The following is a 72,089-nucleotide window of genomic DNA, read 5'->3' on the forward strand; positions in this document are numbered from 1 at the left end:
CAGAAAACATCAATACATAACATACTCATTTGGTATTTGAAAGGGATGCCTACAGCACTTTCCTTCCAAATACCAAACTGGTATCAATTGGCAATTGCATTTTAGTAGTCTGTAAAACTTTACCAACTCCTAAAATGGGATTTGTACATTTGAGAATACATTTTTGATGCAGGGATGCCAAAAATGTTTAGATTTACAGGAAAAAAACGTTTAAATTTACCAGAAAGTTAACACTCTTTTACCCACTCCTCACGAGGTGGGGGATGTAAGCTTGAACACACAGCTCTCCTTGATTTCTCTTTTTTTTTTTTTCTTTCAACGCCAGTCAAACCTAAACCTCCACCGCTTGGAGTAATCTGTTTGGGACCTTGAATAACAAATTCTGCAGTCCAGAGAGCAATTTTGTGGGGGTAAATCATCTTCTATACGGCCACCCTACCCATCACTGACGGGGGAGCACACGTTGGTGTTTCACATCTCTGTGGAAAATCTGTAGGATGTGCCCCCAGATTATTGTCAGAAAACAGTTTGTGATCCATGGTCATGTATATTTCCAGGTAAGTGAAGCAGACAGACCATACGAGCAGCTCAAGCAACACACTTTAGCATGAGTTCTATCAAGTAGTTGACTGCTCATTATAAATCTCTGATTTCAACTTGGTTCCTACAGTTCACAATCTTTAATTCTTCCAATTCTCTCCTTTCCAAAAATCACAGCAGATGTTCAAGGCCAGCTACTCTGAATGAACTATGGTGAAATACAAGCATATAGTTGCAAAACTCAATAAATGTTGTACCCTCCTGCCCCATGTCCCGCTCTTGCATTACAAAAGCAGCAGCTTGATTGTAGTACTTTACTTCCTAAATCTCCTAACTAGCTATGGAAAAAAAAACTCCATGTTCTCAAAGAAATGTAGATCTTTCATTCCAGCCAAAGACTCCTGATCGGGTGTTCAGGTCCTGGTTGGGTTACACTTTTATGATCGAAACGCTTTACTTGATGGCCACCCTACAATTACACTTGCCCCTCTCAGAACCATTCTCTATGTGCTTCCCCATCTCATCATAGTGGCTAAGAAATCAGACCACATTGCACACCCGCTGTTTGCCTGGATCATACAAAGCAATACATCATGAATTATCTTTCTACAAAATGGAGAAAAAAACTCTCAAGATTACCAGAGCGGTTACAAGCAGCAGAAACAAAACAGAGGTATAAGATTCAACAATCAACTACTATCATTTAGAAGGAACCTTAAGACCCACCCACTTAGAACCTAAGATTCTCCTCTTCTAGATCCCTCTTTGTGTACTTCTTTATTCCCCCCAGCTTACAGCCACATTTAGGGTTCTCTACCCTTCTCACAACTGCTTCCATGTATTTGCAGATTATCTGTCATGCACTCTCTCCTGCTCAGGGGGCAAGGTCCACATTTTAAAATACAATGAAATTAGATACAAAAATGTTTTTAAAATACAGGACGTCTACACCAAACTAATGTGCAGTAACAAATCCAATAGGTCTGGTCTTAGCAAGCAGATGCAGTTTTTTTTTAACTTTATGTTTACCGGAAGCATGTGCACAAAAAGGGAAAAGAAAACCGGGTGGCCTATATAACAATTCTGAACAAGCATTTGCAATGCAATAGGTCACACATTTCCTTGCGTTGGAGCTACTGTCATTGTAAATTCAGAACTGGACTTTTTGTGCCTCATTAATTGGTCAACCCTGTCTCATAATTTCATCTTTTCCTGCCATGTTCTGGTGGTCAGTGGCGGCTACTGACATCAGAAGTCATAAGCCCTTGAGGAGAGACGAGCAGATGACTGCAGTATCTCGTGTTGTGTAAACTTCTGAACAGAAATTGGAAAATAAGGCTGGAAAAGTATTTTGTTTATTTTAATAGAATGAAATGTCTTGCAAGCATTCTTGCCTTGTATTTCAAGAGCAGAGCAGCCTGAGAAGATTTATGGCCCCAATAAAGGGGATAAGCAATGCCCTGTGTGCGATGTCCTGAGTGCTGGCAGGGAGGGGCGCTGGAGAGAGACTTGATATGAGATGTGAGGCTAAGCAAGCTTCAAATCACAGCTTCTAGGTTCAGCTACATTCTACCAGAAAGCCAGAGGTAAAGAAGGACAGCACAGCACTGGAATAAAGCCAAAACAGATGTCAGCGACATGGGAGGAACGGAATGCTGCGATAAAACGCAGGCAGCTACCAGCCTAAAACACCCACTTTGAAAGGTGAGCACCAAAGAAATAACAAAAATAGTCCTTCACAGCAACAGATAAAGAAACCAAAGTGGAATAATACATTAGTTGGGCACTGCTCTGAAACAGGAAAAGGAGGACAAAAACACAGAACTGACCACTAGTGAGCAAAATTTTTTAAAGGACACTGCAACCAACAAATAAAAATCGCTTTAAGCCATAAAGTATACGAGGCTGAACTCTTAACCTAATAAAAAATGATAATTTGAATAGATCAGTACAATGATTTGTGCCAGACAGGTAAACTTTTGAACAAGTATGGAAAGCCTTTTTGTTTCATATATATCACAGCAAACTATGATGGTCAGTTGTGTAAAGAAATATACTTTAATTGCTATCTCACAAACACACACAGACCCTTCCCCTCCATCCCCCGCACCCGCCCTACCTTTGAAGTGCACTTTTAAAACAGATGTCCACATATGGTTAGAAAAAAATTCCATCATTCACTGCAAGAGGGCAAATTCCTGAAGAAAAATTAGCCATGGAAACAAACGTACATGGCTGGAGACTGATCAATGGGTAAAAAAGGCTGACCCAAAGCACCACCCCAATCATGTAAGAATGCATGCATTTTTTTCTTTTTTCTTTTTGTTACATGATGCCACCAATATAGTTAAAGGTGTCTCTAATCCAGAGCTAAAAGAGGATCAATTGTGTCTTAAAACCACACATAAAATCACGTTTCATCATAATCCTCCACTACCTCCACCACCAAAATAATTCCTGGCCATAGCCCATCATGGACAGAAGTTTAGTTTCTTCTCATCTTTCCTGTGGTATTAGTCAACAAGGCGTAACACTTCCCAAACCTCCCCCCAACCACCTGACTGAAAGTGGTCATTTAGATAACTGAAACAAGCACTCTGAGGAAAAGGTAGGAGGTTTCAGACAGAAACCGTAAACCAAGACAAATAAGAGTATTTAAAAATAACAAAACACCACCTCTGGGTAAAGCAGTTGCAACATACAGACTGTCACAGATGCAAAGTCAATTAGATGAGACAGCTTTTACTGGTAAAGCATTTTGCAAAGGGTAGGTAAGTGCTCAAGTGCTTTCAGTTCTTTTTCCTCAGAAATAATAGTAAAGCACAGAAGAATGTATGTTGACTTCCTGATGATCTCATGTGGTACAAAGTCGCTACACAAACCCAGTCAGTAAGAGTACTATATATAGTTGAAGAAAAAAAGTCAGCAATTCTCATGTTAGGAAAATATTTAAGTGTGTATTAATAAGGGCTGGAAAAGTTAACCCAAAACTGTACATCTGATATTTTGAAACAAACTGAAAATCTTTCAAGGACAGCGTCTATTTCCAGTGGTCCTTGAAACAAAATCCCACCATCCCAAGAGAGGTTCTCCAGTCCTGCACACCAAAGATGGGAGGTTCCCTCTCAGTCGCTTTTATTTATTGAGACGCCTTGAAGCGCTTCCTAAATACCCAGTTCCCAAAATAAATATCTCCCTTGACTGAGCAGGGACACTGAGGGTTCTTGAATACCTCAAAATTGTCAAGGATTTGCACATTAGCAGCAGAAAGGCCCATGCCAATGCTGCAAAAGTCTATGTCAAGTGACCAGATATAATTGCCTCACAGGCTGCCTTGAGTAGGGGGCGTCTTGCCAGTTATCTTTTTGGAACACTCCAGCAAGGCGTTGTGAATGTCTTTGGCACAGGATATCTGAGATTTGATCATGCTGAGGTACTGGGTGTAGGGTAGGCTCTCTGTTTGCACAGCATCTGGTTTGGTGGCTGTTGGAACCAGGGTTGGGGAGTGCTTGGCACTGTCGAAGCTCTGGGAGAGACACTCATAGGCCAGCCTCTGTGGGGGGGGAGACAAAAAAATAAAAAGAAGGTTACAGACTAGAGTAAAATAAACAGATGACAGAATGATAGGCCAAGGCACAGTTCCTTGCTTAAAAGGAGATACAGAAGTAGATGGTTTTCTCAGACAGGGGAAATCATTTTAAGAGCACACCCTTACAGAATGGTGCAGGTAGCCCTTGATCTGAACCGACAAACGCAAAGGTTAGTTAGTAACTTCAAGATTGTTGGCCTACAAAGTTATGTACTACCACAGCTATGCCTTTTAAATTGTACATATAATAGTTTAAGGAGTTCATTTACATCCACTGCGTTATCAACATGGTAAAATTCAACCATAAGTTAATCTAAGCCTGCATGTGAGAACAACATTAATTTTAAGAACTATGCACATGGGCGAGAGAGTTTTGGAGGACAGCAAACTTTCTGAACTAATCACTGCATCACCCTGATTAAGGCAATACCATAATACGGGCTGAAGCAGACGTATTGAACGTTGTGAGGGATAGGAGGAACAACTCCTTATCAGGCACAAAACATTAAGTCAATATGGTCCAATACAGTACATGTAGAGCAAAGCAGTCAAGCGAATTAGTACTTTGAATTCCATTCAGAAAAAATACAAAACTGAGCAGAGAGACACGTTCTGATGGTTAGACTCAAAAGGCTGCCATAGCATTCAATGGAATCCTTAAGCACTGGATCTGAAGTGCAGAAATGACCAACCTCTTACTGTGAGCAAGAGAATGCATTCACAATTCTAAGCCGCTTAATAGAATCAACCATTTTTGGGTGTGGGTCACCAACTCTAGGAATAGGAAACAAATGTAAGAGGGTTTAATAAGTTTGTAAAAAGTAGCTAACATGGACAACTGTTGCCAGGATATGGAAAGCGTAAAACAAATAATTGACATGTGTAGAGCAACTGATCAGCCAACTGTAAGGATCTAAAAGGAAGGTTTGCATGACTTATGTTGGACACATGTTGGGCAAAAAAAAATGTTTCTAAACTTTGTTGGTAAGCTTAAAACAGACCCAGACCTTAAAAGGAAGCCAGGGAGTCACTCACAAGGATAAGAGGACTACCATACTGAAGGCTGCAGGTAACCTAAATCCTGCACTTTGTACTGGTACTGGACTCCTGTGTAGTTGGCACAAAGAAAGTTAAGACAAATCTACCCTTTATTTCTGAAAGATCACCTATCGTCCTACACTTTTCACTAAACAATTCCCTACATCGCCACAATACTGTGCCAGATGTTAAGCTCACATAACGCAAGCTTTAAAAGCAGCAGATGGAGATATAAATTAATAAACTATATCAAAGAGAGGAAGCCTTATTCTTCGATGTGTTAATTTGTTGCATAAGGTTCAGTTCATTTAGCTTCATGAATAGCTTTATTGTCGGTAGAGATATTTGCTCAAGTATAGCAAATTGTTTTATGAGTGCAGTATCATTGCAGCTTTGCTCCTCTACTTGCCAAAGTTGCAGAATATGCTTTTTGAGGAATCAGCGTTTGAGTTTCTGGGTCAAATACCTTCTTCCACACCTGTTGAGCATTGGGAATGATTTACCTGGCCCTCTAGTTAACATCTGCATTTTGCCTCAAAGCTCGCTCCTTTTTAAGATCAGATGCTTATGATAACTCTCCTCCCCTCCTACCCCCACACTGTTAAGTTTGTCCTATGCTGAAGGAAAGTGGATAATTAGTTAAAACATTTCTATGTTCTTTACAAGGACTGCAAGTAAGGTAATGTCAGAGTGCTCGTCTTCAACAGGGAGCACAGAAAGATAAGAGCAAATAATCCTGGAATGCATAACAAACAGCAGTCTTTCTAGAGAGGTCCTTTATGTCCACGTTTGGTTTTATTGACTTCCATTAGAATTAAGAAAGTAACCTTTTATTTTACATGTATATAACCAATGGAGAAGGAAACTCATGCGAGTTCTCAGCACTGTTCATAACCAGAAATCATACTTACAGTAGTACAGTTTGAAAACGCAAGCTTTCACTAGTAGGCACTTAGCTTGGGTGTTTTGATGAGGGTTGGGTTAATTGCAAAGTCTAAATTGAAGGTGGCCTATGATAGATTGCCAGAAGAAAGCAACAGGATTGTCTAGACAAAAGTTTACAGTTTATTATTTTTGGCCACCTTAGAACAAGAAAGTAAAGTACATTCAATTGTGAAGGTGTGTACAGTAAGTCAACATCGCTCCAACAGCTATTAACCCACTAGGTGTTGATTCTTAAGATAGAATGATGCACCATTAGCATACAATTATGATGTGATGTTAACAAATAACAATGGCAAACTGTTTCAAGGTATTTAAGTGTACTGAAAGGGAGAAGCACTGTGTAACATTAAAGATCACAAGTGGTGGAAAGAATTATCTAGTTTGATCTGTTGGATACCACTTGCATGAAATCTAATTTTGCAGACAAGAGATTAATGAGGATGTTGTGATCATTCATGGCTCACGTAGACAACACGTGAAGAAGGATCAGGATGTCCAGCTGACCATTACTGTGGGCTTTCTCATGAAGGACTGGTAGATGCAGTGCCTGTCGTCAGGCCTTATCCAGCAATAAATGCCCTACAGTCCAGCAACTGGGAAGGAAGTGTAAATAGTAAGATGAGAAATTACCAGGTTTTATGCTTCTCTATGCCTAGCTTTATTATACCTAGCTTCACTTTAGCTACCAGACAGACTCGGTCTCATCATTGGCCAACGCCAGGAACATTTTCTTGTTCTCAACATCCACACTGCTGGAAGTTTCCAAAGTCATACTATCCAAAAATAGAAGTAAGGGTGGTGATATCATAAATAAGCGACTTGAAGCCAAAAATACTCAAATAGCTATATCATATGTAACTTATGGTGGTCATTCAAGAATTCGGATTTAAAGTGAGCTGCTGGAGACTTAACATGCCAACTCTTAACACATACCATCTAAATAGTTACCCTGGATAGCCAAAACTAAATCCTTACAAAATTATCTGCAGCGAGGCACATTTGTATAGCCTTTAAGTGGCATGAGCAGACTGGTTTGTGCATTTCTACATAGCTGAGTTTTAACCTCACAGACTGGTTTTTAGGTCAACTGCATGGTGTGAATGTGTTGAAAATGGGATAATCATAAGTGTGGTGTTTGGACTGCTGAGCTGCGGGTTTTCTCCTTAAGCTTGGAAGGTAGTATAATTTGGAACAGGTGTGGCCAGAAATCTTAACCATCTGACCACCACTCACCTAGGTTGGTGGAATGCACGTTGCTTTTGTTACATTGTGAAATAATGCACAACAGTTCTGTGGACTTCATTTACAAATGTTGATGCATTTATGTAGCCTGTGTAGATTAATCAACTGTTTCAAACGCCTAATCAAAAGACTATCTAAAAGCCTGTCTATATTTAAAAAAAAAAAAAAGGCATTGCATTCTTGTTATCCCATGGGTTATAAGCAAATGTGCAGAGAGTGCAGTGCTCAAGTGTGGTGATAAGGCGTCATTAAAGACTAAGCCAATATTTGCAGCTACTCCGGTTACTGCACATATAGGAATTATGAGGTTTGTAATAAATATCTGCTGGTCAAACCTGCTGATTTAATGAGGGGGGTAAATGACTGGTATTTACCGGAAATGCAGATCCTGTAGCAAAAAGGATCAAAATCTGTATATTACTCCCAAAGACTAACAATAGGAAATAGTTTTTGCAACTGAAAAAAAATACTAGTTTTGATCGGATGTAATAATTGCCTCACCTGATAGGGGCCATCTCAGAAGGAGGTCCTTTATGATTAGTGAGGTCAGGAAGAATTAAGATAGTTAGCTAATCTGCCTCTTACAGAACAGTACAAAGTGCGAGTTTACTAAACAAAAGTGAAAAATTAAGTGAGAAGACTGCTGTACAAATGATAATCTTCCTCGCCAGGTATATGGGAAATTGGAACCCAAGGGGATACTTACCAAGCAAAGCTCCAGCTGGTCACAGAGGCCGTAGAACTCTTCAAGACTTTTATCAAAGCGCTGTATAGGCCCATCTCCACTCTTTCTGCAACACAGAAAAACAAACATATGACTGTGGATGTAATTTACAAATTAGTACACTTGATCCAAGTTAGACTATTCATTCCGCCCAGTTTTCCCTTAATTCTTGGGTTTAAATGCCCAAATTTGTATCTAGTAATTAAATACTTGGAGCTTGGGCTCAAGACGATGTGTGATTCACTTGCAACTATGAAGTTGAGTTAATCATTACAAGGGAACTCCTCAACCCTACTTCCTCCTTTTCACTGAAAAGGGATAAATTGATAACAAAGCACACTATACTTGCTCACTACTTTAAAAACAGAAAGCACTACCTAATGATTTCTGGTCACAATGTTGAGAAAGGTGCTGCAGTGTTAAGGTTACACTTATTTGAGATGTTGTGTCACTATCTGTGAACAAACAGCAGCCATGCATACAAATGACAGGACCTCATTCTCCCCTCACTGGAGGGCATGGCCATAATAGTCAACAGCTGGAGGAGGGTATGTGCCCCTGGGATCAAAGAATTAGGAACAACGTATTTTTCAGTACAGAGACAACTTAAGGAGTGAGTGGTGGACAGCCTGAATTAATTTCAGCCACTGCTGAGGTGCAGCTTCAGATCTACAATAGAAACACCTATGTCTTTGAATCCAATTCACAGTAATTACCAGTGTGTGGACTTAATTTAGGGACTCTGCCCATCATGCTTTTCTTCTTTTTAAGCGAGATATACTCAAGTTGAAACATGATGAGGAGGTCCAAATGGGCTCAAACAAATCTTGGGGTTGTGTTCCCATTTTGAGGGGACCTGGTCTGGAGGATTTGGGCTGGCTTGTTCCTTCAGAATCAGAACCAACTGATTTGCAGAAGGATGGTCCCTGTGTGGCACAACGAGCAAAAACTGGGGACTGGAATGCAGCCCACACTAATTCCTTGTCGTTGACATTAATTCAAGTTTCATGCTCTACTGCTTTTCTTTTTCTGTAAAAAAGCACGTGTGACAGTTTAACACATTTCCTTACCAGCTGCCATTATCCAGAAAATAAGCAATTGTGTTTTAGCCATGTAGTACACTAGTGCGGCTGCTGTTCGGCATGGCTGAAAGTTAGTGGGGTCGGGTAGTCTGTGGTTGAATGGAATAGGTGGATTTGAGTGGACTAGAACGTGGTAGATTGGAAGGGGTGGTGGGGGGGAATCAGGTAAGAGTGCAGCACAGTGGATTAGGGTAGAATGAGTTGGGGTAGATTAGAGGAGGTAGATTGAAGTGGATTAAGGCGGAGTGGATTTGGGTAAACTGGAGCAAGCAAGATAAAAGTGGGTAAGCTGTAGTGGAGTAAATTGGAGTGGAGTCAGCTATATTGGTCTGGGGTAGACTGGAGTGGGGGAGATGGGGTTAGGGTGGAGTAGACTGGAGCAAAGCAGAATGGTGTGAATTAGACTGGGGTCAATTGTAGTAGGGTGGAGTGCAGTAGATTTGAGTTGCGTGTGGTGTGGGGTAGATTGGGTAGAATGGAGTAGGGTAGATTAGAGTGAGGTGGAGTACAGTCAAGACTGGAGTGGAGACGTGAATGGAGTGAGCCGAAGGTGGTTTCAGAATATCCAGGGCTTGCAGGTTTGTGCAGATAAAGGCAGCCCTTACAACAAACTACTGCCTTTTTTTCATATTTAAAGGGGTTATCAGAAGACACAATCGTTTTTTTTTTTTTAAATACATTTGGAATTCATGTAGATTTACATTGTATTGTATTTTAAAAGTATTTATACTACCCCTGACGAGGCGGCAAAGCGCTTTTCGGCGAGTAGCACACTACTCTGGAGCCCAAGAGGAATTTGCGGTGGATTAGCATAGGGGAATATGAGTTTAGTTTTAGTATTTTTATAAGTTAATTTAAGCAGAGGATATGCGAGTTTATTAGTTGGAATGACTAGAGTAATGGAGGGAACAATCCAGAAGTGTTAATTGGGAGTTTATAGTAATAGGATGAGGCTTGGGATGAGATGAGGAGGGAAGTGTCTGTGGAAAGGGTTAGGGAGATCATAGTAGCAGGAGGGGTTTTGGATGAGTCAAGGTGAGATAAAGGAGGGAGCATTTATTAGGGTTGTTTGCGAGATCATGGTAGTAAAGAGAGGTCTGGGTGAACTAGATGTGGAAGAGGAGGGAAGAGCTTAGGCAGGGTTATTTTGGAGATGAAAGTCAGAGTGGGGATGGAGGATAGATTGATAGAGACATGACATATGGTGATGAGTAGACACAGTAAAGCTTACAAGAGTACATTTATATTATGATTATTTATAATTTTATGTATCTTTCTATCATTTTATTTTTCTTTAATTTATTCATTCATTATTTATATATTTTTAACTTTAATTTTCTTATTTATAATTTGAGTTTTATTTATGGATTGTATTTATTTACACACACATTATTATATATATATATACACACACACACACACACATATACACACACATATACATACACACACACATTTAATTGAGTAAATATACATTTGGTAAAAAGGTTTAAAGAGTATGTGTGTAATTTATTAAGACATAGTAGTGATACATATTTCCTAAAGAACTATACATATCTAGAATATACACATTCAGATTAAAAACACTTAACACAGGCACACGCAGTCCATTGCTGTTTGAGTATGGGGGTTATGAAGGAAACAGCCAACAGTTAAGTAGTCATCTGAAGGCAAGATAGTTATCCCTGGATCTTATATTTGGGGGTAATGAATTCCATAGTTTGGCTGCTTGAACAAAGAAGGATGTACCACCTATAGTCTTTTTCTTGTATGGTGTTGTTCTAAAGCGGAGTGCCAATCTTGAGTGGAGGTTTCTTTATTGAATGTATTTGGTTTCTGATAAAAAGTGGTCCTGTTCCATGTATAGCTCTGTGGGTGATACAAAGCAGCTTGTGGATCTTCTGGCAACAGGTAACCAGTGTAGTGCTCTCAAGGCAGGGGAGATGTGGGCTTGTGACTTTACATGTAATAGTCTGGCAGCGGAGTTTTGAATACGTTGTAATTTTTTCATAATAAATAGAGATGATCCATGGTAGATGCCATTGGCATAATCCAGTTTGGATAGTACAAGATAGATAGTAGCCTGCACCTTGTGTGGAAATCCGAGGTGGGGGAATATGCGTCGCAGAGTCTTCAAGGTGATGAAGCTTGTTCGTGCTAATTTGTCCACTTGGGCATTCATAGTTAACTTGGAGTCCATGGTAATTCCGAGGTTTTTATCTTTCTTGGATAATAGAGGAGGTGGTCCGAGATAGTCAGGCCAGGCGCACAGTGGGTCATACTTTTTCCAGTCACCACATAGGAGTATTTCCGTTTTGGAGACATTTAGTTTGAGATGACTCCAAGTCATCCACTGATCAACAGCTGAGGCAATTGAAGATTTGTGAGTTTTTAATGTCTTTGGGGCATTCCAATTTAAGTAGTATTTGTGTGTCATCTGCGTAGTTGTAGCATGCGAGTTGAAAATCATTGATCAGTTCTGGTAATGATGTATGTAAATGTTGAAAATGAAAAGGTGAGATGATTGATCCTTGGGGGATCCCTGCATTTGTGAGACAGGGTTTGGATGAGAAGGTGGGGGGGGATAGATAATATTAGTTCTGTTTTGAAGGTAGGATGTAATCCAGTCGAGAGCAGTCCCTTCTATGCCTACTTCGTGGAGTCTTTGAATGAGGGTGTCATGGTCAACCGTATCAAAAGGTAGTCGAGAGGCCCCAAGAGAAGTAGTGCCCCAACTCCATTGCGGTCGACTGTGTTTTTAAGATCATCCCAGAATGCTATGAGTGCCGATTCAGTGCCTCTTCCTGGGAGGAATGCAGTTTGGTAGTCTGAAAGTATGGAATCGTCTTCAATGAATTGTGACATCCGGGTGAATGCTGCTTTATTAGTTTGCCCAGGAAAGGTCCATTTGTGAATGGTCTGTAGTTGCTGGGGTCCTGCGGGTCTAGGTTTGTTTTCTTTAATAACCGACGTATGCATGCTTTTTTCAGGTCTTCAGGAAAAGTTCCTGTAGTTAAGAGTTGTTGATGATTCCTCTTAAAGGTGTGGCAGCTGAAGTAGATAAAAGAATGTTCTTGAAGATGTGTGGTAGACAAGGGTCAAAATGGCAACTGGAAGGCCTTCTTGCTTTGACCAAAACCATAAATTCACCTTGTGATATTTGTTTGAAGTACTGTAGAGGCTGGGTTGGTTTATTTTTAAAGGGTATTTAAGGAAAGGGGTTGGCGCTGATGGGTTTTTTCTGATTTAAATAGGAGTCTGCCTGGGTTGTGTCATGAGTTGCCAGTGTATCTGCGAATTCTTTAGTAGTGGGATGACTTCCTTCCATGTATTTAGGTTTTTGAAATTTATTGAGAATTTTATAAAATTCTTTAGTTGCAGATTTAGCATTTTGTATTCTGGCTGAGTAGTACTTTTTTTTTTATTTATTTTTTAGCTTTTTTGATTGATGATTTGTATATTCTGTTAAGTTTGTGTGCTGCAGTTTGTCTTGAATGTTGTTTGTTTTGAGCCAGGTCCGCCACAACCTTCTGATTTGTTGCTTTCTTTTTAAGTTCTGTGTTTCTCTAAGGTGTTGGTTTTCATGAGTCCTGTTTAGTTTTTCTGAGTGGCATTAGGATATCAAAAGCTTCCTGTAGCCACTTCTAAAGTTGTGGAACAGAATTAATTGTATCTAGACCAGGGTTGGCTGTTAGTTGTGTTTCTAAGTTATCAAAGTTGAGTTTGCTCCATGGTCGATAGGTGCATGTATGTAAGTAGTAGTGGGGTGTGTTGATTTGTGGTGTTTTGTATCGGAAAGATATCAAATGGTGGTTTGACCACTTGATTGGTGTGATGCTATGAACGGTAACTAGTTCAGGCTTGGCAGAAATTACATCTAGGATGTGTCCAGCGATGTGTGTGAGATTGTGTACAATCTGATGTAGGTTCAATGTGACTAGGCCAGTGGTGATAGCTTTTGAATGGGGCATATTGGGTTTGTCAAACCAAATGTTTAGGTTTGTATCAACTGTTTCCCTTTACAGATCAGTATCGTTCAAGTTTCTAAATATTATGCCAATTCTCCATTACCAATTGATTGGGGTATTCAGGATGCTCTACACTTAATACAACAGGGTAGGTTTGTTAGTAGTTCATGCACTGCGATGCCCCAACATTTCTCACTCTCCATACAGCCCATAAAAACTCAATTTCATAAACTTCCAAGTATGACCGCCCCTCCCCCTTCCCCAGTCTCTTGCACGGTACTTTCTGTTTACAAACACTGGATTCCCCTGCAACCCGGCAAACGCACCTTTATAATGCGGCCTATTTCCCCATTACCTAGCAATCACTCTCCAAGCAATCATCATGCCCAGTGAGCAAAGAGACAACTTATTTGGTTGGTATATCTAGGACTGCCAAATGAATTGTTAAGGGAATTCCAAACCGACATCCCCAGGCGGTTTGTTGCTACCTCATGCTTCTCTGCCCTCCCATACCATAAGGATGAATGTGCCTTTGTCTGACCCACATTTCAAGTACCTTTTCTCTGCTACCACACACACCTTGTGTAACCTATCCAATCATAGTAAACAGTGAGAAGTGTTTTTAGTTGTCAGTCACAAGATGGCTCAAATGGTGACTTCTCCGAGATGCATTAAGACTGCTGCCCATTCCACATCCCCTAAAGTACCAATATCATCTGCCCACCTATTCCCAAGCACCCATAGGCAGACAGGTATGAAATTCATAGGAGTTCTCTATGTCAAGTAGACAGACTCCTTACCTAGTTCTCACATCAATACCCTGTTTTGAGTGGCGGATTGTCGGCCAAAATAAGAAGTGATCAGCAAGTGATGTGCCAGAGCTTGAGACAGAGGCTGTGCTACGTGCGGCCAAATTGCACCTACTACTGGACAAGTAATGTCATGGCCCCATCACCCCAGATATCCCCCACAAGGCGACAATTTCAATATAGGCCGAGCTCTGGAAACCAGTCATGTGATCTCTCCAATCACTGGTCCCACATACAGTGGGATAATCTTGGTCATCTAATCCTTCCATCCAATTGATGCAGCGGCAGTCTTCTATATTTTAAAATCACTACAGCTTCAGAGGAGCTTACTTTACTGCTCCATACTAGAAATGCAAGTATGTTTGGTCTCCCTTGCCTGTCTGTCCCACCGGACGGCTTGGCTATCTGTGCATGTGTTCAGTCACTGGTCACAATTAAAGGGCAATGCCCAAGAAAACCAGATGATAGGTAGCAACATGCTTCCATTGTAAACAGACCATTAAAAGGCAGTTAAGTTTTTTTTCCTGAGGTTATCCATCCTACAGCATAGACAGAGCCTATTGCTCAAACGTTCAAAAGAAGGAAGGAATTTTTCACACAGTATGGAGTATTTTCTAAAATACGTGGGAACTTGTATAGGTGGTTGGCCTGCCAACTAGTTAAAACTGTAGTTTACTCCATCTTTTCAAATTTTCTTGGTAACAGGAAAATATCACCTCCAAACTAAGCTCCAGAAGCGGACTGTTCCCCAATGATTGATTGTCAGGTATCTAAACTTGTAAGTGGGAACCATTTACTGCTCTACATTCGAGTAGTTAATGTTGCTAGTAGCTTCCTCTTTTAATTTCGGAATACTTTAATGAAGCATCCCACATCCCTCAACAGTTTTCTTGAATAGCATCAAATACCCATGTAAAATCGGCAAGGAAGTCTTCCAACACACAAACCTCCAACCTGCTGAAACCAACCCACCCACCCCCATTCCTGACTCCTCCCCACCCACTTACTGGCAGCAGGTAGTTATACCTAGAACCTAGTTTCCATAGGAAAAAAAATAACATTGACAAGCCTATTTCTTCAGCAATGTTTGAAGAATATTCACAGAAAGTGTTCCAGAGAATGTTGTTGTACATGAGACGTTTGTCGGTGATATGACAAGTGGGCTGAGAAAAAGGGGTGTGGGAAAAGGGGGGTGGGGGAATGTCTCAAAAAGTGCTTTTCCCATTCTTATTCCCATTGGGATTTTGAACTTGACTACAGCCCGAACTACACCGAATTTGGCAGAAAGGTAGATTTTGGTCTAGAAAATCCTTTTTGTTATTTGGCATACATCCGTTCGGTACTTTTTGAACTATTAAAAGAAAAGAAAACGTATGTATCTAGATCCGAGAAGGCTTTGCAAATACTTCCAATCTCGAGCAGCGATCAGATTGGCTGCCAACACCTTGACCAGGAAGTGTTGTCAGCCATTCTGAGACACTGATTCAGCCTAGTCAAAAAAATATATATATGTATGAAGGGGTAAGATACTGTTACCCTACCCCTCGGTGTAGGGGTCCCCCAGCCCCTGAAGCTTAAAAGTATATTTTTTTTTTTTTAATAAATCACAGCGGATCCACAAACTTCACAGTGTTGAAAAAAAAAAAAAATACAAAAAAAAAAAAAAAGAAGGAGTTACTACAAAGGATCTTGCGAAGATAAAAGGTTGTTTGTACCAGGAACTAAGATATGCATATGTGCTAGTTTTGCTAGAACAGGTAAGCCATCTGTAAAGTGTACTAGTGTGAAGGGTATTAGGTACTTTAGCACCTTCAAATTGTAATTATTTTCAGCAAACATTTTATTATGCACTCAGTGTACACTGTTCTTAGTAATTTTTTTAATACTCTGCATTTCTCAGAGTTTCACTGTGCGATACAAAGTAAACTGTCTCCATAGAGGGGGAAAAAAAAAAAAAAAAAAAAAAAAAAAAAAAAAAACTTACAATACTACTTTCCAGCTCGTATCAAATTGAATTCTCAATGGAGGTTTGGGGAGTGTCAAGGGTTTGATACAGATAAAACCTGTCCATAGTAGGGCATTTGTTTTTGAAGTGTCACTCACTATTCTGTCCTTGTAAACAACTGTATAAATAAATATTGAACACTGCAGTAAATGTGTGTTTCTTATATGTTTGTGGTTGATTTTTAATTTGATCTTGATCCATGCTACCTGTAGAGTGTATGCTATTGGCTCAATGTTGCATAGAATGCTTGTTTTCAATATCTGAGTTGTATCTGCGGTGGGAGGGAAGAAGTGGGTGATTTCCTCCTGAGCTACGGTGTACTTACTGTCAGGCCTCTAATGACATCCTAATTTATAGAGCAATATGTGTGAAAGTGACGTTTGGATGGTATAATTGATGTCATAAATAAATGATGTCATATATGGGGTCAGAGGCAGTGTATGGCACAAGTTATAGTTGGTGCTGCTAAGCATAACTTGCACATTGGTGTTTTTTATTTTTATTTTTTAGTTCAAAACATTAACACTGTCAGTGTGAAATTCACCTATCTATCATGTTACTTTAACCTTTGTTTATTTTTCCTGGTCGGTGTATTATATATATATATATATATATATATATATATATATATATATATATATATATATATATACAGGGAGTGCAGAATTATTAGGCAAATGAGTATTTTGACCACATCATCCTCTTTATGCATGTTGTCTTACTCCAAGCTGTATAGGCTCGAAAGCCTACTACCAATTAAGCATATTAGGTGATGTGCATCTCTGTAATGAGAAGGGGTGTGGTCTAATGACATCAACACCCAATATCAGGTGTGCATAATTATTAGGCAACTTCCTTTCCTTTGGCAAAATGGGTCAAAAGAAGGACTTGACAGGCTCAGAAAAGTAAAAAATAGTGAGATATCTTGCAGAGGGATGCAGCACTCTTAAAATTGCAAAGCTTCTGAAGCGTGATCATCGAATAATCAAGCGTTTCATTCAAAATAGTCAACAGGGTCGCAAGAAGCGTGTGGAAAAACCAAGGCGCAAAATAACTGCCCATGAACTGAGAAAAGTCAAGCGTGCAGCTGCCACGATGCCACTTGCCACCAGTTTGGCCATATTTCAGAGCTGCAACATCACTGGAGTGCCCAAAAGCACAAGGTGTGCAATACTCAGAGACATGGCCAAGGTAAGAAAGGCTGAAAGACGACCACCACTGAACAAGACACACAAGCTGAAACGTCAAGACTGGGCCAAGAAATATCTCAAGACTGATTTTCTAAGGTTTTATGGACTGATGAAATGAGAGTGAGTCTTGATGGGCCAGATGGATGGGCCCATGGCTGGATTGGTAAAGGGCAGAGAGCTCCAGTCCGACTCAGACGCCAGCAAGGTGGAGGTGGAGTACTGGTTTGGCCTGGTATCATCAAAGATGAGCTTGTGGGGCCTTTTCGGGTTGAGGATGGAGTCAAGCTCAACTCCCAGTCCTACTGCCAGTTCCTGGTAGACACCTTCTTCAAGCAGTGGTACAAGAAGAAGTCTGCATCCTTCAAGTAAAACATGATTTTCATGCAGGACAATGCTCCATCACACGCGTCCAAGTACTCCACAGCGTGGCTGGCAAGAAAGGGTATTAAAGAAGGAAATCTAATGACATGGCCTCCTTGTTCACCTGATCTGAACCCCATTGAGAACCTGTGGTCCATCATCAAATGTGAGATTTACAAGGAGGGAAAACAGTACACCTCTCTGAACAGTGTCTGGGAGGCTGTGGTTGCTGCTGCACGCAATGTTGATGGTGAACAGATCAAAACACTGACAGAATCCATGGATGGCAGGCTTTTGAGTGTCCTTGCAAAGAAAGGTGGCTATATTGGTCACTGATTTGTTTTTGTTTTGTTTTTGAATGTCAGAAATGTATATTTGTGAATGTTGAGATGTTATATTGGTTTCACTGGTAATAATAAATAATTGAAATGGGTATATATTTGTTTTTTGTTAAGTTGCCTAATAATTATGCACAGTAATAGTCACCTGCACACACAGATATCCCCCTAACATAGCTAAAACTAAAAACAAACTAAAAACTACTTCCAAAAATATTCAGCTTTGATATTAATGAGTTTTTTGGGTTCATTGAGAACATGGTTGTTGTTCAATAATAAAATTAATCCTCAAAAATACAACTTGCCTAATAATTCTGCACTCCCTGTATGTATATATATATATATATATATATATATATATATATTTTTTTTTTTTTTCACTGAGAAAAAAAAAAGCAAAGGTTACATAGACATTATAGTTAGGCTCACATTTCAAGTGTACAAAACCATAGAAATTCATCAGTTATAGTTTGAGTTACCTCAAAAGACTATAACTTGTGCCCTAAGGTAACTATAACTTGCACCCCTGCCATGCAAATTTTTTCCTCAATTTACTGCAAATATTACATTGATTTTATCAAAGATGTCATGGGTGGCGTAATGTGTGGGCTAATTACTAGTGCATGGCGAAAGCGCGTGTTTTAGTTATTTGAAGTAACTAACTATAACTGCTGAATTTCTATGGTTTTGTATGCTTGAAATGTGAGCCAAACTATAACATCCCTCTAACATTTTTTTTCCAGTGAATTTCTAAGGTTTAACGTACAGTAATGAAAATGTCACTTACCCAGTGTACATCTGTTCGTGGCATTAGTCGCTGCAGATTCACATGTTTGGCACAGTCCGCTGCCTGGTGTTGGGCTCGGAGTATTACAAGTTGTTTTTCTTCGAAGAAGTCTTTTTGGTCACGGGACCGAAGGACTCCTCCCTCCTCGGCTCCATTGCGCATGGGCGTCGACTCCATCTTAGATTGTTTTCCCCGCAGAGGGTGAGGATGGAGTTGTTTGGTATAAATAGTGCCCATGCAATGGAGTGAATATGTATGTACGTTAAGAGTTTCTAATAATTATTTACAAATGTTCAGATGTTTAAGATTTATGATCTACTTCTAAACGGCTACAGGCTTCCCGGGGAGGTGGGAGGGTACATGTGAATCTGCAGCGACTAATGCCACTAACAGATGTACACTGGGTAAGTGACATTTTCAGTTCGATGGCATATGATGCTGCAGATACACATGTTTGGCATAGACTATAAAGCAGTTACCTCCCCTAAAAGCGGTGGTTTAGCCTGTAGGAGTTGAAGTAGTTTGGAATAATGTTCTTAGTACAGCTTGGCCCACTGTAGCTTGTTGTGCATTTAGTACGTCTACACAGTAGTGTTTAGTAAACGTATGAGGCGTAGACCAGGTTGCAGCCTTACATATTTCGCTCATAGGAATGTTTCCTAGAAAGGCCATTGTAGCACCTTTCTTTCTGGTTGAGTGTGCCTTTGGTGTAATAGGCAATTCTCTTTTGGCTTTAAGATAGCATGTTTGAATGCATCTGACTATCCATCTAGCAATGCCTTGTTTAGAGATTGGATTTCCTATGTGTGGTTTTTGAAAAGCTATGAACAGTTGTTTTGTTTTCCTGATTAGCTTTGTTCTGTCAATGTAATACATTAGTGCTCTTTTGATGTCTAATGTATGTAGTGCCCTTTCAGCCACAGAGTTTGGTTGTGGGAAGAACACTGGCAATTCTACTGTTTGATTTAAATGGAATGGTGAGATTACTTTTGGCAGAAATTTTGGATTTGTTCTTAGAACTATTTTATTGTTGTGTATTTGAATAAATGGTTCTTGTATGGTAAATGCCTGTATTTCACTTACTCTTCTGAGGGATGTGATTGCAATGAGAAATGCGACCTTCCAGGTTAGATATTGCATTTCACAAGAATGCATGGGTTCGAAAGGTGGACCCATGAGTCTTGTTAAGACGATGTTAAGATTCCATGAAGGAACTGGTGGTGTTCTTGGTGGTATAATTCTTTTTAGCCCTTCCATGAATGCTTTAATAACTGGTATTCTAAATAGAGACGATGAATGAGTAGTTTGTAGGTAAGCAGATATTGCTGCGAGGTGTATTTTTATAGATGAAAAAGCGAGATTTGCTTTTTGCAAATGTAGTAAGTATCCTACTATGTCTTTAGTAGAGGCATGTAATGGTTGTATTTGATTGGCATGGCAGTAGTAAACAAATCTTTTCCACTTAGATGCATAGCAGTGTCTAGTGGAAGGTTTTCTAGCTTGTTTTATGACCTCCATGCATTCTTGTGTGAGGTCTAAGTGTCCGAATTCTAGGATTTCAGGAGCCAAATTGCCAGATTCAATGATGCTGGGTTTGGATGCCTGATCTGTTGTTTGTGTTGTGTTAACAGATCTGGCCTGTTGGGTAGTTTGACATGCGGTACTAGTGAAAGGTCTAGTAGAGTTGTATACCAAGGTTGTCTTGCCCATGTGGGTGCTATCAGTATGAGTTTGAGTTGGTTTTGACTCAACTTGTTTACTAGATATGGAAGGAGAGGGAGAGGGAGAGGGGGAAAAGCGTACGCAAATATCCCTGACCAACTCATCCATAGAGCATTGCTTTGTGATTCGCGGTGTGGGTACCTGGATGCGAAGTTTTGGCATTTTGAGTTTTGTTTTGTTGCGAACAAATCTATCTGGGGTGTTCCCCAAATTTGAAAGTACTTGTTCAGAACTTGGGGGTGAATTTCCCATTCGTGGACTTGTTGGTGGTCTCGCGAAAGGTTGTCTGCTAGTTGGTTTTGTATTCCTGGAATAAATTGTGCTATTAGGCGAATGTTGTTGTGAATCGCCCACTGCCAAATTTTTTGTGTTAGGAGGCACAATTGTGTTGAGTGTGTTCCTCCTTGTTTGTTTAAATAATACATTGTTGTCATGTTGTCTGTTTTGACAAGAATGTATTTGTGTGTTATTATGGGTTGGAAGGCTTTTAACGCTAGAAATACTGCTAACAGTTCTAGGTAATTGATATGAAATTTTGTTTCGTGTATATCCCATTGTCCTTGAATGCTGTGGTGATTGAGGTGTGCTCCCCACCCTGTCATGGAAGCATCTGTTGTTATAACGTATTGAGGCACTGGGTCCTGAAATGTCCGCCCTTTGTTTAAATTTTTGCTGTTCCACCATAGAAGCGAGAGGTATGTTTGGCGGTCTACCAACACCAGATTTTGAAGTTGACCCTGTGCTTGTGACCATTGTGATGCTAGACACTGTTGTAAGGGTCGCATGTGTAGTCTTGCGTTTGGGACAATGGCTATGCATGATGACATCATGCCTAGAAGTTTTAGCACAAATTTTGCTTGTATCTTTTGGTTTGGAAACATAGCACTTATTACCTTGTGGAATGCCTGCACTCTTTGTGGACTTGGAGTGGCAATTCCTTTTGATGTGTTGATGGTTGCTCCTAGATATTGTTGTGTTTGACACGGTTCTAGGTGTGATTTTGTATAGTTGATGGAAAACCCCAGTTTGTGAAGGGTTTGTATGACAAATGTGGTGTCGTTTGCGCATTTTTTTACTGTGTTGGTCTTGATTAGCCAATCGTCTAGGTAAGGGAACACATGTATCTGTTGTCTCCTGATGTGTGCTGCTACTACTGCTAGACATTTTGTGAACACTCTTGGTGCAGTTGTTATTCCGAATGGCAACACCTTGAATTGGTAATGTATTCCTTTGAATACGAACCGTAGGTACTTTCTGTGAGAAGGGTGTATTGGTATATGAAAGTACGCATCCTTTAGGTCTAATGTGGTCATGTAATCTTGCTGTTTGAGCAGTGGAATGATGTCTTGTAGTGTGACCATGTGAAAATGGTCCGATATGATGTAGGTATTTAGTGTCCTGAGATCTAATATTGGTCTTAATGTTTTGTCTTTTTTTGGAATTAGAAAGTACAGGGAGTAAACTCCTGTGTTTTTTTGTTGTACTGGTACTAACTCTATTGCATCCTTTTGCAGTAGTGCTTGAACTTCTAGTCCTAAAAGTTCTAAATGTTGTGGTGACATTTTGCGTGTTTTGGGGGGGGATGTTTGGTGGGAAGTTGTGGAATTCTATGCAATAGCCATGTTGGATTATTGCTAATACCCAATTGTCTGTTGTAATCTGTTGCCAAGATTGGTAGAATTGGCTTAGTCTTCCCCCCACTGGTGTTGAGTGAAGGGGTTGCGTGACTTGAAAGTCACTGTTTAGGTGGAGGTGTTTTTGGAGTCTGGAATCTTCCCCTACTCCTTGGGAATTGACCCCCCCGATATCCCCTGAAACCTCCCCTTTGGAAGGAACCCTGATATGGTGTGGTTCTTGTTTGTTGGCTGGTGGTGTCTGTGGGTTGGCCACGAAACCCCCCTCTAAATGGAGTTTTTCTGAAAGAGCCTCTGCTCTGCGGGGAGTAGAGTGCGCCCATGGCCTTGGCCGTGTCTGTGTCCTTTTTAAGTTTTTCAATGGCTGTATCCACTTCAGAGCCAAAAAGTTGTTTCTCGTTGAAGGGCATATTAAGGACAGCCTGCTGGATTTCAGGTTTGAAGCCTGAAGTGCGTAGCCAAGCGTGTCTCCTTATGGTGACAGCAGTGTTGACTGTTCTTGCTGCAGTATCGGCTGCGTCTAGTGAAGAGCGGATTTGATTGTTTGAGATCGTTTGTCCCTCTTCCACTATTTGCTGCGCCCTTTTTTGGTATTCCTGGGGAAGATGGTCTACGAGAAGTTGCATCTCGTCCCAGTGTGCGCGGTCATATCTGGCCAGCAGCGCTTGTGAATTTGCGATGCGCCACTGGTTGGCTGCCTGTGATGCTACTCTTTTCCCTGCCGCATCAAATTTTCGGCTTTCTTTGTCCGGAGGTGGGGCGTCGCCAGATGTATGTGAATTTGCTCTCTTGCGAGCTGCCCCTACTACCACGGAGTCAGGTGGTAACTGCGAAGTAATAAACACTGGGTCTGTGGGTGGTGATTTGTATTTCTTATCCACCCTTGGGGTGATGGCTCTTGATTTTACGGGCTCTTCAAAAATTTGTTTTGCGTGCCGTAACATCCCTGGTAGCATTGGGAGACATTGATATTGGCTGTGTGTAGCCGAGAGGGTGTTAAATAAAAAATCATCCTCTATAGGATCGGAATGCAGTTGGACATTGTGGAATTCTGCTGCCCTAGCCACCAGTTGCGAGTATGAGGTACTGTCCTCTGGCGGTGACGGCTTTGTGGGGTATGACTCGGGATCATTGTCCGGCACTGGGGTGTCATACAGGTCCCAAGCGTCTTGATCCTGATCGTCATGACTTATGGTAGTTTGCGCTGGTGAGTGCATTTGTGGCGGTGTTTGTGCCGGTGATGCCTGTGGTGGAGAGGGCGGAGGCGTGACTTTTTTAACCACTTTGGCTTGTGGTTGTGCGTCATCCTTTGGAAGTCCGATCCTTCTTTTCCTCATGATTGGGGGAAGGGTTGATATCTTCCCTGTGTCGTGCTGGATGTACAGTCTCTTTTGTGTGTAGTCCGATTCTACACTTTGGAGCTCTTGTCCAAATTTGTGCATTTGGCCACTCATTCCTTGTTCCTCTGAGTAGGATGAAGGTGTGGTATTTTTCGGCGCCGAAAGAGAATCTTTTTTCGGTTTCGGCACCGACAGAATTTTTGTTCCTTTCGGCATGGATTCTCGGTGCCGATGTTTTTCGGTGCCGGTATCTTGTTTTTGTCTCTCGGAGCCGCTTTCTCGGCTCCGAGGTTGCTCCATGGCGGTCCCTCGACCGGAGTCGGGTGTCTTCGCTATGGGCGTGCCCTTTTTCGGCGCCTTCGACGGGTCGCCTGTTTTATGGGTCGAGCCATGGCCTGTTGGCAGTGGCGTCCCCTGGGCTTTCGGTTTGTCGATGGATTTACTTTTCGACGTCTTACTCACAGTTTGTTGCTGTTGTTCGACGTCGGAGTCTCCGGATTCTGATTCCGGAACCGAGAATGTTTCCTCTTCCTCGTCGAAACGTTGTTTTGTCGACGTGGACGCCATTTGTTGACGCCTGGCTCTTCGGTCCCGGAGTGTTTTTCTGGACCGGAAGGCTCGGCAGGCTTCACAGGTATCCTCCTTGTGCTCGGGGGACAAGCACAAGTTACAGACCAAGTGCTGATCTGTATAAGGATACTTACTGTGACATTTTGGGCAGAAACGAAACGGGGTCCGTTCCATCGGCTTCGATGTCGCACGCGGTCGGGCCGACCAGGCCCCGATGGGGGATCGAAACTACCCCAAAGTCTTCCGATGATCGGTGTCGATGTACCTAACTATCCCGATACCGAACGGAACAATACCAACGCTTTCTTCCGAGATTCTGACTAACTTTCCGAACCGAAACACGGAGCGAAAAGGAATACGTCCGAACCCGACAGCGGAAAAAAACAATCTAAGATGGAGTCGACGCCCATGCGCAATGGAGCCGAGGAGGGAGGAGTCCTTCCGTCCCGTGACCAAAAAGACTTCTTCGAAGAAAAACAACTTGTAATACTCCGAGCCCAACACCAGGCAGCGGACTGTGCCAAACATGTGTATCTGCAGCAACATATGCCATCGAACTTGTCATTACTATGCGTTAATCCAATCACTGCCGCGCCACAGGCTCTGGCCGAGGCCAACTCCCTACAAGCACCCAAACTTGCACCATGAATGGCACTCACCTGTGAGCAAAGAAGGTTGCCCACAAGACCTGGCCTGCAGCCAGACCCTGCAGCCAACTACCCCTAACCACTCAACCCCATGCTGTACAAGGGCCTTTGGCCATGTGCAGCGCAAGTTGGCTGTGGCCTCTCTCGGTGTGAGAATAGATGGGAGGGTGCATATAGGCTGAAAGTTGCTGTCAGATTGTCTGTCTGGGTGTAATAGAACATACATCAGTGTTTTAGTGGGTGCATCAGTGTGTGCGCGCGAGTGGGTCTGTGAGTGAGTGCGTGAGTGCCTGAGTGGGAGAAATTGATTGAAGAAGAGAAAGAAAGTAAGAGGGTAAGAGTTTAAGGCTATGATATCTCAGAATAAGATTTGTGTTCAATTTAAAATAAAAAAAAATGTATTAATTATTTTTAATAAAATACATATTACTACTACTAAATGAAAAAATTGAGTCCAGCTGGACTTGAACCCCCAAAGCTCAATGTGAAGGTCTGCAAAGTTCACACTGAGCTATGAGGATTGTGTTTTTTTTTTTTTTTTCCCAATGTATGCCCTTTATGGGCTTTCTAAGACTGCGAGGGAGCCCTCAAGGGCTCCCCCACAGTCCCTATTAATTTATTTTTTATAAATATTGTTTTATTTATTTTTAAATGCCCTTTACGGCTACCTGACACTGCAGGGGAAGCCTTAGGGCTTCCCCTGCAGTGCCACTGCTTCAGCAAGCACGGAGCTGCTTTGACAGCAGCTCCCTACTTGTTGAAGGGTCCCGCTGTCAAACAGCAGAGTGTTTGCTGTCACTTGGCTTCAGCACTGCAACTGCGCCACAGCAAACAGCTATGTCCCAGGGGTGGGCACTCCGAGACATAGCACGAGCAGACCCTGGGAGTGGCGGCCACCAGGGGGTGTCCGGTGGGGGGGGGGGGGGTATCGGTATCTATAAAGAAGTCCTGAGGGTGGTGATCCCCCCAGGGGAGGTGGGGGGGGGAGGGGGGCAACGGGAGTGGGTCAGGCAATCCGCATATCATAACAGCCCTGTGGAGGTGACGGTCTCTAGGGGGTTGGGGGCAGGGAGGGTACTGCATGCTCCACCCCGCATAAACAATATAAGCCCTGGGGGAGGGGGTGGTCAGCGGGAGGGGGTCCTGGATCTCCCCCCCCCCCCCCCCCCCCACATTTAAAAACAAAATGCTTTCAGAACTTGGCCAACCGGGGGGCTTTATAATAAGGAAACACGGGAGAACTTTTCTTTTCATTTTATTTACGCCAGATCCGACTGTGAAATAAAATAATAAAAATTAAAAAAAATACTTTTTAGCCCCGAGAGGGTCCCTTTGAGACCCCACCACCAGAGGTTCGTACCCTGGCCCCTTCTGCATTTTTTTATTATTTTGAAGCAGAGTCCCAAGATGGTTGACAACACTTCTGTTGTAGAAGTGTTATTAGCCAATCAGATCTCTGCACGAGATCGGGAGGGGGTCGAAAATCCTTTGTGTCCCTATTTATACACAAATTTTGATTTTCTTACATTTCTCAAAAACTACTGAACAGATTTACACCAAATAATAAAAAAGGTCTCTTTCTGGACCAAGAGCTACCATTCTGCCACATTTGGGGTAATTCCGTCCACTGGTTTTTGCGCCATCGTTGTTCAATTTTTCCTATAGGAATTAACATTGGAAAAGCTTGAATTTTCACCCACCTTTTATCTCGGTCCTTGCTTGACGGATCACCCCGAAATTTTCCAGACAGCAGCTCACGCGACTTTGGGGAAAATTTCATAGAGATTCGTCAAGAGACGCCAAAGATATAGGCAAGCAAAAAACAGCTTTTTCTATAGAATCTAGGTGCCAACTATAACAACCTAGTGGCGACTACCACTAGGTAATATATACGTATAGATAATAAATTAACCTGGTGCACCAACAGGTCCTTTTTTACGCCAAGCTCATGGGTAAAAGCCATCACCTCAGAGATAAGTAACTTGGTTTCAGAGTCATTATCATTTACTTTGCCGGCTATATCTGTGCAATCAAGGACATGTTTGTCTGGGGCTTATTCTTTCCATTACCCTTGCCGCTAAAGCGAAGTAGGAAGCACAGCTGATTGCCTAACAAGCCCCGACCCACAAACCAAATCCTGTTGCACAAATTGTCATATAAAGTCTACCAATAATAACGAACACCGCAACTTACAAATTAAATGTAAAGTGGCAGAAAAGCAAGGGCTGTAAAGAAAAGGAAAGTAGGAGAAATTCAAAGTTTTCAGCAGCTACCCAATAAGTCAATCTTTCCCTATGGGTAAACAGTCCATTTGCCCCGATGTTATTTCAACGGTAACCCCATGCTGCATAAGCACTATGCACAGAAGGGATTGTGTGTTGGGATATTTTATGGTGGTCACTAACTCCCTGCATGTTCTATAAGTAAATAAAGACTTATTTTCCCTTTGGAAGATATAGCAGAATAAAAACTAGATGTATTTATGGTGTGTCTGAGGAATTGAACTCTACACTTAATCAACTCGTAGTTTAAACCTCAATTTCCCAACCTAGCTAATCAAGATGGTCCAAGTATACAAATTTAACAACTTAGTCAGTCAACAGGAGCACATTAGTACCAGAGACTGCTAAATATAAACTACTCAACAATCCTGGGAAAAAAGTCTCACACTGCCTCCGACTTTAATGGTTTGTCGACTGGTGTACTGTTCAGAAATATACTTAAAAATATTTGCCATAGCAGGTGGAGATATTAAACCCAAAAGATAATCTTAACTTGTACTAAAAACTCTTAAATAAAATGGCGTTGTACTCACTGTCCGTTATCAATGTTGGTGTTCTGTATCAAATTATTAGCTGCAATCTTCATTAAACTCTGGAACACAAATAGTAGATGAAAAAAAATAAGTTCATCACCATCTTTCCCAAATAGAAATCTTCTTTCCAACAACTGTATCATGTTGTGTCACAACTCACTCCCTAAGTTAAAGCCTTTTGACAATTTAACAATTCTTTATAAAACTGTACAATATCACCTTCCAGTAACAATTCACCTTTTTTCCCTATGGACTTGTAATCATAACACCCCGCCACTTTCAGCTCGGACTACTGTCCATCCACTTTGATTCTTACAAGCAGCCACCCCATCACATGTTAATACACATCCTGCATGCTCTAAAAAGCATATCTCGATTACCAGTGCAACTCCAGTCTTGAGAAAGGCTTGGAGGTCAGCAATCTCCTCATTGGACATATGTAATCACTTTTACGGATAAACTGTTAAGCTTTCAAGACCGCACCCACCTTTCTTAAAATTAAAAACTAAAAGCATTAGAAAAAAATACATAGAGTAAATACCACGTAGGTGGGACAGCAAGGTTTGGCATAGACACCCATGGTAGTGGGCTGCATAGCCCATCAGGTCCTTTGGGACAATAGTGAAACGTTTCTCTTTTCACCAACAAAAGAAGCAAATGTTTAGATGGAAGTGTCAGTTTAAAGGTATTACATGGATAAGAAAGTCACTGACGGGAATTGGCTTAAATACTAGCTGAAAAGAAAGGATATCTGAAATCAAATACAGTAGTTGTTACAGAAGTGTATTATAATGAGCAATAGTATCACCAGATGTAGTAACAGCTGCAATTATCACCGTCCTTATGGGCGGTACTTCAGAAGTGGGTTGAAAAATGCAAGTTCTTGAATGCCATCATAAGGCACATTCTAGAATTAAGGCCTGCATCTCTTAGAGCTAACAATGTCAGTCAAACTGATACAGATGTACGTAGTTTTAAAACATGTAGATGGGTTCCACTTAGGATTTCATCTATTGCTCATGGTCACAGAAAAACATATACATGCCATTTTGAACACAAATTATATTGCCATTTGTTTGATTTAAACCAGGTGGCAGACATCAGTAAATGTGGGTGTGCAAAACAGTGGCATGCCAATGCCCAGAAAGCAGTCAGTATAGCATTAAATTATAAAACCATAAAAAGATGCGGTTCTAGCACTGAACTAGGCAGGCAAGTCTTCGGAAGAAGCTTTGCTCTATCACGGACCACCAGAGTATTAGCAGCAGGCATACACAAATTAGTCTTGACCCTGCTCCAATGAGAACATTCTAGCCTGAACTGCCAAGCCAGGTCTTCTGTGAACCGGAACACAAGCAACACAAGACCAGTTTTGCCCTGATTGAGACCTGTCAGACAGGTGCAGCTTGGTTCCAGTGGTACAGTGAGCAAGAGACCCACATCTGGGTGCACACTTGGCCATAGAAGGCATAAAAATCAAACACGCAAAGGGTGATGAGAGGAATGCGTGCAGTTTATCTAACCACTGGCAATCGCTCAAGAGCATCTTAAACCATTGTTCCTTTGCCCACTACGCACCTCATTTTAGAATCTGCCATATGCAAATCAGTCTTGACCATGTTCCAATAGGAATGGTCAAGCCCAAACTGCAAGGCTAGAACCTCTCAGAAACTGACCCTCAGCAGACCCTTCCAGCAGGATTTGATAATGTCAAAAAAAGATGCCAGCAGCCACCACAATGCATATTCTGGGAGGTTTAGAGGAGTCACCTCTGCCCATTCAGGTCGACCTGTCAACCACAATAAACCTATTGTGTAGTTCCTGGAAGGAATTTCACACCTTTTGAAATACTAATCAGTGCTTAGGATAAGTTGGAGAAAATGTAAAGTACCCTCGAGGAACTTCAGTTCAGGAAAGGGTAACTTTCTACAGTTACTATTCCCTAATATTTATTGAAACTCTGACTTCGCAATTGAATTAGATTTGTAATGACCATTAAAATAGTTATGCTTCTAAATAGTCCCATTCCTAGCGCAGAGGCCCCTCTTCAGAGCCAGCCGAGCACTTTAGAACTGTATTGTATTGCATATTGAGATACAGTATTAGGATTTCAATCTGTAATCTGACAGGCCTAGCTGTCTTATTTAGGAAACCACAGTAAAAAAAAAAAAAAATTACATCAAAATAGCTTTTGGTTGCTGGCCACTGTAAGAATGTTACCATTAAAGTTCCAAGTGTCCTATTTTTAAATACAATCCGCCCTGCCTTGTGGGCTGCAAGGCCCACACAGGTGAGATCTTTTTAAAAAAAAGAAATTTGACCTGTTAAAATGGTTCAACTGTTGTTTTACACTGCTACAGTTAGACTACACATGGTAGGCTTGAAATCATATTTGCACTACTACTGTAATTAATAGACAATAGGTGCTTTAGTCTACTGGGGTAATTAAAATTCCAGGCCCTAGGTAAATTGTGTAACACATACTAGTGACATATAGGATATAGGTAAGTTAAATAAATCAATCAGGACTGCCAGTTCAACCCGGTTTAAAGTGTGTGTGTGTGTGTGGGGGGGGGGGGGGGGGGGGGAAGAGGGGGTAGTAGATAGTAGCAGTAGATCTTGGGTGACCATGAAGAGAGTGGTTTTCCCAGATCCAGACTTTTTTGTTTTGTTTTTAGAAGTCTGCCCGGGAGCCAGGCATTTTCCCCAAAAATCAGGTTTTGCACAAACATCGACAAAATAAATATTGACAAAACCAAAATGCTGGCAGCACCAGACCTTGTAGTTTTAACAGTGCTTGCTGAGTTCTGCAGCCAAAAGATCCTTTCAACTAGGAAGATACATGCTTCCTTCTGCAGGCCAAGTAGTAGTGGAGTTGCTGGTGATTTGCAATCTTTAAGTGACTTCAGAAATGGAGGTGGAACTTGTTGTTCTGAGGTTTTCCAGACAAAATAATCGAAAATGCATACTATCTAAGCCACACAATCTAACACAAAATACAAGAAGTCACACTTTGTAATATGCGTTGGAATAAACTGATAGTGAGGGGTCCAAGAGGTATACCGCGTGGTAAGATATAAAGGGAACAAGGGCAGAGGAGCAGTATACAGAGAGCTCAGAGGAATGTGTGTATAGCTGAATACACACACAGACCGGACAAAAACCCACAAATGGCAATCAGACTGGCACAGCAATTTGTTTGATATATTTTGTACTCATCTTGATACTGCAGTATGTTACTTTTGATACTGTGTTGTTCGGAGTAATTTGAGCTGGAATACAATAACATAAATACATATTTTTAAGTGTTTTATTAGCAAAAAGTTCCTCTTTTATATGCTGGTCAGGAAGACAAAATTCTAAGAGGAGCTCAAGTGCGGCTGTATACTGATGTGTGCCCTAGAACGCAGATAGGTCATATGTGAGCAGACGATAAGTACTGGGAGAATGGTGAGCTCCACAGAACTGCATAGTGCCTTAAAAGGTAAAGGAATGCGGGGTAAACTGAGCCCGTCAAAGGCAAGTAGGGTTACAAGTTGGAGAATCACATTTTTAAACAACTGAAATCTTCAAAATGTATCGAGCACCAACACACGTTGTTATACTTAACGTGTCTTTCAGCCGAGATACCTCTTCCTTACTCTTTGTAAACAATGCACAACAACTCTCATTAGCTATATATCATGACCACTAGGCATAGATGGTGGCAAGATGGATTGTGACCTTGAGCTCTCACCGACGAAATTTGTGGTGATTGGCAGGACAAAAGTTTGGGAATCTCAGTAAATCCAACTTAGCCTTCCATCCTCTCAAAGTTGTTACATTCAGTACCATTAAACTGAATAATAGTAGCAGAAGTTGTGTACAGCACTTAAATCTCTTAACCATTCTTTTTCCTCATCCCCACCTTTAGAAGGTATACCTCGGGGAACGACCTAATATTGTCTTTTAAGAATTCCTATGCATCAACAGACTACCGACACCACCTGGTGCATGCACAGGTGTAGCCCACTACTAGTAGAACCACGCTGGATTTTGAATAAGACTGCAAGCATGCACTCGCAATACAAATAGTTTCTGGGTAATAAAACAGCATAGCTTATTGAGATTTGAGAGCAAACATGAACATCTTATAGAACTTTAAGTACCTTGACTCAAAAACACCTCTCAATCATACACACTTCCTTCCTTGGTGCTGCAACCCTTGCTCTAAGTTCTATACCCCTTGATATTAAAATCAAAACCACCCTTTTCACACTTGGGGGAAAAAAACAAAAGCATACATTTTCCCCCGTCTGAATTAATTCACTAGCTCCTATCAGTTTGTGACACAATGAATGTTCTCAAATCTTGATCAGTTACGTGACTGCATCATAAAATGTACTATGAACCGTTTCGATCTTAGCTTTTGCAACTTCCTTCTTGGTGTTATCCAGTTTGCAATGACTTAATGCTTTTATGGAAAACTAACTGTACCCCTGGTGGTGCAGATTATCTTTATAAACAAAATAATGAGATGCATGTCTGACATGTGAAAACGACAATGTTGATCCATTTCAACTGGTTACATAGGGATGTTAAAGTGCTTTTAAGATTTACATTCCAGAAAAATAAACACTTAATTATCTAATACAGCACTATACAAATATATGAACACGCTTGAAACAAGTGTAAACTAATGTGTAGAATGTGTTTAATATTTTGCTTAAGTCTCCACTTTAAGTCAATATGGATGCTAACATAGAAAAGAGGACGTAACAGTTCACAAAATGAATTGACCCTGTTCTAGAAGTTTAACATACCCAAAGTGTAGTAAGCTGGCCCTTTATGTGGTATGTGAATACTGTGTAAAGGGTCAAGGGGTTCCCCAGTGAGTGGAGAGGGCTTGCCATGCAATCTCAAAGTGCTCTATTTAGGGGTAGTGTGGTCGAGCAGCCTTAGGCTTAACACATAGGCGTGCAAGACATCTACAAATATAAACAATAGTTAATAAAAGACACACAACTCAAGACGGAGATCCACCCTTATTTTTTTTAAATAGTAAGTATTTTTCTATGTGTTTAGGCATCAGAGAAAAATCGTTCAGGTAAGCAAGTTATTAAATAGGAACTCTTTTCACTTTAAAAAGTGGACACTGCAATTTCGGCAGTGTTATCCTATGGGAGGAAAAACAAGTTCTGCAATCAGGTACTGTATGACAATTTACCAGACCAATCTCCAGTACTTAAGGTGAGTACTGGACAAGGGTCAGGGCCACACCAACACATCACGCCAGGAAGCACTAGGGCGGTCGGGTGCAGAGGTGTAGCATGGCATCATGTCCAATGTAGTTCAATGGAGATCGATCTCTGTGGAAAAAGGCTGCAGGGTCTGGCTACGAGGCCAGTTGAGGTAAACCAACAGGTAGGTTACAAACGTGGGGTGTCCAGGAGGACTAAAACCATAGCAGACTCAACTCTATGGAGCTTTGTTGGCCCCGGCGGTCCACTTCACCTCGGGTCAGGGACGGTACATGCAGTGGTGACTTTAGGTGTCGGGTTTTGGCAGTTCCAGAGCCCCTTCTTTGGAGAACAGGCCCACTGTTTGCAGGAGGTCTTGAGTCTATTGAAGGAAGGCAGTCCTTTGGGTTGCTGGAGTCACAGCTGCAGGACGAGTTGACTTTGGTGTAGATTCAACAAGGGATGCAGACAGGTAGGCAGGGTTGGCACCAGGTCAGCGGCTTCTTTTCTCCTCTTCTGCTGTTGCAGCTCTTTGGTGTCCTTTGTCTTTTTAAGTCACTGGGATCTGCTTCTCTGGTGCCAGAGGCTCCCCTAAATACTGAATTTAGGGGTGTGTAGTAGCCAATTGGATGACCCTTGGGGTCACTACTCCTGGGCATAACCGTGTCCCAGAATACCTATGTCTGCCACCAAGAAGATGCCAAGTTCTGAAAAATCGTGCCCGCCTTGCCTTAGCCCACCTTGGGGGTTGGTACTAGCCTGTGTGATGGGTGCAGCACTCCTACTTGACCAGCCAATTTTCCAACCTCCCCATGTGCCAAATGTGAGGGGAGTCAGATTCGCATTTCTAAGACATCAAACCTTCGAAGCTTGCTGCCTTAGGAAAGCTTACAAATCCTATCAGTCTGCCAGACAGGCTGATCATTTCAGCATGCAGCTCCGTGCTTGAACTCTGCGCTCAAAATATAATCACTTTCCACAAGCCATACGTAGCAGAGACACGAGCAAACTTACGAGATTTAATGGATGTCATCAATAAAGTGGAAGGCCTTCAGTTTGGTGACACAGAACAAATCCTATTCACGTTAGACATCGAGTCCCTTAGAACTAATATACTACAGAATAAGGCACTAAGTCATAAAAGATGTTTTAGATTCTAGACACAGACCGCTCATAGTCCCTACAGAATTTCTAGTTGACCTGGCAAGTATATGTTTTTGAAAAAAATACATATAGACTTTTTTTCATTTGATGACCTATATATTCAAGTGAAGGGATTAACGATGGGATGCAGCTTCGCACCGGAGGTAGCGAATTTGGTTATGGCATACTTCGAGAAAAAATTGATAAACACAGAAGACAGCCTGTATAGAGTAAACATTATGCATTAGTTCAGTTACGTTGAGGACATCCTACTAATTAGGGAAGGCAGTAAGAACACCCCCGACTCCTTTCTAGGATGGCTTAAGGCATAACTTACAATAAGAACAGAATTAACTTCTTTGATTTACAGAGACCGTTTGAAGTTAGCCTGTTGACCAAACCCACTGCCCGCAATACACTTTTACATTTTTCAAGTGGCCACCCACGAACATTAAAAGATAACTTACTGTATGGTAAAATAGAGAAGACAAGCGGCGGGGAGGAGTGGCCATAATATTCCAAAAATACATTTTTGGCCTCCATCACCCCCATATTAATAACGGGTTGTGAAAGCCGTCACTTCTCCCTTGATTTTGCACCTACGTTTACTTTCTTTTGGGATCTTTTTATTCCATTCCCCAGGAACAGTATCTCAATTTGACTTTGCTTTACCAGAGGCTTTAGCTGAATGAAGTCTGCAAAAAGCAAACTTTACTCTCTTAGGTGACTTGAATATGCACTTTCAAAATAATGGATGTGAAACTGCAAGAGCTCCAACACAAGACCTTGAAGCTCTACTTTTACGCCAAATCTTGAAGTCACTCACTCATAATAGAGGTCACTTTCTAGACCCTGTTTTCACCAATTTGAGCAATCTTGTCTCGGATGGCTCTCCCTATACTGTGGTTAATCTGTGACCATCACTTAGTCCCGTTTAACTCAAGATCTCAGGTACAGCTGAAAAACAGCCTCCTCCACAGAAACCCAGGCACATGTGGTCCAAATTAAATATAAATGATTGTCAGGCTGCCCAGCCCAAAAGGGTAAAACCTCAGAGGGATACAGCACCTTTGAGAAACGGATCATTAACTCACTAGAGCCCAGCTCAAAGTTCCTAAACCTAATCAGTCTAAAGGCTGAGCACAATGGTACACACCAGAATTAACTTAATTAAAAAGAGAGGCAAGAAAGAATAAGAGCGAGTGGAGGAAGGCTCATAGCAATAATAGCAAAAGATATTTTAGAATAGACCCAAAAAAGGTATAAACAAGCAATCAAGCAGGTCAGAATCCTGTACCTGCAAGAAAAAAATACAGACTGCCTCAAACTCATCTAAGGAACTTTTCTCTGTAGTTAACAATTTTATGACTCCCCATGTGGCTCTACGGGTCTTCCGGACTCTACAGAACGTTGTAACATGTTTGCCAACCATTTTATCAGCAAAAATAACTCCTGTCCCACCTACCCCCAGTCCAGCACTAAAGATCAAGGAAGGCAACACTCCGGTCCCATCCTACAAGCCTTCCCTAAGCTGAACAGTGAAACTTTGAAATCCACTTTGAACTCCATCAAATCAGGCTCTCCTTGTGATCCAACTCCATTTGATATTCTGGGCCAGGGTGGCTTTGCCATACTAGATACCCTCACAAACATCCTTAACCACTCGCTTGAAACAGGGCATATTCCCAACACCTATAAAACACGCAATTATGAAGCCACTTCAACAGAAAGCAACGGCTGATCCTGATTTGGTGGATAGCTACAGACCAATCTCCCTTCTCCTGATAGTAAACAAAACTCTGGAAAGACATGTTAACAAGCACCTGTCCAGCTTTCTGGTACTGCATGATATTCTCCACCCCACGAGACAGGTTTCAGGTCTGGCTATAGTACAGAAACAGCATTACTACCAGCTACGGAGGAACTTCATTCCATTGTGGATCAGGGTGGTTCAACAGCAATGATCATGCTGGACCTGAGCGTAGCTTTTGATACTGTATCGCTTCCCATAATTATTCTAAGAATGTTACAGGTCGGCATTACGGGAACCCCCATCAAATGGCTGGAAGCTTTTTTTTTTAGTTGACAAGAGTTACCAAGTCTCACAAGAATTGTTTGCCTCTTATCTCCATCATGCGGTGCCCCACAGGGCTCTTCACTCAGCTCTACACTATTCAAAGTATATGTTCACCCCCTAGCAGAGATTGTTCATTCGCATGGGCTTGTCTTAGTGTCATATGCAGATGACAGATTATTCTGGCCCTCACCTCCAACACTAGCCAAAATACCTCCCAACTAAACTTGTACCTCAGGGAAGTTACAGACTGGATGTCCAGCAGTAGGTTGAAGCTTAACTGTAACAAAAGTGAGGTCTTGGTGGTAGGCAACAACAGCAAAAGGTGGCTAGAACTCCTGTGGCCAGACTACCTGGGCAAACATCCTGTGCCCACCCAAGCTGTGAAAAGCCTGGGTGTCTGGATAGACCATAAGCTCACGATGGAGACACAGGCTACAAAACTGGAAGATTCATGCTTTGGCATCTTAAGATATGCAAGGGAATTCTTTAAAAATGCTACTATTCGCCACTAGAAGGCTAGTAGTACAGAGTGTAATAAACTCCCGCCTTGATTATGGCAACTCCCTGTATTTTGGGGGCCCTAAGTATGTGATCAGTAGGCTAAAAGTGGTACAAAACGTTTCTGCAAGAATCCTGCATAAATTGACAAAGAATCAGACAGCTAGACCTGCCCTGTCAGCCCTACATTGTTTACCAAGTCAAAAAAGGATCTATTTTAAGACCCTATGTATTGCACAGGGCCATCCATGGCAAGGGCCACCACATCTTCCGGTTCCTTCTCTTGCCATACACTCCAGGAAGGACTCTGCGAGTAGTCAAGGACTCACAATGGTGCCCAAGATCAAAAGAGCAAGGAACAGAGGTCGCTCTTTTTCATTTCTCGGACCTAGACTCTGGAACGCACTTCTAATAACTTTGAGAAGTCAGCAGTTAGAAACTTCCTTCAGAAAATCGCTAAAAACCCACCTTTTCTAATGCGAGCTGAAGACACTGGTATATCATTAAGTAAAGGAAGGGTTGTGTTGCAAGTAGTGCTGGTAGGCAAGTGGGGTAGCCATGTGCTATACAAATACAACTGAATTGAATAGGCAACTTCTCTGTATCCTGAGGAATTGTTCACAGAAAGAAGACTACTCTGAGAATGCCAGCACTTACTCAACAAACTGGTGAATAGAGGATATCCAAAGAAACTGGCTAAAGATGTGCCTAAATGTGCCTGGTTTACACCCAGCAAGAAATTTCTGTCCCCAAAAATAAGCCAAGAAGACAGTCCGTTGACATGTGTCCTTACATATAACCCTAACGAAAACAAAGTAAAGAACATAATACAGAAATATTGGAGGATCTTGCGACCCCTAAACACCCCAAAACCATTATTTTTTCCTTGAGAAAGGGTAAAAATCTACACAACCACATAGTGAGAGCATCACGTCCTACAGAAAAGAAAATGTAAATCAGGAGAAATTCTAGGATTGCCCGCAATAAACTGTCACTTTAAATGTAATAAGTGTAGTGTAAGCTAGTGATTAAAAAAAACAAAATAAAAAAAAAAAACAACAACATCAAAGGCATAACAGAAAGACAAGCTAAGTTTTTGAACTGTAACACAAAACAGGTTGTCTACTGCATCCAATGTCCCTAAGGACTCCCATATATAGGGCAAACTATTCAGCCAGTAAAATGTAGAACATTATAACATATGCCAAGAATTCGATGTGGACTAGCTGGTGCACTTCTAGTTGAACATTTTCAAAATAGAACCACACAGAAACAAATGTTAGAGAGTGTTGTATGTTTTAAAAAATAAGCTACAGAGGCTGTAACAGAGGCACAACTGATTGAGAAATACAACACAGTGACTAAAGGCCTGAACAACCTGAATGAGATGAGGTCCTTAAACACTACATAACCTTTCAACTATCTTCTGATTTATAGGGGTAGTTGGACAATTCTACCATAAACCAGAAATGTGTTAAACAATAGGAAGGTGGAGGATTCATTTTGATTTCTCTTGTGTTCATGTTTAAAACAAGACGACTAAGGTAATGTGCTACAAGATGTGTAAGAAAGTGTGTAGTATGTGGTGCACTGCTGTTAACATGTCGCCCTTGCTTACTCTTGGTTTCCCCGTGAATGTGTGCGAGTCCCAGCTGTGTTTTTTTTTTCTTCTCAAAAATAAATCGCTGCATCATTAGGAGAGACTCGGGGACCTTTGTGATGGTTACCACTGGTCATTTGAGCCTGCAGTTTTACTTGTTTTCCCCCGCTCACAGCATCATCTTTCCCTTACTGCCAGGGGATTGCAGCATTTGGGCTTGAGGCTGCAGCCAGCCCATCTACTGATTTAATCCCTCTATTAACATGCAGACCAGGAAAGGCATCTCACGGCGTGATCAGTGTATGCCGGTTTTGGAAGGTGTATACCAACACCCTGATGTAACCTCTGAAGTATTTTAGAGATATCACTGTGACTGCAACTGGGTTTGGATAGATATGATGCCATAGGAGATGGCGCTTTGACAGCAGTAGTTTCCTGCAGCACTGGGCAAGTAAATTAATCCCCTAGGTTTTCGGTTTGCTCGTGCACGGTGGTGTCACAGTGGACAGTCTGATATAGAGAAAGGAAATATGAGTACCTATTTTTGCTCTCAGTTTTGCGCATCCCGTGCTGTCCACTACGGGCAAGCTTGAGCAGTTTGGTTTTTTCCTCAATAATGTATGATCGGCATGCCCCCATCAAAGCACCATATTGCTGCTTGTAGTGTAAATACATTTTAGTAGGTTTATGTCTTGACTTGCACTTCAGGTGTTTTGGGTGTCTATACAGTTAGACCAACAAAAGGCAGTGATAGTGTACTGGAAAATTTCCTTAATTAGGTCTTCCTTGCTTTAACAGCAATAGTTTCCTGCAAGAATAGGCCAATATATTCTTCCTTCTTCCACTGTCCTGATGAAGCCTATGCTATAAAGGCCGAAAGGAGTCAACCTTGTTTTGGGTGAACTTCTAACAAATTAAGGGGCAATCATTGGAATAACTTGAAGCATACAGAACAAAAGAGCCGAAGACAGAGGTCTTCAGTTTGTGCTCTGCACCTAAGGGCTACCGCTGACTATGGACTTTACCCAAACAACTGTTTAAAAGCCACGGAGATATATACAAACTATTGGAAGAGTGGAGACAAATTGTTTTGTTGGTTGCACTTCATCATATGTTTATGCTTTTGACTGTGCATATATTGTGATACGCACCAATATGCCAAAGTGTACAGCACTGGTTTGAAATATGAATGTTTAAGAATGCTAGAATGTACAATACTGTGCTGTATGTATGGTAAATCACAAAATCTAGCCTAGCCAAGGGCATTATGCAAACAGGTCTTGAGCTTGTGTGTAAAGACAGACTGATGGTTTTGTGATTAATATACCAATGCACAGGTGAGCAATTCTAGTGTTTACCGTGTAAATTGTTGCTTATTAATTATGTCCCACTTCTTCCCCTCCTTTTTTTTTGTTGCTTTTAACAAGCGTCAAAAATTCTACTCACCCACTCCCTATGGCGAGCCATATTTTATCAGGTTGAGATTTTTTTTTTTAACCTACTCGCCCCTTCTGGCGAGTTTACAAAAAACAAGGTGTTCTGTTCATATATCACACAAAAATTGGGTGTGGGCGAGGGTTAACCACATCAAAAGAGCCACTTTCCTATACAGAGGATAACCGATATCTAAGTGTTTCCTTTTCTTTGTTAGTCTTATTCATACTAAGTGACTCTTGAAAAGTGGAGTAACAGAAAGGATGAGCACCAAGATGGTTATACATAAACACTAGCGCCTGTGCAATTCCAACGCCCCCCCCGACGTTTTAAGCTGGGGTTAAATTTTCAATATGGATGCTGATTGTTGCGCACATGGGACTTAATATAATTCAGAATTCTGACTATGAACTTTGCATTTGAGCTTTCATGGTATTTAACCTTTACTCTGTACTACTTGATTTTTGAGAAGTCAGCATCTTTTTGATGCACTAGCCTAAAGGCATTTTAAAAACATTTCTTGGAACACAGGGTTCAATACGTTTTAAATAATGAATAGGAATGTGAGCATTATAGTGAAGGTGCCCGTCCAGACAAAAAATATTATTCTAGACAGAAAATTGGTGCATTTTAAAGACGGTCTCAGAAAGAAATAAAGGTCATCCACCCATTACTATCCTAGCACAATGGAAACATTCAACAAGACCCAAACTCCACACAAATACCCGAGATGCGCAATTAAGGGTTTTTTCCGCACCTAAAATATTACACGTAGCTCGATCTATCATTTCAGGGGCGCCCATGACAGCATTGGTTAATTATCTGTTCCCTAACTGCCATCTCCTTCTCAATATTCGCTTATCACAAAATAAAACGTTAGCATCCTCTTACCCCCTGCAATTAAGTAGTGTTTTAGACAACTGTGAAAGAACATCGGCACCATGGACTTAGTATGGGGGAGAATCATCATGCAAAGATAATGGGTGACTTCTCATCTCATCCTAGTGCACTACAACCCACAGTCCTTTGCGATTTCAGCCACTTTTAGAGACAGTCTGCTTATTTTACATGTGTTTCGTCGTGGGTGGCAAACAACCATAAGCTACCTCGGTGTTTTAAAGGTGAAACTATAACGTTGATCTTTAGAAGACTTCCAAATCACGTTCTCTGGTGGTGTTACTGTTGAACACACTTTGCAGTCAATGTAGACCTCGTGAAATTGATTAAGTGCAATGGGATCATACTGCACCTGCCAACTCGTCACACGGTCACCATAGTATATCAACAAAGGGCACTTTTTTATTTTACGATTTATTTACAAAGGTGATACTCTCGACTCTTGCAGCTGAGGTCACAATATTTTACTCCAGGGAGAGTCTTTTCTTCTATTAATATGAACACATGTATTACGATACACGTTTGAGGCTACTGAACCTTATATTTTAAAGTAGCAGGTTACGGGACATAGTTAACACTGTGTCCACTGTTTTGAGATTAATACTTACTTAGACCATTCCATCGTCAACATACTGTATGTTTGAGAGAAAGCCAATGCGCCTCCTCTTTCCAAAGTGCGAGCAGGTGGCTCTTAAAATGAAGGTCTTACAAGTTTGGCCCCAAAATGTTCTGTCGTACCTGCAACGTCAACACCCAAAAAGAAAGTTATCGACATACAGGTTTAAACTCATCCGCTGGGCTATGCAGAAGGGAGCTCTTGACGGATATGCCGTCTTTAGCACACCCTTTTCTAGGTTTATTACTCCCCCACAAAGGCGAATTATCAGAATATTTTCTGAGCGATATGTGTTTAAAGCCAGGGGGATGGCTAAATCAGATTGCTGATCACAATTCTTGGCTAGATCATTTCGTTTGGCTAGGCTCTGCCTGTAAAATAGTGTCCGGAAACGAAGAGAATATCTGTCAAAATGCACCACAGCAAGTTGTCCGCTCTTCCTCGTACCTCCCACACGTCTGCAGGTGGCGGGGCTATGATAACCAGAAAGCCCCATATTACCCGAACAAAAAGCTTTGAGCTACGGAGAACCAATTTGACATTAACTGTTTGTACAACTTGGTTAATTTAAAGTATAAATTCAAGACTACAATTATCAGAGTTCACAAGTGTTAGGAATGAAAACTAGATCGGAACCTGGGGTCCAGGTTACAGACCAGGTCACAGGTACTAACTAGGGGGGGCTAGGTTCCGCCCACACATTGTTGCTTCAGTTTCGAGGCCCGGCTCTCGTAACCGGCGAAGCTTCTTACCTGCAGGCTTTCCTTCAGTTGTGGTATAAGTAGCCTGTACTTTTGCACCGGGTCGAAATCCTGAAGCTGCTGCGGCTGCTGAACTGGGCCCATTGGACCCGAAAATAGGTGCTGTTGTGCCCCCGGTGGTGCAGGACCCCCACTGGGACCTGGTGCCACGTTCATCATCTGAGCATTCATTGATATCATTTGGCCCTGCATCTGCTGCGACGCCATCTCTCACTCCTCGCCGGATGATCCTGTCCCAACCAAAGAACGTACATTTCGATTGGCCGCGCACACTTGTACGTCATCACAGTGCGCGCTGATTGAGCACCGCTCGGTCAGAAGGCACTCCGAGAAAAAACGGCATAATAGTGTTTTAACCCCTTCGCTGCCAGGCCTTTTCCCCCTCCTGTGCCAGGCCCTTTTTTGCCTATTTGGGGCAGTTCGCGCTTAGGCCCTCATAACTTTTTGTCCACATAAGCTAACCAAGCCAAATTTGCGTCCTTTTTTTCCAACATCCTAGGGATTCTAAAGGTACCCAGACTTTGTGGGTTCCCCTGAAGGAGGCCAAGAAATTGGCCAAAATACAGTGAAAAATTCGTTTTTTTCAAAAAAATTGGAAAAAGGGGCTGCAGAAGAAGGCTTGTGGTTTTTCCCCTGAAAATGGCATCAACAAAGGGTCTGCGGTGCTAAACTCAGCAGCTTCCCAGCTTTCAGGAACAGGCAGACTTGAATCCGAAAACCCAATTTTTCAACACAATTTTGGCATTTTACTGGGGCATACCCCATTTGTGCAATTTTTTGTGCTTTCAGCCTCCTTCCAGTCAGTGACAGGAATGGTCATGAAACCAATGCTGGATCCCAGAAACCTAAACATTTCTGAAAAGTAGACAAAATTCTGAATTCAGCAAGGGGTCATTTGTGTAGATCCTACAAGGGTTTCCTACAGAAAATAACAGCTGAAAAAGAAAAATATTGAAATTGAGGTGAAAAAACCATCAATTTTTCTCTACGTTTTACTCTGTAACTTTTCCCTGCAATGTCAGATTATCGAAAGCAATATACCGTTACGTCTGCTGGACTCCTCTGGTTGCGGGGATATATAGGGTTTGTAGGTTCATCAAGAACCCGAGGAACCCAGAGCCAATAAATGAGCTGCACCCTGCAGTGCGTTTTCATTCTATACCGGGTATACAGCAATTCATTTGCTGAAATATAAGGAGTAAAAAATTGCTATCAAGAAAACCTTTGCATTTCCAAAAAGGGCACAAGATAAGGTGTTGAGGAGCAGTGGTTATTTGCACATCTCTGAATTCCGGGGTGACCATAGTAGCACGTGAATTACAGGGAATTTCTCAAATAGATGTCTTTTTTACACACACTCCTATATTTGGAAGGAAAAAATGTAGAGAAAGACAAGGGGCAATAGTACTTGTTTTGCTAATCTATGTTCCCCCAAGTCTCCCGATAAAAATGGTACCTCACTTGTGTGGGTAGGCCTAGCACCCGCGACGGGATATGCCCCAAAACACAACGTGGACACATCACAGAAAACAGAGCTGTTTTTAGCAAAGTGACTACCTGTAGATTTTGGCCTCTAGCTCAGCCGCCACCTAGGGAAACCTACCAAACCTGTGCATTTCTGAAAACTAGAGACCTAGGGTAATCCAAGGAGGGGTGACTTGTGTGGCTCGGACCAGGTTCTGTTACCCAGAATCCTTTGCAAACCTCAAAATTTGGCTAAAAAAACACATGTTCCTCACATTTCTGTGGCAGAAAGTTCTGGAATCTGAGAGGAGCCACAAATTTCCTTCCACCCAGCGTTCCCCCACGTCTCCCGATAAAAATGATACCTCACTTGTGTGGGTAGGCCTAGCACCCGCGACAGGATATGCCCCAAAACACAACGTGGACACATCACAGAAAACAGAGCTGTTTTTAGCAAAGTGACTACCTGTAGATTTTGGCCTCTAGCTCAGCCGCCACCTAGGGAAACCTACCAAACCTGTACATTTCTGAAAACTAGAGACCTAGGGGAATCCAAGGAGGGGTGACTTGTGTGGCTCGGACCAGGTTCTGTTACCCAGAATCCTTTGCAAACCTCAAAATTTGGCTAAAAAAACACATGTTCCTCACATTTCTGTGGCAGAAAGTTCTGGAATCTGAGAGGAGCCACAAATTTCCTTCCACCCAGCGTTCCCCCACGTCTCCCGATAAAAATGATACCTCACTTGTGTGGGTAGGCCTAGCGCCCGCGACAGGATATGCCCCAAAACACAACGTGGACACATCACAGAAAACAGAGCTGTTTTTAGCAAAGTGACTACCTGTAGATTTTGGCCTCTAGCTCAGCCGCCACCTAGGGAAACCTACCAAACCTGTACATTTCTGAAAACTAGAGACCTAGGGGAATCCAAGGAGGGGTGACTTGTGTGGCTCGGACCAGGTTCTGTTACCCAGAATCCTTTGCAAACCTCAAAATTTGGCTAAAAAAACACATGTTCCTCACATTTCTGTGGCAGAAAGTTCTGGAATCTGAGAGGAGCCACAAATTTCCTTCCACCCAGCGTTCCCCCACGTCTCCCGATAAAAATGATACCTCACTTGTGTGGGTAGGCCTAGCGCCCGCGACAGGATATGCCCCAAAACACAACGTGGACATATCACAGAAAACAGAGCTGTTTTTAGCAAAGTGACTACCTGTAGATTTTGGCCTCTAGCTCAGCCGCCACCTAGGGAAACCTACCAAACCTGTGCATTTCTGAAAACTAGAGACCTAGGGGAATCCAAGGAGGGGTGACTTGCGGGGCTCGGACCAGGTTCTGTTACCCAGAATCCTTTGCAAACCTCAAAATTTGGCTAAAAAAACACATGTTCCTCACATTTCTGTGGCAGAAAGTTCTGGAATCTGAGAGGAGCCACAAATTTCCTTCCACCCAGCGTTCCCCCACGTCTCCCGATAAAAATGATACCTCACTTGTGTGGGTAGGCCTAGCGCCCGCGACAGGATATGCCCCAAAACACAACGTGGACATATCACAGAAAACAGAGCTGTTTTTAGCAAAGTGACTACCTGTAGATTTTGGCCTCTAGCTCAGCCGCCACCTAGGGAAACCTACCAAACCTGTGCATTTCTGAAAACTAGAGACCTAGGGGAATCCAAGGAGGGGTGACTTGCGGGGCTCAGACCAGGTTCTGTTACCCAGAATCCTTTGCAAATCTCAAAATTTGGCTAAAAAAACACATGTTCCTCACATTTCTGTGGCAGAAAGTTCTGGAATCTGAGAGGAGCCACAAATTTCCTTCCACCCAGCGTTCCCCCACGTCTCCCGATAAAAATGATACCTCACTTGTGTGGGTAGGCCTAGCGCCCGCGACAGGATATGCCCCAAAACACAACGTGGACATATCACAGAAAACAGAGCTGTTTTTAGCAAAGTGACTACCTGTAGATTTTGGCCTCTAGCTCAGCCGCCACCTAGGGAAACCTACCAAACCTGTGCATTTCTGAAAACTAGAGACCTAGGGGAATCCAAGGAGGGGTGACTTGCGGGGCTCGGACCAGGTTCTGTTACCCAGAATCCTTTGCAAATCTCAAAATTTGGCTAAAAAAACACATGTTCCTCACATTTCTGTGGCAGAAAGTTCTAGAATCTGAGAGGAGCCACAAATTTCCTTCCACCCAGCGTTCCCCCACGTCTCCCGATAAAAATGATACCTCACTTGTGTGGGTAGGCCTAGCGCCCGCGACAGGATATGCCCCAAAACACAACGTGGACACATCACAGAAAACAGAGCTGTTTTTAGCAAAGTGACTACCTAGAGATTTTGGCCTCTAGCTCAGCCGCCACCTAGGGAAACCTACCAAACCTGTACATTTCTGAAAACTAGAGACCTAGGGGAATCCAAGGAGGGGTGACTTGTGTGGCTCGGACCAGGTTCTGTTACCCAGAATCCTTTGCAAACCTCAAAATTTGGCTAAAAAAACACATGTCCCTCACATTTCTGTGGCAGAAAGTTCTGGAATCTGAGAGGAGCTACAAATTTCCTTCCACCCAGCGTTCCCCCAAGTCTCCCGATAAAAATGATACCTCACTTGCGTGGGTAGGCCTAGCGCCGGCGACAGGAAACACCCCAAAGCGCAACGTGGACACATCCTAAATTTTGGAAAAAAACAGAGGTGTTTTTTGCGAAGTGCCTACCTGTAGATTTTGGCCTCTAGCTCAGCCGGCACCTAGGGAAACCTACCAAACCTGTGCATTTCTGAAAACTAGAGACCTAGGGGAATCCAAGGAGGGGTGACTTGCGGGGCTCGGACCAGGTTCTGTTACCCAGAATCCTTTGCAAACCTCAAAATTTGGCTAAAAAAACACATGTCCCTCACATTTCTGTGGCAGAAAGTTCTGGAATCTGAGAGGAGCTACAAATTTCCTTCCACCCAGCGTTCCCCCAAGTCTCCCGATAAAAATGATACCTCACTTGCGTGGGTAGGCCTAGCGCCGGCGACAGGAAACACCCCAAAGCGCAACGTGGACACATCCTAAATTTTGGAAAAAAACAGAGGTGTTTTTTGCGAAGTCCCTACCTGTAGATTTTGGCCTCTAGCTCAGCCGGCACCTAGGGAAACCTACCAAACCTGTGCATTTCTGAAAACTAGAGACCTAGGGGAATCCAAGGAGGGGTGACTTGCGGGGCTCGGACCAGGTTCTGTTACCCAGAATCCTTTGCAAACCTCAAAATTTGGCTAAAAAAACACATGTCCCTCACATTTCTGTGGCAGAAAGTTCTGGAATCTGAGAGGAGCTACAAATTTCCTTCCACCCAGCGTTCCCCCAAGTCTCCCGATAAAAATGATACCTCACTTGCGTGGGTAGGCCTAGCGCCGGCGACAGGAAACACCCCAAAGCGCAACGTGGACACATCCTAAATTTTGGAAAAAAACAGAGGTGTTTTTTGTGAAGTGCCTACCTGTAGATTTTGGCCTCTAGCTCAGCCGGCACCTAGGGAAACCTACCAAACCTGTGCATTTCTGAAAATTAGAGACCTAGGGGAATCCAAGGAGGGGTGACTTGCGGGGCTCGGACCAGGTTCTGTTACCCAGAATCCTTTGCAAACCTCAAAATTTGGCTAAAAATACACGTTACTCACATTTCTGTGGCAGAAAGTTCTAGAATCTGAGAGGAGCCACAAATTTCCTTCTACCCAGCGTTCCCCCAAGTCTCCCGATAAAAATGATACCTCACTTGTGTGGGTAGGACTAGCGCCCACGAAAGGAAAGGGCCCAAAACACAACGTGGACACATCACATTTTTTTATAAAAAGCAGTGCCTACCTGTGGATTTTGGCCTGTAGCTCAGCCGACACCTGAGGAAACCTAGCAAACCAGTGCATTTTTGAAAACTAGAAACCCAGGGGAATCCAAGATGGGGTGACTTGCGGGGCTCTGACCAGGTTATGTTACCCAGAATCCTTTGCAAACATCAAAATTTGGCCCAAAAAACACTTTTTCCTCTCATTTCGGTGACAGAAAGTTCTGGAATCTGAGAGGAGCCACAAATTTCCTTCCACCCAGCGTTCCCCTAAGTCTCTCGATAAAAATGGTACATCACTTCTGTGGGTAGGCCTAGCGCCCACAAAAGGAAATGGCCCAAAACACAACGTGGACACAACATATTTTTTCGCAGAAAACAGAGGTGTTTTTTGCAAGGTGCCTACCTGTGGTGTTTGGCCTGTAGCTCAGCCGGCCCCGGGGGGGGGGGGGCAGAAATGCCCTAAAATAAATTTGCCCCCCCAACCCCCACCCTCCCCCGCCGGGAGCGACCCTTGCCTACGGGGTCGCTCCCCCTGCGTGACATTGGCACCAAAAAACAAATCCCCGGTGCCTAGTGGTTTCTGCCCCCTTGGGGGCAGGTTGACCTAAACTCAGCCAATCTGCCCCCAAGGGGGGCAGAAATGGCCTAAATACAATTTGTCCCCCAGGGGAGCGACTTTTGCCTGATGGGTCGCTCCCCATCTCTAAAAAAAAAAAAAACAAAGAAAAAAAAAAATAAAAAAAAGAAAAATTCCCCTGGCGCCTAGAGGTTTCTGCCCCCCCGGGGGCAGATCGGCCTAATGATAGGCCGATCTGCCCCCCGGGGGGGCAGAAATGGCCTAAAATAAATTTGCCCCCCCAACCCCCATCCCCCCCCCGGGAGCGACCCTTGCCTACGGGGTCGCTCCCCCTGCGTGACATTGGCGCCAAAAAACAAATCCCCGGTGCCTAGTGGTTTCTGCCCCCTTGGGGGCAGATTGACCTAAAATTGGGCAATCTGCCCCCAGGGGGGCAGAAATGGTCTAAATACAATTTGCCCCCCCAGGGGAGCGACCCTTGCCTGATGGGTCGCTCCCCATCTCTAAAAAAAGAAACAACAACAAAAAAAACACACACAAAAAAAATTGCCCTGGCGCCTAGAGTGTTCTGCCCCCCCCCGGGGGCAGTTCGGCCTAATAATAGGCCGATCTGTCCCCCGGGGGGGCAGAAATGGCCTAAAATAAATTTGCCCCCCCCAACCCCCGCCCCCCCCCCCCCCCGGGAGCGACCCTTGCCTACGGGGTCGCTCCCCCTGCGTGACATTGGCGCCAAAAAACAAATCCCCGGTGCCTTGTGGTTTCTGCCCCCTTGGGGGCAGATTGACCTAAAATTGGCCAATCTGCCCCCAGGGGGGCAGAAATGGTCTAAATACAATTTGCCCCCCCAGGGGAGCGACCCTTGCCTGATGGGTCGCTCCCCATCTCTAAAAAAAGAAACAACAAAAAAAAAAAAACACAAAAAAAAAATTGCCCTGGCGCCTAGAGTGTTCTGCCCCCCCCCCCGGGGGCAGTTCGGCCTAATAGGCCGATCTGTCCCCCGGGGGGGCAGAAATGGCCTAAAATAAATTTGCCCCCCCACCCCCCCCCCCCCCCGGGAGCGACCCTTGCCTACGGGGTCGCTCCCCCTGCGTGACATTGGCGCCAAAAAACAAATCCCCGGTGCCTAGTGGTTTCTGCCCCCTTGGGGGCAGATTGACCTAAAATTGGCCAATCTGCCCCCAGGGGGGCAGAAATGGTCTAAATACAATTTGCCCCCCCAGGGGAGCGACCCTTGCCTGATGGGTCGCTCCCCATCTCTAAAAAAAGAAACAACAAAAAAAAACACACAAAAAAAAAATTGCCCTGGCGCCTAGAGTGTTCTGCCCCCCCCCCGGGGGCAGTTCGGCCTAATAATAGGCCGATCTGTCCCCCGGGGGGGCAGAAATGGCCTAAAATAAATTTGCCCCCCCAACCCCCACCCCCCCCCGGGAGCGACCCTTGCCTACGGGGTCGCTCCCCCTGCGTGACATTGGCGCCAAAAAACAAATCCCCGGTGCCTAGTGATTTCTGCCCCCTTGGGGGCAGATTGACCTAAAATTGGCCAATCTGCCCCCAGGGGGGCAGAAATGGTCTAAATACAATTTGCCCCCCAGGGGAGCGACCCTTGCCTGATGGGTCGCTCCCCATCTCTAAAAAAAGAAACAACAAAAAAAAAAAACACAAAAAAAAAATTGCCCTGGCGCCTAGAGTGTTCTGCCCCCCCCCCGGGGGCAGTTCGGCCTAATAATAGGCCGATCTGTCCCCCGGGGGGGCAGAAATGGCCTAAAATAAATTTGCCCCCCCAACCCCCACCCCCCCCCCGGGAGCGACCCTTGCCTACGGGGTCGCTCCCCCTGCGTGACATTGGCGCCAAAAAACAAATCCCCGGTGCCTAGTGGTTTCTGCCCCCTTGGGGGCAGATTGACCTAAAATTGGCCAATCTGCCCCCAGGGGGGCAGAAATGGTCTAAATACAATTTGCCCCCCCCAGGGGAGCGACCCTTGCCTGATGGGTCGCTCCCCATCTCTAAAAAAAGAAACAACAAAAAAAAAACACACACAAAAAAAATTGCCCTGGCGCCTAGAGTGTTCTGCCCCCCCCCCGGGGGCAGTTCGGCCTAATAATAGGCCGATCTGTCCCCCGGGGGGGCAGAAATGGCCTAAAATAAATTTGCCCTCCCCAGGCCCCCAGCCCCCCAACCCCCCCGGGAGCGACCCTTGCCTACGGGGTAGCTCCCCCTGCGTGACATTGGCGCCAAAAAACAAATCCCCGGTGCCTAGTGGTTTCTGCCCCCTTGGGGGCAGATTGACCTAAAATCGGCCAATCTGCCCCCAGGGGGGCAGAAATGGTCTAAATACAATTTGCCCCCCAGGGGAGCGACCCTTGCCTGATGGGTCGCTCCCCATCTCTAAAAAAAAAAAAAAAGAACAAAAAAAAAACACAAAAAAAACATTTGCCCTGGCGCCTAGAGGTTTCTTCCCCCCCTGGGGCAGATCGGCCTAATAATAGGGGGGGCAGAAATGGCCTAAAATAAATTCCCCTCCCCCCCAGGGAGCGACCCTTGCCTAAGTGGTCGCTCCCTTTGCGTGAAATTCACGCAAAGAAAAAACTCCCTGGTGTCTAGTGGTTTCTACCCCCCTTGGGGGCAGATTGGCCTCATCAAAATAGGCCAATCTGCCCCCAAGGGGGGCAGAAATGGGCAAAATATAATTTTCCCCCAAGGGGAGCGACCCTTGCCTAAGGGGTCGCTCCCCACCAAAAAAAAAGAAAAAATGAAACAAAAACAAAAAAAATGGTCCCTGGTGCCTAGAGGTTTCTGCCCCCCCTGGGGGCAGATCGGCCTAATAGTAGGCCGATCTGCCCCCAGGGGGGGCAGAAAAGGCCTTCCCGAAAATATGCCCCCCTGGGAGCGACCCTTGCCCAAGGGGTCGCTCCCTTTTGTCAATAACAATAAAAAATAAAAAAAATCCCTGGTGTCTAGTGGTTTCTACCCCCCTTGGGGGCAGATTGGCCTCATCAAAATAGGCCAATCTGCCCCCAAGGGGGGCAGAAATGGCCAAAATATAATTTTCCCCCAAGGGGAACGACCCTTGCCTAAGGGGTCGCTCCCCACCTCAATAAAAAAAAAAATGAAAAAAAAAAAAAAAAAAATGGTCCCTGGTGCCTAGAGGTTTCTGCCCCCCCTGGGGGCAGATCGGCCTAATAAGGCCGATCTGCCCCCAGGGGGGGCAGAAAAGGCCTTTTCAAAAAAATTCCCCCCCTGGGAGCGACCCTTGCCCAAGGGGTCGCTCCCTTTTGTCAATTTCTACGAAAAAAAAAATAATCCCTGGTGTCTAGTGGGGTTTCAAAAACCGGATTGCAAGCAATCCGGCTTTTGAAACCCTCGGAGGGACTTCAAAGGGAAGGAAATACTTTTCCTTCCCTTTGAAGCCCCTCCGGGCCTCCCAAGTGATTGAAAAAGAAATGCTTTTGCATTTCTTTTTCAATCGCGCTGGAAGCAGAGCTTCCAGCGCGACGAGGGAGGCCCCTGTGACACATCAGCGCGCGCGCGCGCGCTGACGTCACAGGGGGGGGTGGGGGGGGTCGGGGGTGGAAGGGGAAGGTCTTCCCCTTCCATCCCCGACTTGGGGGGGGAAGGGGGGTGCACGGGGGGCGCGCTAGCGCGCCCCCAAGTTCCCCTGTGCCATGGACGAGATGATCTCGTCCAAGGCACAGGGGAACTGTAGCCTTGGACGAGATCATCTCGTCCAAGGCACAGAAGAGGTTAATTCCACTATCCCTACTTGCAACAGCAAAGCGACGGAATGTCAACGTAATAAATCATTCTGTTTTTTTTTTGTTTTTTTATAAATAAGCATGCCTAGCTATTGCAAAAACAGATTGACCTAAAAAATCATAATATTCTGTCCTCCATGCCTATAGAAGTGCCTTCCCAGGGTGTTTTTGTGTTTTGAGTGTCTGCCATTTAGTGCAGTATTTTACCTCTACCTGTATCTTGTACTCGTTTGTAACATGCACACGGCACCTTTCCTTTTCAACGTATCATTTGCTACCTCTTATATCTTGTTTGCTTTTGATACATGCACAACGGCCACCACTGCCTCATGTAACGTAACTATTGTTTTAGTGTTTTGAGTGTCTACCATTGATTGCAACTTTTTTACCTCTATTCGTACTTTATTTTCTCTTGTATCCTGCACACGTCACTTTTTCCTCTCATAACGTATCGTTTGCTACCTCGTTTATTTTTTGCTCTTGATACGTGCACAATTATCACGATTGCCTCTTGTAATTTAACGCTTGTTTTTGTAACAGGCTCACTTGTAATTTGTCTCCTCTTGTATCTTTACTTTGCCTATTGTGAAGCGCTCTGACACCTTCGGGTAAAAGTCCGCGCTATATAAAAACGCATTAAATAAAAAAAATAAAAATAAAAATAATAACGATCCAAAGTATATGTGTCCAGGGATAACAACGTGATGTAGGAAGAATAGGAATACATCACATACAAATAAACATAAATTCCCAAATCCCAATACAAGCATTTTAGGCTAGATAGTTGTAAACCAATGTAAGTAGTGAAAGGCTTAATACATGACATGTTAAAAAAAGACAGACTGTGGGTTCAATAGAAAAGGCAGGTCATATTTAGGACAAACAAACACTTATTAGTTAGGAAACATATATACATGCTGCATTGTTAAGTTAGCTGTGCTGAAACACACAAGAGGCCCCAGCCACATTAAAAAGAGAGTTTTTCTTTAAAGCTGCACCAACTGTTGCTTTCATAATGTTCACTTAGCATGAACAGGGTGGAACAGAAGGGTGTATCCTCCCTTAGCACAGGGGTCCTAAAAACCACAAGTCATTCATATTGTGTTAAGGGGAACTGTGTAAAGGGTCAGATAAGTATTTGCAAGGGAGGGCTACCTTGAGCAGCACGCAACATATAGGGGGTTATTCTAACTTTGGAGGAGGTGTTAATCCGTCCCAAAAGTGACGGAAAAGTGACGGATTTACCACCAGCCGTATTACGAGTCCATTATATCCTATGGAACTCGTAATACGGCTGGTGGTATATCCGTCACTTTACCGTCACTTTTGGGACGGATTAACACTCCTCCAAAGTTAGAATAACCCCCATAATCTCTTGTTGTGTAGAAAGATAGATATGGTGAATGACGTCAGTGTAACTTGCCCACCCATGAGGCCAACAAGTGCAAGTGCTTCTTTCAAGAGGCACCTCATTACCTTATCTGTACTGCTTGTAGTTGCTTACGTAAATGCTGAACTCTTGACCATAGTTTTTTGTGGTTTTTACAGTATAAATGCTACTGGTGTTTGAACCAGAACTTTGAACTTCAGTCATGGCCTCTATGTGAGACTGCCTGTTGTTCCCAGCTGAAAATCGATTAAACTTATATTATTGTGTCAAAATGATTTGTTTTATTTTATTAACAGATTTCCCTCTAACATATTGGCGAGCTAAGCCAGGAGCTCTACTTTGATCTCACCAACTGCTGAACTGGGGGCCCTGCCTGTCTCCACGAGGTGATTTGTGCACATTTTAAAGAGGTAAGGGAGATGCCTGCATTTATGTAAACATCTCTGATTTCGTGGGGACAGATGGGTCTCAGTGGAAGGTAGTGAGGTGGACAAAGTACGAGGTCTGTTCCTTTTATTTTATAAAGACATTTACAATTTTGACACTGTAATATATGTAATTTTTGTGTTTGCATGCAAGATTGTGTATGAATTGAGATAATATTAAGGGATCCCGGTGGTAAGTCCGGAAGATACAGGGAGCTTGACTAAGTAAGTCAAAAGTGGTCAGGAGTAGTGTTGGACTTGGGGGCTGAGCAATCAGTGTATGTTTTAAAGAACACTCATGTCAACCTAACCCAGATATTAAATCTGGAAGTCACTTTTTTGTTGAAAATAGTGAAAAGTTGTCCCCTCTATGAATCCAGAGGGAAGTGACCAGTAGTATTTTGTTTGCCCTAGTATGAAATTAAGAATTACTGTGTATGTATATTAAAATTTACTGTGTATGTATATGCATGTCTTGACAGAAATGTGGCCACATAATAATGTCAATATATAAGTTTGTTATTTAGTGTATAATTTAGGAATAAGTATCAGACCTCCTATTCTTATGAAGGTTAAGTTATAATAGTATACTCAAAAGTGAAGTAATTGACTGGATTGGGCAGGTCCCAAAAAGTCAACTAATTAATTCCACATCCCTGAATTAATTATAAATGTTTATAACAGTCAGGCTGTCGCCCTCTGCAACAGAACTGACCTTAAGTAGATCAGCAATATCAATACCATAGAATAATTTTTTTTAAGTCAGAAGTTTATGTATTTATAGTATATCACCTCTAGGCCTAAAAACAACCTACATTGACATAAGAGAAATTCCTATTAGACAATTATAAAAAAATATTCAAAGAACTAATACAAGGACATTATCCTTCAAGTTAAAAGTAGTGTAGTAGCCTCATGAACCCCATAACAAATATTGACACTACTGTTATCCCCATTATGAAACTATAGAGCCTTAAGATTGGAGGCTAGATGAATTATCAAATAGTATAGACTGGGACATACACATATATATTGAAGGTATACAAATAGAAGGAGAATAATCAGCTACTATACATACAAATATATTTAACTACCTTTCATATAGATGTGAACAGGATCTTCACATAATTAGAATAAAAGAGTTTATTTTGAAATGTACAAAACCTGTTGCAGTTGTCTTTCCAAGAGTAAGGCACTCATTTGAAGGCCTCTAAAAATAAATACATTTTGTTTTAAGTTTTTCATGTGTGACACTGGAGCCACATTGTGGCCAGAAAGTGAATATATTGAAGTTACTGCAATTTTTCAGTGGAACCATGGGCAACAGTCACGTGAATTCCCTGCAATAACAACAGACTCATATTTAGTATTAGACCTCCTACTGTATGCATTTATTAGGGACCTCCCAGGGTGGAATTTAGGATATGAGTAATTAATAAACATGTATATAGATCACAATAACATTATTGTTTGGTGTGTCAGGCAAACAAACCACTTAGGCCACACATAAATGCACCTACCATATATATCTATATATAAATGAACAAAGTCTTTCAGAGATTAGGGATATATATATATGATGTTCACCTTCACAGCCTAATAATAGTTTATGTGAAGTCTGGAAATACCATAGGAAGTAAATAGAAGCCCATTTAGAGTGTAAAACATATAGTACAAAAGATTAAGTTCACTAAACAGACATGGGGTCTCCTTTAGAACACATGGTTAAAGTGTTCTCAGGAGACAGGGAACGGATAGGAAAATACTGTAAGGAATGGCACAAAGCAACATTAAAACTTGCTCATGTATGGCCCAAAGAGGGCACATTTGATAATACAATAATAGAACACATGGGCACCTTCCTACAGAGTAAATACAAGGGAAATAAACTAGAGAAAAGGAAGATCACACTAGACCTATGGAGGGTCTTTTGTGAAACAAATATGAATGAGTCAAATACAAAGCCTCAGACCCTCCCTTCGGCTCCTCCACCCCCCTATCAAGATGTGCAATTAAGGTTAGGCAGTGCAAAAGTACAGGGCATGTATACATTACAACCTGGTGCCCCACACTCTTTACCCACCTCTTCACATCCCCCTGCTGTGGGATATACAGACCCAGAGTATAGCCCACCATTAGAATCTTTTTCTAAACATAGAGAATATGTTCACCCATCTCCATGTCCTCAAATGGCCAGTACACCACGGGAAATGTCAGGTGGGGACAGAACTAAATACATAGGGACAGTAGATGCTACATTTACACTTCATTTAGAGGACGAGATGTCCCCCACTAGAAAGAATGAGGGTATACCTAATGAGGGATCAAGAGAGGCACAGAGAATGGATGGGGCTAGAAAAAAAGAAGGTGTTTTGAAAAAAAACGAGTACCAATATTAAAAATAAGACAAGAAGGTTAGCTTTCACACCAGAAAGTTCTCCCACAGAGTACTGGAGGTTCATGTACCCAGGAGCAGAAGAGAATAGTGTAGGCAAGTGGATCACAGAGCAGGAAGATGGATGGGTAGACAAAAGAGCGACTTGGGAAAAGGAGGATGGGCCCCTGAGGCAGTCAAGGGCCCTCACTAGGCCACAAATGATTAAACAAGAAGGACTAGATGACACAGTCTCCATACACAGCAGCTTAGGTGAAAAAGATCTGGATTTAGAAAAATCTTACAAAGGATCAGAGGGGGCATTAGATGACATCACTGAACATGTTAAAAGAATGTCCCTTTTTGAGGACCATAACAAGGAACAGTCACAATATGCCTGTGAGGGAGAAGAAAACAATAAGACAGGACAGACTTTACAAAAGAAGCCAAGAGAATTACAGAGATTAGTATTTGATGGGGCGCATGCACGCCCATATGAGAGAAAGGGAACATTTGATAAGGCAGGAAAAATGACACTGAGGAAAGACATGGCACATGCATTCCCTGTATGCCCTGGCAATAATTTGACGCCCAATTAAATAGTAGCTGAGTATGAAAATAGTTGGTATAATGTTGTCCCTTGTACTGACTACCTAGCAGGTTGGACAGAAGGATTGGCATCACAGATGACACCATGGCCGCAAGAGGGTTCCTTTGAACCCCGAGACATGGCTGATGCAGAAATGTGCATTTTTTAGGCCACAGGGGATCCTTATTGGGATTATCCCTATATGCAGAAAAGTTTAAGGGTGTGGCAGAGATATGCTTGTAAGTATGACTCTCGTCACCATACTGGCAATAGGACTACAGTCCTGTCACAACTGCCCTTGATATTCAAGGGCCCAGGGGTGCCTCAATATATACCGTGGCTCCAGATGGACAAAGAAAATCTTAAAAAATAGTTGCCACAACATTCTGAGGGTGCTGGGAAATGGATAGCAGCTCTGGAGAAACATATTGCAGGGATTACTCTTGCAATAGGGGACATTAAGAGTTTACTAAGTTCCCTTATAGGAGATGAGACAGACACACTGTTCACAAAGGCAGGAGTAAAGGATGTGACATTGACTAACCCAAAATGTGATGGGGCACCCTTTAATAGAGTAAGGGGAATTGTTTGGAAACAACTGAGGAAAATGTATCCAGACAGGCCAGACATTGGGTCCCTTATGGCACAAGCAATGCAGCCAAATGAGGACCCATCCCAATTCCTTAGCAGAATGAAGGAAAAATGGACACATGAAGTGGGGGAGAGTTGGGATGTCACTGGACAGAATGCAATACTATTTTTCAATATAGTGAAAAAGCATCTGCCAGTTGAAGTACAGGATAAATTAGATAATATAGTTGCCTTGGAGGCCAAACCATGGACAGATATACAAGCACACATAATAAATATTTGTAAGAAGAGTCAAGAAAAGGAAAACAGCGAGGAAGATTAAATAGAGAAAGCAGCAGCTAAATTGGTCCAGCAGAAATTAGCCAAGAAAACAGAGGAAGGAATTGCCACTGTAATGGCCAGGTGATGACGGCTGTCCTCACCCAAAAGTATCCTTTAGGCCACAAACCAGTTGCATATTTTAGTGGCCTACTTGATTCTGTCATGAAAAGTAATTACCCTTGTGAACAAGCACTAGCCACAGCAGCCTTTGTAGTAGAGAAAAGTGCTCCCATTGTCATGGGTGCACCCTTGACCCTGTATGCTGAACCTGCTGTGTTTGCAATAATTCAGAAAGCTAAAACAACATTAACAACACGGAGAGTATCAGGCTATGAGATAATATTATCACTAACATCCTTGAAGGTGGTTAAATGCCACACAAATCAATCCTGCTACCTTCTTTGCACACCCCATTTCAGACACTGACGATGATGCCCATGATTGTGCCACATATACTCCAGATGCATGTAGCCAAGCAACAGAAGACCCCATTCCAGGTAGTGTTGTATATTTTGTGGATGGATCTTCCACAATAGATCAGGACACAGGAGTAAGACATACAAGTGCTGCAGTGGTCAGAGCGATGCAGCACAACTCTTCAGACACACTGCAGATAACTGAACAGATAACTTTGCCATCTCAATATTCAGCCCAGGCTGCTGAATTAGTAGCTGTAGTGGCAGCCCTCAGACAACGGGAAGGAGAAACAATAACAGTATACTCTGATTCAGCCTATGTCACTACAACAGTGCATTCCAGCATTATGCGGTGGAATAGACGGGGATTTCTCAAGTATGATGGAAGCACTGTCATGCACCGAACCCTTTTAGAGGACTTGATACAAGCTTTAACACTGCCACATGCAGTTGCAGTAGTGAAATGCGCAGCCCAGACTAATGCTCAGATTTTGTGTCCCGTGGAAATGTCCTGGCTGATTGGGCAGCCAAAGATGCAGCAACACACCCTCTTAGTGACACACATACCACAGTTTTGTTAGCTAGTGAAACATTGACACCTTCAGACCCTTTGAATGCATCCAGATATTACACAGAGACAGCTCATCTGCATATAAGAGAGATACAAGAAAATGCACCAGAGCATGAAAAACAGTTGTGGGAAGCCAGAGTATGCACACAGACAGGAACAGATTTAATATACAGACAAATATCAACAGGGAAGCCTGTCATGCCCCAAGCATTGCTACTGATAGCTCTAAACCAGCTACATCTTCCTTCACATACTGCTAGAGACAATATGTCCCTCCAAATACGTCAGGATTGGTTTGTCCCTTACTTACATGAGATTATTATAATGTACACACACACCTGCACAGTGTGCCAGCAGTATTCACCAAATCCCACCTCTAAGGTAATAGCTTCCACAATACCTCGCCCACAAGGTCCCTTTAAGGAACTGCACATTGACTACATTGATATGATTGACAGATGCAATCATTATCGCTATCTTATAGTTGTAGTCTGCCCATTCTCAAGGTGGATTGAAGCAGGACCTTGTATTCACCATAATGCCAAGTCTGTTAACCCTCTTTGCTTTGAGAAATACCCCAGGATCAGAGCACTATTTGACTCCTCATCAAATAGTGACAGGTAGAACAATGAGCACATTTGTGCCACCAACCAGACATAAGTTGGAGACTGAGAGTGCACCTGAAGTTGTACAAACTGAAATGAATGAATACATGTCTGAGCTAACCAAAGTTGCAAAGTTCTTCCCTAAACAGGTTACACGTGCAGCCAAGAAGCGCGCCAACGCATCTCCTGTAAAGAATCAACAAACACCATTACCTTTGAGAACTTTAGCAATTTTGCAAGACAATGGAAGAACTGCAAATTTAATGGACCCTTCCCAGTGCCATCCATCCCTTTGGACACCGAGCAGGAAAAAGAGGGGGGAGAACAGGAGAAGCAACCGGAGTAAAGCCTCCCTCTAAAGCCTCAATCTTAGACAATTCTTCTTTTAAGTTATGTATTTTATGTTTGTTTTTCCTCCTCGTTGCACTGATTTTGCTGCTTTTAGCCCTTGGATATTTTAATTTTTTTTGATCCTATATCAATTATTACACGCATGCGTAGAACTGTTGATAATGATACTGACCATCACCCTCTCCATATTGCTTTGTTTGACAATGTGTGGTATCAGCACATGCACAGTATAGGCACATCCACATCCAACACCAGTTGTTATGTATGCTCTCTCATCCCCCATGCTGCTGGAGTAGATAAATTGCATCTCCCTAAAAAGGTATCCCCAAACATTACACATTGTCTCCTGCACCTATTTTTATGCAGAATGAGAGCACAGCTACAGCCAACTCACGTTAGTCCTGTTACTGCACGAGCTAAACCCCTGCTTCCTGATTGCGCAGGCAGGCCAGTTATTAGTATCACAAGATCAGTATTTGCCCATGATAAATGGTACTGTGACACAAGGTCCACTAAGCTTTAATAAGATAATAGGCCAGTGTCAGGAAATATTGGATGCGAACATATAGAGATATACATGGACAGGGACTACCATACACCCTAGAATAGCAATGAAATTAACACAGTTTTCTCTTTGTTTCAGAGGGAATGGGACAATGAAGGTGGGGAGTAACCTCAACTGCAACATCACCACCTACAACGCTGATATGCAGGGCGGCACCTCCAGCCTGATGGATCACTACTGGATGTGTGGGGCCCGGCTCCACATGCAACTACCCCCAAACTGGAATGGCCTCTGCTCCCCAGTGCCTTTGCACACCCCCTCCCTGGTGATACCAGGTGTGGACATCTCTCAGTTACATGACCATCCCATGAGCCATCCAACAACCTTGCTTCACCATTATCGGACAAAACGAGCTGCTGAGTTTCTTGGTACTGAAGTGTGGAAAGACGTTCCACAGGAACATAGACTATTTAATGATGCCCAAATATTTTTTGGTAGCATCCTACCATTCATTCAGGCGAAGGCAACTGCACGCTGGCTGCAGATCACACACTTTGAATTGATGAAGACCATAAATGCAATTGAAGATGGGTTCAATGCTATCAAGGAAGAACTTCGAGCCCTTAGGCTGATGTTAATGCAACACAGATATGTATTTGATTTAATGATGGCCATGGAAGGAGGGGTGTGTAAGAAGATTGAATCTTTATGTGCCGGCTAATGATGCGGACAATGGGACATTAACTCAGGCCATTCAGACATTGCATGATCTACAAAAGAAAATGATCGATGAGGGGGGTGCCGCCCCTGATGGGTGGTTCGAGGGCTGGATCGAATGGGTGCCGTCCTGGATGTCGGGGTTGTTCAAGGCCTTGTTGCCTTTGATTGTGTTGTTGCTTTTGATGTGTCTTATTTTTCAGGTAATAATAGCATGTTGCAAAAGGATGACAGCTAAATTGGTAGGGACAGAGTAGTGGGTATGTGATGATTCCCCTAATTTCATTAGTAGATGGGAAGGTAGGAAAAGTAGTTGAATAATCAACTAGAGGGAGGAATGATGTAGGAAGAATAGGAATACATCACATACAAATAAACATAAATTCCCAAATCCCAATACAAGCATTTTAGGCTAGATAGTTGTAAACCAATGTAAGTAGTGAAAGGCTTAATACATGACATGTTAAAAAAAGACAGACTGTGGGTTCAATAGAAAAGGCAGGTCATATTTAGGACAAACAAACACTTATTAGTTAGGAAACATATATACATGCTGCATTGTTAAGTTAGCTGTGCTGAAACACACAAGAGGCCCCATCCACATTAAAAAGAGAGTTTTTCTTTAAAGCTGCACCAACTGCTGCTTTCATAATGTTCACTTAGCATGAACAGGGTGGAACAGAAGGGTGTATCCTCCCTTAGCACAGGGGTCCTAAAAACCACAAGTCATTCATATTGTGTTAAGGGGAACTGTGTAAAGGGTCAGATAAGTATTTGCAAGGGAGGGCTACCTTGAGCAGCACGCAACATATTGGGGGTCATTCTGACCCTGGCGGTAATTACCGCCATGGCGGAGGTCGGCGGTAGCACCGCCAACAGGCTGGCGGTGCACCGCTGGGCATTCTGACCGCGGCGGTTCAGCCGCGGCCAGAAACGAAAAGTCGGCGGTGTCCCGCCGACTTTCCGCTGCCCTTGAGAATCCTCCATGGCGGCGGAGCGCGCTCCGCCGCCATGGGGATTCTGACACCCCCTACCGCCATCCAGTTCCTGGCGGTTCTCCCGCCGGGAACAGGATGGCGGTAGGGGGTGCCGCGGGGCCCCTGGGGGCCCCTGCAGTGCCCATGCCAATGGCATGGGCACTGCAGGGGCCCCCGTAAGAGGGCCCAAAAAAGTATTTCAGTGTCTGCCTAGCAGACACTGAAATTCGCGACGGGTGCAACTGCACCCGTCGCACCTTCCCACTCCGCCGGCTCAATTCTGAGCCGGCGTCCTCGTGGGAAGGGTGTTTCCCGCTGGGCTGGCGGGCGGACTTTCGGCGGTCGCCCGCCAGCCCAGTGGGAAAGCCAGAATGGCCGCCGCGGTCTTTCGGCGGGAACCGCGTGGCGGGCGGCGACCGCCGTCCGCCGCGGTCAGAATGAGCCCCATAATCTCTGGTTGTGCAGAAAGATAGATATGGTGAATGACGTCAGTGTAACTTCACATCGTCCCGTTGTCGACACGTGTTTCATCCCGGGAGTACCCATGGATTTCCTCAGGACCTCCTGTAAAAATTGCTCCACGACAACGGGACGATGTGAAGGACATTCATTTATGGATTATCTTTGAATAGGATCGCACTAATATTGGACATTTATGAATATTTGGGATTCAAATTGTGCAACTGCGGAGCTATGACATTTCATTGTGGAAATCAGGACAATTGGATAAGAATAATCTTCATGAACTTTATATGTATAGTATCAATGTGATGGAATTCCTATTTGATTATCGTAATTTCTGATGTACTATAAATTTGTTTTCGGTGTATATATAACTGTATGCAATTAATTTTTGTGATGATCCACAGACCTGTGTTTATTTTCTTTGAATCAATGCATGTGTGCGAATACCTTATAGTTCATTACGGGTAACATTAGGTTACCTCTTTCGGGGAGATTGGAGGGTGCAACCCCAATATTTGGCACCGTGCACTAAAGTATTATTTGTTGCTTTATCCTTGGAGGCAGGAGCGCCTTATCACTCTTACTTCACCCCCACATTTAGATTATGATTTTTTAAGTTGCAGTGGAAAGTACTAGACAGAAGGCATCAATTCCTATTCCATGGGTGCCATATCACGAATCCACCCCTTCCCCAACCTTCCTACACAGTTTCTGCAACATTTAGAGGTGGCAACTTCAAGTGGTCTATGAAAAGACCTTTCCTGAGAGCCTCAGCCCCCTATAAGTGACACACCTGTGTGATCCCTTACCATAAAAACTTCAAAGGGGATGTAGGAGGCTGGCTGGGTTTGTAGTGGGTACCTTGAGTACTTACACCTTCTACCAGGTCCAGTTATCTCTTATTAGTGAAATGTAGTAGTGTTCTAGCAGCTTAGGCTGATAGAGGTAGCTGTAGCAGAGCAGCTTAGGTTGAACTAGCAGACATGCAAAGCTCCTGCAATACCACTATAGTTACAGAGTACTTATACACAATAAAAGACAATACTCTGTGATACCAAAAATAAAGGTACTTTATTTTAGTGACACAAGGCCAAAAATGTCTTAGAGGCAATACTACATCTGGAGGTAAGTATTATACACAATATATACACTAGAGACCAAAATCAGGTAAGTAAATAGTCACAGAATAGTGCAAACGGTAGAAAATATCATAGAATGCAATAGGAAGAAATAGGCCTAGAGGCAACACAAACTAGGAAAGTGGAATGTGAATCACATATTCCCCCCTAGGCAAGTATAGTGTGTAGAGGGGCGCTGGGTGTGGACGAAAACCACAAATGTGAGCAAAATACCCCCCCCTCCCAGAGCCCTGGAAAGTAGGTGTATAGTACTGCAGGTTTCCTCAGGACACACTACCGGTCGTGATAAGAGTTATTGCAGGAACTAAGCAAGAGTGCAAGCAACAAATGGTGGATTTCTGGACCTGAAGACCTGTGAAGAGAGGAGACCAAGTCCAGAAGTCGCAGAAGATTCCAGGAAGGACAGGAGCCCCTGCCAACATGGTGCAAAAGAGGATTCTCTGGTTGGAAGAAGTCTGCAGAAGAGCACCAAAGAAGATGGCTGCAGGTTCCTGCAGGATGCAAAGGATGTCCCACATCGAGATCTTGGATGCAGGTGAGTTGCAGCGCTGGATTCGTCCGACAAGCCTTGGTTCAAGCAATGTCACAGTCTGTATCAAAATGGTACTGCCTGTACCCAACTCAGACTGAGGAGGCAGGGGGGGGGGGCTCCCAACACTGGAAGAAACCCACAGATGGCCAGGCAGCACCTACAGAGGTCCTAGGACACGGGGACAAAGAAGGTGCAAATTGCAGTTGCTGCAGCACTACAAAAGAAGGTCCCACCCGCCAGAGAACAACTCAGCGAGTTAAGCGTAGCAGGATAGAGTGCTGGGTACCTGGGCCAGGCTGGGCAGGAAGGATTCTTGCAAATAGTGCACAGAGACCTCAGGAGGTGAAGATGATGCAGTGCACAGGTGTACTGTCGCAAACGGGGAAGGCAAGTTCTTACCTCCTCCAAATTTGGACAGCTGGACCTTAGGACAGTCTCTGTTGAAAGGGACCACCACCTGTGTTCCAGGGAGCATGCTCGTCGCCAGGAAAGGAGTCCCAGAGAACCGGTCGTCGTCTTAGAAGGTGCCTGCTGAAGCAGGGAAGTGAATCTGTCACTCAACGGGAGATTTCTTCGGTCCTTTTGGAGCAGGGTGAAGACAGGGAGTCCCCAGACCGTGTACACCTTGGAAACTGTTGCAGTTGCTGGCTGGAGCTGAGGTTGCAAAGTCACAGTAGCCTTTCGGATACTTTGTTGCAGTTACAGCGGTTCCTGGAGCAGTCTGCAGTTGATCCGACGGTCAGAGGATGAAGCAGGAGTTGCAGAGGATTCCTGATGGAAACTTGCAAGCTGAATCTGAAGAGGAACCCACAGGAGAGACCCTAAATAGCCCTGAGAAGGGGATTGGCTACCTAACCAGGTATAGACCTATCAGGAGTGGTCTGATGTACCTGCTGGCACTGGCCACTCAGAGGTCTCCAGCATGCCCCACACCTTGGAAAACAAGAAAGCTAACTCCATGGACACACTGGAGGAGCTCTGGGCACCACCTCTGGGGTGGTGATGGACAGGTGAGTGGTCACTCCCTTTCCTTTGTCCAGTTTCACACCAGAGCGGGGACTGGGGGTCCCTGAACCGGTGTAGACTGGCTTATGCAAGGAGGACACCATCTGTGCCCTTCAAAGCATTTCCAGAGGCTCTGGGAGGCTATCCCTCCCAAGCCTGTAACACCTATTTCCAAAGGGAGAGGGTGTTACACCCTCCTCCCAAAGGAAATGCTTTGTTCTGCCTTCCTGGAACTGAGCTGCTCAGACCCCAGGACAGCAGAACCCTGTCTGTGTGGTGGCATAGCTGTGGCTGCAGTGCAAGCTACAGATAGCTGGTGTGGCAGTACTGGGGGTCCATGGTGGACCCCCCAGGATGCATGGAATCGCCCCCCCCATACCAGATTTGAAATGGGGGTACAATTCCATGATCTTAGACACCTCACATGGCTATATTTGGAGTTACCATTGTGAAGCTACATATAGGTATTGACCTATATGTAGTGCACGCTTGTAATGGTATCCCCGCACTCATGAGGTCCGGGGAATTGGCCCTGGACAGTGTGGGGGCACCTTTGCTAGTGCAAGGGTGCCCTCACACTTAGTAACTTTTCACCTAGCCTTCAGTAAATGAAGGTTAGACATATATGACTTATAAGTTACTTAAGTGCAGTGAAAATGGCTATGAAATGGTGTGTGCACTATTTCACGCAGGCTGCAGTTTCAGTCCTGTGAAGGGGTTTGTCAAGCTCCTTATGATTGGCAAATGAAATGCTGCAGCCCATAAGGATCTCCTCGAACCCCAATGCCCTGGGTACCTAGGTACCATATACTAGGCTAACCAGAATTGTTAAATGAATTCACTAAACTATAGTGACTAATTTGAAAGTGGAGAGAGCATAAGCACTGGAGTGCTGGTTAGCAGAACTTCAGTGACACAGTTAGGCACTACTGACAACACACACATAGGCCACAAACTATGAGCATTGGGGTCCTGGCTAGCAGGATCCCAGTGAGACAGCCAAAACACACTGACACTGTGAGAAAGTAGCCTCTTTCTAGCCTTGTTACCCCCACTTTTGGCCTGTTTGTGAGTGTATGTCAGGGTGTTTTCACTGTCTCACTGGGATCCTGCTAACCAGGGCCCAGTGCTCATAGTGAAAACCCTATGTTTTCAGTATGTTTGTTATGTGTCACTGGGACCCTGCTAGTCAGGACCCCAGTGCTCATAAGTTTGTGGCCTATATGTATGTGTCCCCTGTGTGGTGCCTAACTGTCTCACTGAGGCTCTGCTAATCAGAACCTCAGTGGTTATGCTCTCTCATTTCTTTCCAAATTGTCACTAACAGGCTAGTGACCATTTTTACCAATTTACATTGGCTTACTGGAACACCCTTATAATTCCCTAGTATATGGTACTGAGGTACCCAGGGTATTGGGGTTCCAGGAGATCCCTATGGGCTGCAGCATTTGTTTTGCCACCCATAGGGAGCTCTGACAATTCTTACACAGGCCTGCCACTGCAGCCTGAGTGAAATAACGTCCACGTTATTTCACAGCCATTTTACACTGCACTTAAGTAACTTATAAGTCACCTATATGTCTAATCTTTACCTGGTAAAGGTTAGGTGCAAAGTTACTTAGTGTGAGGGCACCCTGGCACTAGCCAAGGTGCCCCCACATTGTTAAGAGCCAATTCCCTGAACTTTGTGAGTGCGGGGACACCATTACACGCATGCACTACATATAGGTCACTACCTATATGTAGCTTCACAATGGTAACTCCGAATATGGCCATGTAACATGTCTATGATCATGGAATTGCCCCCTCTATGTCATCCTGGCATTGTTGGCACAATTTGATGATCCCAGTGGTCTGTAGCACAGACCCTGGTACTGCCAAACTGCCTTTCCTGGGGTTTCACTGCAGCTGCTGCTGCTGCCAACCCCTCAGACAGGTTTCTGCCCCCCTGGGGTCAAGCCAGGCTTATCCCAGGATGGCAGAACAAAGGACTTCCTCTGAGAGAGGGTGTTACACCCTCTCCCTTTGGAAAATGGTGTGAAGGCAGGGGAGGAGTAGCCTCCCCCAGCCTCTGGAAATGCTTTCTTGGGCACAGATGTGCCCAATTCTGCATAAGCCAGTCTACACCGGTTCAGGGACCCCTTAGCCCCTGCTCTGGTGCGAAACTGGACAAAGGAAAGGGGAGTGACCACTCCCCTGACCTGCACCTCCCCTGGGAGGTGTCCAGAGCTCCTCCAGTGTGCTCCAGACCTCTGCCATCTTGGAAACAGAGGTGCTGCCAGCACACTGGACTGCTCTGAGTGGCCAGTGCCACCAGGTGACGTCAGAGACTCCTTCTGATAGGCTCCTTCAGGTGTTAGTAGCCTATCCTCTCTCCTAAGTAGCCAAACCCTCTTTTCTGGCTATTTAGGGTCTCTGTCTCTGGGGAAACTTTAGATAACGAATGCAAGAGCTCATCCGAGTTCCTCTGCATCTCTCTCTTCACCTTCTGCCAAGGAATCGACTGCTGACCGCGCTGGAAGCCTGCAAACCTGCAACATAGTAGCAAAGACGACTACTGCAACTCTGTAACGCTGATCCTGCCGCCTTCTCAACTGTTTTCCTGCTTGTGCATGCTGTGGGGGTAGTCTGCCTCCTCTCTGCACCAGAAGCTCCGAAGAAATCTCCCGTGGGTCGACGGAATCTTCCCCCTGCAACCGCAGGCACCAAAAAGCTGCATTACCGGTCCCTTGGGTCTCCTCTCAGCACGACGAGCGAGGTCCCTCGAATCCAGCGACTCTGTCCAAGTGACCCCCACAGTCCAGTGACTCTTCAGTCCAAGTTTGGTGGAGGTAAGTCCTTGCCTCACCTCGCTGGGCTGCATTGCTGGGAACCGCGACTTTTGCAGCTACTCCGGCCCCTGTGCACTTCCGGCGGAAATCCTTTGTGCACAGCCAAGCCTGGGTCCACGGCACTCTAACCTGCATTGCACGACTTTCTAAGTTGGTCTCCGGCGACGTGGGACTCCTTTGTGCGACTTCGGGTGAGCACCGTTTCACGCATCCTTGTAGTGCCTGTTTCTGGCACTTCTCCGGGTGCTACCTGCTGCTGAGAGGGCTCCTTGTCTTGCTCGACGTTCCCTCTCTCTCCTGTTCCAATTTGCGACCTCCTGGTCCCTCCAGGGCTACAGCAGCGTCCAAAAACGCTAACCGCACGATTTGCAGCTAGCAAGGCTTGTTGGCGTTCTTTCGGCGGGAAAACACTTCTGCACGACTCTGGACTTGGTCCCCTTGTTCCACAGGTACCCTAGATTGGAAATCCACAGTTGTTGCATTGTTCGTTTGTGTCTTTCCTGCATTATTCCTCTAACACGACTTCTTTGTCCTTAGGGGAACTTTAGTGCACTTTGCACTCACTTTTCAGGGTCTTGGGGAGGGCTATTTTTCTAACTCTCACTATTTTCTAATAGTCCCAGCGACCCTCTACAAGGTCACATAGGTTTGGGGTCCATTCGTGGTTCGCATTCCACTTTTGGAGTATATGGTTTGTGTTGCCCCTATCCCTATGTTTCCCCATTGCATCCTATTGTAACTATACATTGTTTGCACTGTTTTCTAAGACTATACTGCATATTTTTTGCTAGTGTGTATATATATCTTGTGTATATTTCCTATCCTCTCACTGAGGGTACACTCTAAGATACTTTGGCATATTGTCATAAAAATAAAGTACCTTTATTTTTAGTATAACAGTGTATTGTGTTTTCTTATGATATTGTGCATATGACACTAGGTGGTACTGTAGTAGCTTCACACGTCTCCTAGTTCAGCCTAAGCTGCTCTGCTAAGCTACCATTATCTATCAGCCTAAGCTGCTAGACACCCTATACACTAATAAGGGATAACTGGGCCTGGTGCAAGGTGCAAGTACCCCTTGGTACTCACTACAAGCCAGTCCAGCCTCCTACAGACACACACTCACAAACAGGTCAAAAGTGGGGGTAACCATGCCAGAAAGAGGCTACTTTCTCACAGGGGAGCCCCTCCTGTGTTTGGCTACAGAGGTCTGGCCTTCCTCCTTTGTTTCTGAGGGTTTCGGCTTGCCCAGGTGAGGAGCATGTGAAGAGCTAATTCAGATTTTCTCCATTACCCTTTCCTTTCCCAGGAACTGGTCCAAACACTGGCTCTATTATGTGTCAAGGACCTTGATCCTCCTGCTGGCCAGCAGATTAATAACTTAGTTCAGTCGGGGGGACAAAGGCCTGAAATCTGATTATGACCAACCAAGGGAAATATTATAATTCTGCCATAAGGAGTAGAGTTATCACAAAAATGAAAGCAGATCTGTATTCGGCCTACATGTACACCCTAAAATTGACACCTGGCCGGTATCTCTAGGCCTCAGTACGGCAAAGTGTGTGTTGGCACAGATTTCACCCATAAGGTACAATAATACAGCCTATAAGTGAACATTGCAAACCTATACTATGATTGCTCACTCAAATTATAAGGCCTACACCAGGTCTGCACCAGTCTCTGAAGGGTCCCTTCTATAACAGGCTGTCTGTGTGCAGATACTTGGCTGAGATTGACAGCAGACTCATGCCCATAGCCCCAACACGTGTGCACAAGCACGTGCTAGTGTTTGTGTGTAACAAGCCTAGAACCTCTAACCCTAGCAGTGCAGAAGCAGCCTTATCTTAAGAAGCGGACACTGGGTGTTAGTACTCTCAGTCCATTTTCACCGAATTTTCCATTAGTGAGACTCTAGTAGTGAGACTCACTCACGATAAGAGTCCATACTAGGTCATCTAAAAGCCAATCATCCAGGGGGATTAAATGAATTGAACCCATTTCCTATACAGCTTCTACCTGTGTGAAAGGCCAGACAGCAGCCCATAATGTGAACAAAACATTCTCAAGGGTAGTCACAGACTCCACAGCTGCTCTTCTTATGGGGGTATTTACAAGCGTGTCTTTTCTCTCGTAGGTGAAGCAAAACAAATCTTAAATATGAGAACTCGAGTTTTAACCAGAGCAGAATTGCAATTTGACAGTACATTTTTGTGTCACCAATTGCAACAATGGAATAAGTGCTGCAACATCTTCTGCAAATGACACGTATTTCATATTTGATGGCAGGAATGTCCTAAATTGAAAAACTGAGGTACCATTTTCCCACAGAACTCGCATTGCTAGGATGCTGAGTTAATGGTCCTCTTCAGTGAACCTGGAGTTGTTAGAGTGTACAAATACTAGTTATAACTTACATTTCAAACTACCTGAAGGAGCATATTTTACATAAGACCAACATTTTTAACAATTTCCTTGGGCTAACATCACTTTGTGCCATTATGGGAATTCTAATAGAATCTGTGCATAAGTGGACAAAGATAGGAGACTGAAAATACCTGCAAAGTGTTTGCTTTGGATTTTATCCAGTCACTTTGCTATCCTTCAGAATTGCTATCAAAACATAGTTTGTTAAGGATGGCAAATATTTTGCACCGATTATTTTGAATAATATATTAAGTGAGGATTTTTTGACAACTACTTGAATCTCTAAATTATAGAAGTATATTTTGAGCTCAAAATGAACAGATGTGCTTGGCTGGAGCCATGTATATCATGGGTACCCCAAAATATTTGTATTCAGGTTTTAGCATGATCTCTTCAGCAAGCATCCATCATCAAAACAGCTTCACTGGACCTCTAAATCTAAAATCCATAATGTAAGATTTAGAATGATTGATTACCAGAGACTTTTGTGTAAAGTATAATAGGACTTTTTCATCCGCATACTGCATTACATCTAATGGTGCCCCTGCCAATTTGGGTGTGGAAAACTGGCATATCTAACACTGTGCTCTTCTCTTTGTTCATGTATTTTCAAAGATTATGGTCAGATATTTTAGTGCAGAGCATGAAAGATAATAGTCATCACAATACCCACCATTCACAGTCAATAAATAAAACGAAACAAGTTACTGATTGTAAATCTTTCTTGAAATTCTCAATTGCTTTATGCAAAATACGTATCAATGTTTCTTTGAAAGTGAAAGGGCACTAGAAATATCTACACTGTTGTTTTCATAGTTCCTAAAACCTTTGATAAAATGCTGGGGAAGGTTGTTTCCACTACACACCGGAATGTATTTTTCCATAATGTTTGCACATATTTTAAATTAAAAACAATTGCGTATTAACCATCTTTTTTGGAAGTATGGATGATTAGATTTAAAAAGATTGATGGTTTAACTAAAGTATTAATGTATCAATGATTAATAATGTGTCAAATCTTTGAATGTGTGCGTATAATACAATACTCTGCCAAATGAAAATAGATAAGAGAATAAGTTCAGTGCAAAGATATCATTTAACTTTGTTTTTTTCCTTTTCATTCTTGCACTCGTAGCTCTGAATTTCTAATGGGTAAGCAAAACAAACATCAGAATGCAATAAAAAAAAAAAACAGGAGCTCATCCTGACATGGATAGGTTAAGATATTCCATTATATATATATATATATTCAAAAACATATTAGGAAAAGTATTTGTACACACATATTGTTTCCCAGTTCCCCAAAAATATGTGTCATAGGGATAGATGAACTATCTTTTTTAATGGTCACAAACACTTTGGCCCTCATTTTGACCCTAGCGGTCTATTGACCACCAGGGTAAATGTGGTGGTCCCACCACCAACAGGCTGGCGGTGCAGACCGCCACATTATGAGTGTGGCAGTTTGGCCTCTGCTAACCAGCCACATCTCCACTCATGGCAGTCTGAACCACTGAGCTAGAGATGATCATCTCCGACCCAGAGGTCCACAGAAGACCGCCGGCGGTATAAGGAGCTGACTTACCCCAATGGTTTCCACGATGGTAGCACTGCCACGAAAACCATGGCAGAAAGGCTACTGGTGACAGGGAATTTCTTCCCTGTCACTGGTAGACAGCTCCCCCATCCCCACCCCAGAAAGCACAAGAATTTCAGCCACAGTGCCCTCCTCTCCAGTTCCCCCGTTAGCCACAGCACCCCCTCCGCGCAGACATGCACACAGACACCCACACGCACCACACATTTACCCATTCACCTGCACTTACATACACACATTTACTCACACGCATCCATACACGCATTCACAACAACATTCATACACACATTCATGCACGCATCCATACACGCATTCACAACAACATTCATACATGCATTCAAGCATGCATAGTCACACCCATCCAAACACGCACATTCACACGCATGCACACTTACATGCAGACACGCACTCACTTCAACCTCATACAACCACGCATTCACACATTCATGCACACACGCAGACATCACTCACTCATACATGCACACACAACAACCCCCACCCTCCCACCTCACCCCCGTTGGACGACCACCTTACCTGTTCCAAGGAGAAGGTAGTCGAGCAGGGAACAGGAAGGGGCACTTCCACCACCGGCAGCTCCCCGCTAGCAGGACACCGCTAAGCCATATTATGGCCCATAATACGGCTGGTGGAATCCTACTTGCGAGGCGGGGCCGGTGTTGGAACCGCCAGAGCTCCCCTGCCCGCTAGCACGACTACTGCTGGATTTCCACCCCAAAGTGTGGCGGAAATCCAGCAGTACCTGTGATATGGTGGGCAAAGACCACCAGCACTGGCAGTCTTCTGGCGCCCACAGCTTTGCCGGTTTTCATGGAAGACTACCAAAGTCGTAATGAGGGCCTTAGTTTGCAACCACAAAAAAGGGTTTTCCTATATGTCAAGGCCATTTTAGGAGTCAGTAAAGTAACTAATTTGCAAAACTAAGGGAGTACCATTTGGACCCCTTCTCCTTTGTAAATTGTGGGAAAAGTTTCTGGGAGAAGGAAGTAGGCTGTAGTCCACTGGACCAATGCCAACTCCCAGAAAAATCTGTAC

At 43.5% G+C, this 72,089-nt stretch overlaps 1 protein-coding gene across 1 annotated transcript; it reads right to left on the minus strand.

Annotated features, from left to right (window-relative positions):
- Nucleotides 1-3,266: 3,266 nt before the first annotated feature.
- MED29 (mediator complex subunit 29) lies at nucleotides 3,267-41,852 on the minus strand. The gene is made up of 4 exons (XM_069206922.1): nucleotides 41,582-41,852; nucleotides 27,346-27,404; nucleotides 8,061-8,145; nucleotides 3,267-4,093 (listed from the first exon to the last, which is right to left on the minus strand). Exons 1-4 carry the CDS (start codon nucleotides 41,795-41,797, stop codon nucleotides 3,863-3,865), a joined length of 591 nt encoding a protein of 196 aa, XP_069063023.1. The 5' UTR covers nucleotides 41,798-41,852; the 3' UTR covers nucleotides 3,267-3,862.
- Nucleotides 41,853-72,089: the final 30,237 nt, after the last annotated feature.

This window comes from Pleurodeles waltl, chromosome 9, assembly GCF_031143425.1.
Source record: "Pleurodeles waltl isolate 20211129_DDA chromosome 9, aPleWal1.hap1.20221129, whole genome shotgun sequence".
Classification (NCBI taxonomy): Eukaryota; Metazoa; Chordata; class Amphibia; order Caudata; family Salamandridae; genus Pleurodeles; species Pleurodeles waltl.

Excerpts from the sequence above, each read along its gene's own strand:
- MED29 (XM_069206922.1), bottom strand. The coding sequence starts at position 41,797 with ATGGCGTCGCAGCAGATGCAGGGCCAAATGATATCAATGAATGCTCAG. Across the intron at positions 27,405-41,581 it reads AACTGAAGGAAAGCCTGCAG|AGTTTAATGAAGATTGCAGC; the intron begins GTAAGAAGCTTC and ends TTTGTGTTCCAG. Across the intron at positions 4,094-8,060 it reads ACCAGCTGGAGCTTTGCTTG|AGGCTGGCCTATGAGTGTCT; the intron begins GTAAGTATCCCC and ends CCCCCCCCACAG.